Source organism: Polypterus senegalus, chromosome 3 (genome assembly GCF_016835505.1).
Source record: "Polypterus senegalus isolate Bchr_013 chromosome 3, ASM1683550v1, whole genome shotgun sequence".
Lineage (NCBI taxonomy): Eukaryota > Metazoa > Chordata > Cladistia > Polypteriformes > Polypteridae > Polypterus > Polypterus senegalus.
Genome location: NC_053156.1, coordinates 232127924 through 232200012, shown reverse-complemented (window position 1 = coordinate 232200012; position 72089 = coordinate 232127924). Strand labels below are relative to the sequence as shown.

At 38.3% G+C, this 72089-nt stretch overlaps 1 protein-coding gene across 1 annotated transcript; it reads left to right on the top strand.

Annotated features, from left to right (window-relative positions):
* Nucleotides 1-32371: 32371 nt before the first annotated feature.
* On the top strand, nt 32372-64070 carry csrp1a (cysteine and glycine-rich protein 1a). The gene is made up of 6 exons (XM_039748743.1): nt 32372-32481; nt 38466-38575; nt 50675-50843; nt 61397-61526; nt 62035-62128; nt 63562-64070. The coding sequence occupies exons 2-6, from the start codon at nt 38467-38469 to the stop codon at nt 63636-63638; spliced, it is 579 nt and encodes a 192-aa protein (XP_039604677.1). The 5' UTR covers nt 32372-32481; nt 38466; the 3' UTR covers nt 63639-64070.
* Nucleotides 64071-72089: the final 8019 nt, after the last annotated feature.

The following is a 72089-nucleotide window of genomic DNA, read 5'->3' as shown; positions in this document are numbered from 1 at the left end:
TTTATATTTTCTACATTGACTGCGCTGGACAAAAAATCAGCTTTCCAAACATTCTACCTCAGTACACTGCAGTTTGTGTTAAGGTGCTGTCTCATTTTGTACTTTGGCACTATCTGGTGGCAAGACTGAGAATTACATATGAAAATGCTCTCTATACTTACCAAACCACAAGAGAACAACTGTTACATCAGGCAGAAACTCGTGTATTCAATTTGGTGTACAGTACATGTGAATAGGCTCTGTGATATACAACCATCCCGTTCAGGTTTAGTTCCATCTTACACCCAGATTTGGCTCCACTCAGTACAATTGGCTGATTGCATGGTTTCATTCCTGTATTGAAAATTACTGCCCAGTCCATTATCCATTGTGATGACCCATTTTAGATATAGTAAATATTGCTGGCTATGTTGATTAGTGCATTTTCACTGCATTCTGTATATGTGACAACAATGACTCTTTAAAGCTATCATGACACTCAATATACAGGCAGTTACATGTATGTTTATTTACTGGAGGTTTTGGTCCATGTAATTACAAGCTACTGGGCTACAATGGATTTTACACTTTTGCCATTGGCACACTGATAAGTCAAAATGGTTACTTAAGGTCACACAGTGAATAGATATTTGGGATTGAACTAGTAGGCTTGCAGATTATGTAGAGCATCATTGCTTTACAGAATTTTGTACCTAAGACCTTTACACAGTTCTTTCTCTCTCTCTCTATCAACCTATCTACACATAGATAGATAGATAGATAGATAGATAGATAGATAGATAGATAGATAGATAGATAGATAGATAGATAGATAGATAGATAGATAGATAGATAGATAGATAGATAGATAGATAGATAGATAGATAGATAGATAGAATGGAGGATGCTGCCTTTTCATTATGGAAGGACAGGGTTGAGATGGGTCCAATTCCCTTTCCCAGTTGTGGAGAAAGAATAACATGTTGACTGGGGTATGCAGCATGCCAGGAAGAGCTGTTCTCTAAGTGTGAGAGATGGCAGTGCTCCTCTAGCTTGGCCCCAGTCTGGACACCCACAGGGCTGCATGGGACATGTTGTTTGGGAAAGGAGCCCTGTTGGATTCCTCTAGGACTATCACTGGGCACTGATCCCATATTGTATAGTTGATACCACCTGACCATAAGGAGGAGTTAAAAAGAAGAATAAGAATTTTGCCTGCATTGTGGAAAAAGAACACGTGAAATGTAGTTTAAATAATACAATAATACTTGTTTCAGCCCAGTACTTTTGTTTCTGTGTCTGAGGCTTGGAGGTCCAAGACACCCCCAGTGGTCACTATATACAGGTGCCGGTCATAAAATTAGAATATCATGACAAAGTTGATTTATTTCAGTAATTCCATTCAAATAGTGAAACTTGTATATTAGATTCATTCATTACACACAGACTGATGTATTTCAAATGTTTATTTCTTTTAATTTTGATGATTCTAACTGACAACTAATGAAAGTCCCAAATTCACTATCTCGGAAAATTAGAATATAAATTAAGACCAATGCAAAAAATGGATTTTTAGAAAAGTTGGCCAACTGAAAGGTATGAACATGAAAAGTATGAGCATGTACAGCACTCAATATTTAGTTGGGGCTCTGGCTATTACTACATAAATATATATACAGTACTACATATATACCTGTATGTACAGTATATATATATATATATATATATATATATATATATAAACTGCTCAAAAATTAAAGGAACACTTTGAAAACACATCAGATCTCAAAGGGAAAAAGAAATCCTCCTGGATATCTATACTGATATAGACTGGGTAATGTGTTAGGAGCGAAAGGATGCCACATTGTTTGATGGAAATGAAAATGATCAACCTACAGAGCCCTGAATTCAAAGGCGCCCCAAAAATCAGAGTGAAAAAATTATGTGGCAGGCTAGTCCATTTTGCCAAAATTTAATTGCAGCAACTCAAAATTATGCAGCACTTTGTATGGCCCCTGTGTTCTTGTATACATGCCTGACAACATCGGTGCATGCTTCTAATGAGATGACAGATGGTGTTGTGGGGATCTCCTCCCAGATCTGGACCAGGGCATCACTGAGCTCCTGGACAGTCTGAGGTGCAACCTGGTGGCATTGGATGGACCAAAACATAATGTCCCAGAGGTGTTCTATTGGATTTAGGTCAGGAAAGTGTGGTGGCCAGTCAATGGTATCAATTCCTTCATCCTCCAGGAACTGCCTGCATACTCTCACCACATGAGGCCAGGAATTGTCGTGCACCAGGAGCCACTGTACCAGCATAGGGTCTGACAATGGGTCCAAGGATTTCATCCTGATACCTAATGGCAGCCAAGGTGCCTTTGTCAAGCCTGTAGCGGTCTGTGTGACCCTCCATGGATATGCCTCCCCAGACAATCATTAACCCACCACCAAACTGCTCATGCTGAATGATGTTACAGGCAGCATAATGTTCTCCATGGCTTCTCCAGACCCTTTCACTTCTGTCACGTGCTCAGGGTGAACCTGCTCTCATCTGTAAAAAGCACAGGGCACCAGTGGTGCATCTGCCAATTCTGGTACTCTATGGTGAATGCCAATCGAGCTGCATGCTGCTGGGTAGTGATCTCAGGGCCCATTAGAGGACATGGGGCCCTTGGGTCACCCTCATGAAGTCTTTCTGGTTGTTTGGTCAGAGACATTCACACCAGTGGCCTGCTGGAGGTCATTTTGTAGGGCTCTGGCAGTGCTCATCCTGTTCCTCCTTGCCCAAAGGAGCAGATACTGGTCCTGCTGATGGGTTATGGACCTTCTAGGGCCCTCTCCAGCTCTCCTAGAGTAACTGCTTGTCTCCTAGAATCTCCTCCATGCCCTTGAGACTGTGCAGGGAGACACAGCAAACCTTCTGGCAATGACATGTATTGATGTGCCATCCTGGAGAAGTTGGACTACCTGTGCAACCTCTGTAGGGTCCAGGTATCGCCTCATGCTACCAGTAGTGACACTGACTGTAGCCAAATGCAAAACTAGTGAAGAAACAGTCAGAAAAGATGAGGAGGGAAAAATGTCAGTGGCCTCCACCTGGTAAACCATTCCTGTTTTGGGGGTCATCTCATTGTTGCCCCTCTAGTGCATCTGTTGTTAATTTCATTAACACCACAGCAGCTGAAACTGATTAACAACCCCTCTGCTACTTAACTGACCAGATTAATATCCCATAAGTTTCATTGACTTTATGCTATACTCTGATTAAAAAGTGTTTCTTTAATTCTTTTGCGCAGTATATATATGGGGGTGGGTAAAAGTAAGTTTACAGTTGTAATTACGTGAAACAGAGTTTATTCTTGTATTATTTATTATGTATTATTTATTTGTATTATTTGTCTTCTTCCATCCATCCATCCATTATCCAACCTGCTAGCACAGGGTCATGGGGGTCTGCTGGAGCCAATCACACACACACACACAAACCCTGGGCAGTGTGTGGAGTTTTGTTTTTCTGTCCACCCTGGCCATCGGACCTTACTCTTATTCTATGTTAATTAATGTTGACTTATGTTTATTTTTTATTGTGTCTTCTGTTTCTCTATTCATTTTGTAAAGCACTTTGAGCTACATTTTTTTGTATGAATATGTGCTATATAAATAAATGTTGATTGATTGATTGATTGACCAAGCACACACTAGGGAAAATTTAGGATCGCCAATGCACCTAACCTGCATGTCTTTGGACTGTGGGAGGAAACCGGAGTACCCGGAGAAAACCCACGCAGACACGGGGAGAACATGCAAACCCTGGTCTCCTTACTGCGAGGTAGCAGCTCTACCAGTGTGCCACCGTGCCGCCCTATTTGTCTTCTTGTTTGTCTTTTTTTCACATTGTTATTAAAGTGTGCTTGAGTGTAGCAATCTTTATCTGAATGTCTTTTTCCTTTTTCCATATGAACAACTGTAAACTTACTTTTGCCCACCCCTGTACAGTGTATATACAGTGTATATATATATATTATATATATATATATATATAAAAAAAATCTTGGAAGGTTGGAAGGAGAAGAGACGTGATTTTCTCAGAGAGACACTTTCATGTCCCACGAGACAAGTCTTTGTGCCAAGAGATTTAACCACGTCCAGGGCCGGAAATAAAAGACAAAGAGTAGATGACAAAGTACTGTACAACATCGTAAAGAATTCAAAAATGTTGCCGCGGTTCCCATGCAGAGCAGGTTAGAGATAATGGATGTATGAAATTTTGAAAGTCTCAAAAAAAGGATAGTAAAGATCGCAAACAAATGGAAATTATTACTCGGTGAAATAGCAGAACAGCGAAAAGAGATTCTGATTTATTCAGATATTGTTCGGATTTAAAACTTTAAGTCGGAGACTTCTAGATCATCTAATTCGTGTAGCCATGAGGGAAAAAAAGTAGGGTTTCTTCTCAATAAAGAGGCGTATCCACGAGAATTAAAAGATTCCTAAAATGTAGGCGCAGTACACATGCAGAGCAGGTTAGAGGTAATGGAAAAGTAATTTGAAAGTCTCAAAAAAGTATAGTAAAGACTGCATTAGCGCAAACAAACGGAAATTATTCGGTGAAATAACATATAGGCGAAAAGAGATCGAATATATTGTTTGGATTTAAACTTGTAGATCGTATAATTTGTGTTGCCATCAGGGAAAAAAAAAGTAGTGTTTCTTCCTAATGAAGAGGCGTAGCCACGAGAATTAAAAGATTTGTTATTTGTTGAAAGTGAAATTCCGTGAGAGAAATCATTTCTCATTTGTGTGAATGCTATTGTCAGACGCATTTCTTGTAGAGAGAAAGAAACGATATTCACTCATGGGCAGTTATACATTGCATTGTCACGATGTAATTCCAAGCACAGAATCAAAATTTAATGTGATATTGATGAAAAGGTAAAAGTGAAAAGACATTGAATATATGGACAGAGGTGATATGACAGAAGTGCACATATCTTTTTCATAGTCATATGAAAAAGTTTGGGAACCCCTTTAATTCTTTGGATTTTTGTTTATCATTGGCTGAGCTTTCAAAGTAGCATTCCTTTTAATATATGACATGCCTTATGAAACCAGTAGTATTTCAGCAGTGACATTAAGTTTATTGGATTAACAGAAAATATGCAATATGCATCATAACAAAATTAGACAGGTGCATAAATCTGGGCACCCCAAAAGAGATATTACATCAATACTTAGTTGAGCCCCCTTTTGCAAATATAATAGCTTTTAGACACCTTATATAGACTTTGATCAGTGTCTGGATTCTGGATGGAGGTATGTTTGACCATTCTTCCATAAAAATTCTCTCCAGTTCAGTTAAATTTGATGGCTGCCGAGCATGGACAGCCTGCTTCAAATCATCCAATAGATTTTCGATGATATTCAAGTCAGGGGACTGTGACGGCCATTCCAGAACATTGTACTTCTCCCTCTGCATGAATGCCTTTATAGATTTCGAACTGTGTTTTGGGTCATTGTCTTGTTGAAAAATCCAACCCCTGCATAACTTCAACTTTGTGACTGATGCTTGAACATTATTTGTTGATATTGGGTTGAATTCATCCGACCTTCGACTTTAACAAGGGCCCAAGTCCCTGAACTATCCACACAGCCCCACAGCATGATGGAACCTCCAACAAATCTGACAGTAGATAGCAGGTGTTTTTCTTGGAATGCGGTGTTGTTCTTCCGCCATGCAAAGTGCTTTTTGATATGACCAAATAACTCCATTTTTGTTTCATCAGTCCAAAGCACTTTGTTCCAAAATGAATTTGGCTTGTCTAAATGAGCATTTGCAGTTTAAACCTCTCAGATAGCTTTTTGTAGCCTTTCTCTAAACCATGATACTGGACAATCTTTGTTTTTTGAGATCTTTTGAGAGTTGCTTTGAGGATCCCATGCTGTCACTCTTCAGAGGAGAGTCAAAGGGAAGCACAACTTGCAATTGACAACCTTAAATACCTTTTCTCATGATTGGACACACCTGTCTATGAAGTTCTAGACTTAATGAGCTAACCAATTTGGTGTTGTAAGTAATCAGTATTGAGCAGTTACATGCATTCAAATCAGCAAAATTACAAGGGGACCCACATTTTTGCACAGCCAGTTTTTCACATTGGATTTAATTTCATACAACTAAATACTGCTTCACTAAAAGTCTTTGTTCAGAAAACACCCCAGTACTCAGATGTTCCTAGGAAATGAAAGACATAACACTATTACCTTTTTTGTTGAAAGTTGAGTAAATTAGTATGCAGACTGAGAGGGGTTCCCAAACTTTTTCATATGACAGTGGATTTCATTAATTTTGACCAGATCACAAACTTCACTTGAAAAAATGCAACTCAAACTTCAGGGAACCTCTGCCATGCTTCACTGCTTGCTAATGACGTCTTTCCATGTAGGGCTCTTCTGCTCATCTATAAACAAACCAGCACCTGTTTGATCTAAAAAAATTCACATTTTGAATCATCACTACAAAGAACTTACTACTATTGTTCATTATGTTGTGCATAATGGAGTCTCTTGGCTTTACTTCTACTTTTGAGGAATGGCTTTTTTGTCAGAAACTCTTCCACAAAGACTTATTATAATGCGTTTCCAAACTCCAGAGGAATTTACAAGGGTTCCAGTGATTCTGTGAGTTTAGATTTGATAGCAGTCTGATGGATGTCTGATTTTGAAAGGAAGACAGTTTGATTTATTGTCTGCTGCCATGAAACATCTAATTGGGAGAGACCTTTCTGATGTAGAATGATCTTCTTGTGTCTTGTTGGAATGATCACTATTGCCATGGAATAAGAATTCACACAGTTTGATTCTTTCTCCACCTTCTCCTTGTTCAGTTAATCAGTTTGGTTCATTCAACTCATGATCTCATCAAAAGCCCCATCATATCTATACAGAAGTGAATATACTAAGTTAATACTTCTCATAGCTTGTTGAAAACTACTGCTATGAAACTTGGTAGATATGGCTTTCAGTGACACAAGTTGTTTACTAGAAAGAAGGTACATGAACAGAAGACTATGATGTATTGTATCTGGTGATGAGATATTTAACACTTTACACATAAACAAGAAGAGTTGTGAATCTAAAGAGGGATGAAAGCTAATGGTTTAAAAAGCTGTGCACAAAGCTTGCCGGAGGACGAGTGGAGGCAGAAGATGGAGAGAAAGAAAGAGAAGAAGAGAAACTGCTGTACTGTGCTACTGTATGTTTATTGGTGAATTTGTAATGTGCTGTGCACTGGGGAACAAAATATAGAATTCCACACCAGAAAATACAATATTTCTGGACTTGTGCCTGGTGTCTGTCTGTGCCAAGTTTGGGAAGCTGGTGTGCCCCTTGGTGGCCACAATATATATGTACATCTTTAATTAAAGTATCATCCTTGCACTTTCGCTTGTAGTGCATTTTTTACTGTTTAAAGTCAGATGAATCCTGAAAAAAAATAATTCAGTCTAATTTCAGTCATTTTTGGTGAGGCAAGGCTGTCAAATATACATTATAGCAGGGAAACCTGTCTTAGATTACATGACCGTGCATGCAAATCTCATGACTAATGAGAACGCAAATGCTGTGTTACTGCTTTTCTTTTTCTTGATACTTACCTTTATACCAAAACAAACACAATTTTGCATTCCTGCAAAGTACTATAAGGAAAAGGAAACAATTTGAATCTACTGTATGTATCAAAGATCTGGCACATCTTAAGAACACTAAAACATGTTTTCAAAACCAGAGGACCCTATTCAGAACATCTGCCTTCCTTGATTACATGTTAAATCCAACAATAAATAAATCTTTCGATTATAAAAAAAAATTTGCAACAAAATGAGACTTTTTCCTGGGGAGGAGATGTGATCTTTTGAAGAGAGACAGAGACACTTTTTACTTTCCGTGAGACTGATAAGTCCCATGATACACATGCAGAGCAGGTTTAGAGATAATGGAAGTAGGAAAATTCAAAATTCTCAAAAAATGAGAGTAAAGATCGCATTAGCAGAAACAAACTGAAAATATTACTCAGGGAAATAACGGAACAGCAAAAAGAGATTGAATATTCAGATGCTGTACAGGCTTTTAAACATTTGAAGCGCTGCACGAAATGCAGATCATGTGGCACACAGCAGCAGCAAGCCGACAGCTTCTCGAGCAAAGAGGAGGTGATAAAAACACCTGTTACTTGTTTCCCAATGTATCACCATTTAACACTAGAATTACCAGAGCCTATGAAAAAACTTGTAGATCCATCCCACCTTAAATCACTTCGCACCTCTCCAGCAGCGTCTTTTGTCCTGTAAATGTGTCGATAAGCAGCAAGCAGCCTGCTATCACATCCCCCACTGCAGCACAGTTTTCTCAGCTCAAGTCTGTTTACCTGCATGTCAGTTGCTTGGAGTTGTATAGAGTGAGAAGTCAAGCAAAATCACACCTTTTATAAATACTATATTTTTTTTTAGAACACGTGCATTTCATGTGTGTTCCGTGTCTACAACAATCTATGTAAACACATCATTAAAACAGAAACGTTTTTCATGTTTTAGTAATAACTGACAAAATGTAGACATGAAGTGTATAATGTGTGAAGCCTGAAGTCTAAATATCAAATAAACACTTTCACAAAAGGTACAAATATAACAGAACAAATTGGGTTTTGGAGGAGAATTAGCATCTCCTTGGGGTGCGTTCAGCCCCTCTCTTCACAACAGCGCATACTGCTGGCTGGTGTAAGGGGTAGACAAGCGAATTGCAGATCACACGTGAGAGCAGCTGCTGGAGCAAAGAGGAGTTAAAAAAAATTATTTGTTTCCCATTGTATCACCGTTTAAGAGGGATTTTGGAGAAGTGGCCACTGGCAAGTGGGGAAAGGAGTTGGTGAGCGTAGTGAGCAGGGGCAAATCCCCCTAGTAAATAAAAAAAAAAAACAACTCATATCTCAGTTACATGGTATCCAACATCAGAGAATATTCAAGAACATCAAAAGTGAAAATGAAGGTGTTGCACTTGATTTTTTTTTTAAGCCAATGCAGGCACAAACCAAATATTACAGAAATACAATAAGCTATGGGAGTTTAAAGTCTCTGAGCAATTTGGAGACTGGAAATGTACAGGTAGTGCTCTAGATTTATATCAGGCTGAAAGCTGTTTGGTTTGAGAAGCTGCAGAACCCTTCATTTTACAGATGTTTTTCTTTATAATCATTATTTAACAATTACTACTAATACATCTTTTGTTAACCATTTTGTGTTATATATGAAAGCCTGTATATGACATAATAAACTACTTCATCAAATGAAAGGAAGCTCCTCAGGGCTGGTTCCCATTCATCTACTACACTAAAATATGTTCTTAATTCTGTGCCTCACTTAATTGCTTCAAATGGTAGCATTAGCAGCCATGCACAACTTTGTTTTTTTTTAATATCTGTGTCTCACAGCACAAAAGATTGCTTAATTACTGTATCCTGGGGTGATTCAATATCAAGATCAAGTTGCTATGTTCTCTTACTTTGTCCATGTACCCACCCAAACAAGGGCACTCTAGACAGCTGCATGAACCTTTTGTGTCTGGGCCAGCTCAGTGCTCCTTTGACCCTTATCTGGAGATATGTCTTAGCCATTTGCCCATATTGCCTGTATACTGTGGACAATATCCTCTTGTTGTTTTTGTTGCCAAAAAATTAAATAACTTATTTTACTTCTCAGATATGTATTTTATTATCTTGAAATTATGGTATCCGTCTCTATTGTGTTTTGCCTCCCCATTTAATTTTAAACTTCCAGATGTAAGGATCAAGGTCTTCTTTAATGAGTCTTTTTTTGATGGGTGTAATATATTTTAGCTTACCTTCCGTAAAGAAAACTCATATGGGTGTCAGAGGGAAACATGTTTTGTACAATAGGTGGTTTTCTTTTTTTCTTTTAGGCAAAAAAACATGTAGATAATAAATTTAAAAAGCCAATAGATGAAGGGGCAATAGGCACCCTTTGTTGAGAGCAAGACTTCTGTTGGAAAACAAGCATTCAGTGAACAGATTGTTTCAGTGGGACAGTTAGCAGATTAGTTGTTGTGATAGCCCAGCATCCAACTTGGAATTCGTACCACCAAAGGTATCCTCCACATAAACCCTAAGGTTGTGGGTTCAAATCATATACTGACACTGTGTGACCCTGAGCAACTCACTTAACCTGCCTGTGCTCCAATTGGAAAAACAAAGGTAATGTAACCAATTGTATCATAAATGTTAAGTCTCCTTGGATAAAGGCATCAGCCAAATAAGTAAATGTATATGATATGTTTTAATGGACTTCTAGAGTGTGGACTGTGTGCTCTCTTTTTTTTTTTTAAAGGTTTACGCTCCTGATATTTCTAGACTCTTGCCTACTTTTACCTTCTTGGCGGATTTTGCATTATCTGTTGTAATAAAAATTACTGTTGTTTTTCTTGAAATTGCTGCCTTGTCTTCCATTGTGTGTTTATTCACCGGTCAATTTAAAGAAACCTGCGTACTATTATCTTTAAATTTGGAATGCTTCCAGACTCTTAATAAAACTGTGTGGCATAGTTGGATATTTTAACTGTGCTTAGGTTAGATTGACTATAGTGTGACCTAGACACCTGTCATTTGTGCAGCAGAATATAACCAGATCCGAATCTCACACACTGTAATAATGGCACCATAGTTCAGAAGCATCAATATCTTTCATTCTTCATATGTCTCTTATTCAGCTATTTGCTCATATTTTGCTACTAGAAAACCTATTAATTAAGCTTTTTGAATTTAGTTATCAGTCTACTTTTTCTGCTTGTCTTTGGTGGTTTGTATCTCCTCCAAAAACTGAATAAATATTGGCAGAGAGCTATTTTGCTAAACTTTACAAAGCAAGCTAGCAAAAAATTCAGACTCTCTTGTCTGAACACAGGTTATGTAGGCTTCTGGATATCTGATTTTTTTGTTGGGTTAGCAATGGTTCATGAATCCAGCATACAGACAACAATCACTCAGTGGATTTGGGCTCAATCTGGAGTTTGCTTGTTTCCTCCCCACCAGTGTCCAGTGTTGTTCAGTGAGGCCACAACCTCCTAAGAAACTAAATTACATTAAGCAGGTGGTGAACATGTTGCCTTATGAGTCTTTTGGGACTTCCTTTGTAGCTGACATACAGTATATGGAGGTTTCTGATATTGGCAGCAAGGACAAGAAAATGAGGTTGGTATTTAAAATCTGGCAGTATCAGCTTGTATACAACTTTCTGTAAAATATTATTTTGGAGAAAGTTAAACTATATTAATTACTAATAATTCATTTATGAGAATGTCCTAAACTCACTCCACAATACACTTGTTGAAGTTAGCCTTTCAGAAGGGTGGCAGTGAAATATGCAGGACCCAGGATTGAGACTCATGAATTTTTTTGCAAATTACTGTTATATCAGCCTGCAGATAACTGGTCAGATGAAAATTTCATATGCTTGTAAAAAAAAAAAATGTACCTATTACTAGAAAGCTATAACCTAAGATTGATTAGAAAGCTAGGCATGGTTGTATCACCAGCATCATAGCCCCCCTGGGCAAAGTAGTGCACTGGGCCCCTGTTTTGATAGCAAAACAGAAACATCATAGGCCCCTATGCTCCTGGGGCCCCAGCCAGTGCCCATTGCGTTCATATGTTACAACGGCCCAGCAGCTTGGGGAAAGACGACACCTTGCAGCATATTTTAAGGCAATTAACAATGACGTTAATATTAGACATCCATTCTGCCATTAAAATGATCTTACCCAAAACCATATCCATCAAAACGTCTGGAAACGTTTTAGAGTCTTCTTGATCTGTACATGGCTTTGTAATTTCTCTAGACTCTGGAGACTCTTTGTATGAAGAAATGCTTTTCTGGTTGTGCCTTGAACTAATTCACCTTTAATTCCTACCAAGGGTCTTCAAGTAACATATTTAGTATGTTATTAAAATACTTCATATCACCTTAATTAACACCCTTTATAAGTGTGAAGACCTAGAGCAGTTTACCAGCATGTAACTCTAAGTGCTTACTCACATTAAACTGCATTTTGCAAATATTTGATTAGTTTTGAGTAATATATGTGTATTTTCATATTGATTTTGCTACCTCCTCATAGTTTGATATGCTGTCAGAACTTTATATTTTTTTTCTTACTCCAGGAGTCAATGCAATGTACAAAAAGTAACCTCTCTGGGAAAAGTCAATGGATTACCACTTTATCTACAGAAAATTTCCTGTCCCCGAAAACCAACCCTAATATACAGATCCTCCTGACTGGAGTAAATTTGTTTTAAGAAGATGGACAGATGCTTTTTGCTTCATGTTTAACTGTAATTCAGCTGATTTTGCATGATGTAGCCTGGGAGATTGAGGAGCTGAAATGTAAAGCAGAACAGGTTTGCCTGTTTCCTCTTGGTTCTACAAACAGCACTAATTGGGCTATATTGTATATAGTGCTATATTAGGGAGAAACTACTTTGCTGCCTGTGTAAAAATATGTACTATAAATGTATAACATGCTTTGTAAAAATTAAGGTTTTTAAGGTAACACATATTATTGTATAGCCATACAGTTTCATGTGTTTAGACCATACAACTTGCTTGTAAATGTGTTTACCTTCAGCTGAGAATCATACTTGATCTGCTACATACGTAGGACCAGAATCACTATAGCTAGAAAAAGACAAAGAGATAACCTGCTAAATGGCTTCATCTGAAGTAGTGAAATATTTATTAATTATACCTATCTAAAAGTAAGATGGTTTTGGAATGCTTGGATTCAGTGGATTATACAGTAGACTTAACAAGGCATCCAAAGCCTAGCACAAGAACACTGACACGTGCCAGGTCAAATGTGTAACACAGTTGCTGCATATCAGCCTTTTACTAAATCTCTACCTCAAATAGCGCGTTCCAAGCCATCTCAAAGATTGATTGGACTGAGGACTGGATAAGCCAATGCATTAACCTAACAAACCAAAGAACCACTTCTGGACATGTGGCATAGGTTATTATACTGTTGAAATAGCCCAGTTGTAGGACAGGAAAATAGTTCACACACCATGACACACTGGCAGACATGATTTATGAATTTGTGATTTTGTTTTGCTGTTAATTGATTCTTTTGTAAATGTGAATCAGTAGAGCTGGGCAATATGGCCTGTAAAACTGACAGTGTGATTTTAGGTTTGGACAGTAACAGTGACAGCCAAAATGGAGGTTCATGGCAAGTTAAGGAATAAGGGACCATAAGGTGAAACACATACTGGGCTAAAGTTTGTTTCTGTGAAATGAGGTCTATAAGTTCTCTAAGATTAAAACACTAAATGAAATCATTGTTGAAATTCTAAGCACAATTTTAGAAGCCAGGAACAGCAGCACTACTATGACACACATGCCAGAAGTTTTCAAGTTTGTATCCACAATCTTGGATAACCAGTGTCGTGGCGAAAAATTCATCATCAGAAGGCTTTTTACCTAAAAATAAAGGCTATTAGGACTCGAGATAGACAGACAGAGTTTTAAGGCTTTATTGCAATAAATCAACCACACGGACTCAACCCAATTCGGCCGAATGAGATTGAGCCCTGATCATTACAACAACTGAAGTATTTATAACAATTTCTTATCATTTTGGCTGCGTTCGATTAGCTCATTCTGCACCTGGTTTACTGTTCATTATTCCTCTTGGTGTCTGTTTGGCCTATTTTGATTGGTCTATGACCGAGTGGATGGTTTCCTCCCAACCTCTCCTGACTCCCTTTTTTACTCCTGTCTGACCAGACCTTGAGAATCCATGGGAACCCTTATTATCTCCTTACTTTTCCTATTACTGGCCCCCTTATGGAATTTGTAATCTTTCTATGCTGTTCCATTTTCTCTAACTGGCCAAGGCTTCAATTCCATATATGGGTTTCCTCTCTTAAGCCTTCCAAACTTTTTACAATAGTGACCTGAAGCTTAAGCTTTAATTAAAAGAAGTATAGTATGTGCTTTCATTTAATCATTGCTTGGCATGCTTGATTTGTCTTAATTTCTACACTAAAGTTAATTGCTAATATATTCTTATAATATTTTTGCTAATACCTGCATTTACTAGGTCAGCATTTACATTAGGTCAGCATGACCCTGCCTATAGTAAAAGCTTTTCTGCTGATTCAGCAACCCAGCTGGTTCCAGAGGCCTCTTCTCTATGTTATTGTTTCCTAGCCTTGAATCACAGGTGTTCTCAAACTCTTATCCTCTCGGTGTATCAATTAGCTGTTCTTTTCTTTTTTTACTTTGGAAATTTTAATGTAAGCCTATAAAATAATGCAATACAACAGATTTTTAGTTAAATATTTGCTAGACCTATCGTATTTGCTTCAATATTCTAATTTATGCTTAATCTAATGTTTTAGAAGCTTTTAATTACTTTTTATGGCTCTATATGTTAATTTTGCTATTCTCTTATGCTAATAAAAAATTTTCCTTCTACACCAGAAAGTGCACACTTGTGACCATTATACTGTTGAGATTTCCCATGCCGCATACTCCAAGTCATCAATGCACAGCAACACTAATGATCCACGAAACAGCAGCGCCTAAGCCAACAAACATGACACCACAGAAAACGCAAAAATACTTTAAATTTAAATTGAAAGCAAATTTAACTGCCAGAACTAAATTCAGAGACGATCAAAACCCCAAATGGGAAGACAAAGAAAATGAAGTAGAGTATAACACAACCAGGGAACAATAAAAACAAACCTTTGATTATACCATATATCACAATATATTTTCTTCACATAATTTTAGCTAGACCCATTTTAAAAAGAGTTTGAGGTTTGGATAGTCAGTTTTTAAGGTCTGAAGATAGCAATTACATTATCTGCTGTTGTTCTGTCCCACATGCTGTTAGCTGTTGCTGTTATTTGTTGAACTGGGCTCCCCCTTTGTCTTGTTATTTATTAACACACCTATCAGTTATGTCTTACACTCACAGTGGTGTTATAAATGTCCATGAAACTCACGTAAAGCATGTTGTTCCCATAATAAACATTTCAATACAATACACCTCATGTATCTCACGTAGGTGCCCCTTTATCTCGTTTTGGTCACGTCCGAAATGGATATTTAAGGTATAAAAACCTCTGGGTCTGGTTAGTTGTGGTACGTATCAATTTGAACTTCTGTCTACGTTTTTCTCTTTGTCACGATCCGACCATGGAAATCATTTACCTGTCTGTTAAAGCTTTATTGTTTAATGTATACTGCCTGCCACATATTGCTTTGTAAATCATTACTTATTGTCTTTGGTTGTACACCTGTAAATACCTGTATATTTCCTTTGTATATATTTCAATTTACAACAAGGTACATCCAGTAAAAGACCTGTCGTTTTTATGTGGATGTGCTTAGTTGTTTAAGCTCTCTACAGCTGCACTGCACAAATGGTGTGGAGTGAGGCAGAATAACTGTTATTTCTCTACTGTGTTGTTCCTTTAGCATTTGTGAAATTTCACACATAAGCAAAAATCTAAAATTTATGAACATTTTTATTTTGTAGATCTGAAAAAATAAAATAAAACCTTTTATGAACTTAAACAGGTACAATTTTGTAAAACAAAATAAATTGCAAAATTAAATAAAAATAATTTCAAGCATTAAAATAATAGATCCGATTATTAAAGCTGCCAGTGGACAAAACACTGTAGTCTTTTCCAGTCACTGAGCTGCACACCTTCAACAAGTTTGTACCACTCTCTGTGGTAACACACAACTTTCTTTGTTCTTTTTATCCCCGTGATTCCAGTGCATCCCTCACACCTCATGCTTGCAAACATATTTCATCCTTAGGTGTACCACCCCTGGCTAAAATCTACTTCCAATACACAAAACCATTTCATTGTTGAAAGCTGCAGTCAGTTTATTTCCACAAGAACACCAAAGAAAGAGCAGATAGATTTCATATAACTTTAATTATACTAACTTCCACATTTAAAAAGCATTATATTTGAGCACCAACACTTCTAAATTTAGAACTGGAGCTTTTTAACTTCAATAATTACAATTGGGGACAGACAAATAATTAACAATGTAAATGTCCATCAAAGCCATAATGTCTCTTATACTGCAATCTGAAGGTATCCTAGTTTTTACATCATCATGTCTTCAGGATGACATGTTTTGGGATTACCTTGTTATAAAACAGCATCATCATCAACTATTAAAGTACTGTAAATTATACAGCCAACATATAATACTCATTATCATTTATCACTTATACTGAACTTATACTAATAATATACTACTGGTGCTTTTAATAAACAAGCAAATAAAGCACCAGAAATTACTTAAGCTCAGTTTATAAATCATTTATTCTTTTAAATCTTTAATTTTTGAATCTTGCATGTTTTTATTAAAACATATCTCATGAAAACAATAATAAATCTGAGTAAGTGATTGAACCAACTGAATGCATCCAGACTATCTCTGTCACTTTAATTATTGCAACGACTGTGATTAAAAGTCGTTCTCTGGAAAATCTGTAGTTGCATTTCTAGCAGTTGGTTCCATCGGTACCTGAATGGAGTTAATACTAAAAGTAGACGCTCAATAAATACCTTAAATAAACAAAAAAGAATGTTTTTTAAAAGCAAGGCTGTTATAGTTCTGATATTTCCAGGTTTGCCATCAATAGAAAAAAAAAATAAAACTGTTCAAACTCCAAATGCAGGCACCATCACAGAAAAGGGTATCAGTCACCTAACTAATTAAAACAAAAGAAACCAAATATAAAGAAAAAAACTGAGAGGAGTAAATAGGTGGCAGGCCTTTAAAATGTTAATATTGGAGTTTTTGCAAAAGAAATGTCTAAACTGTCCTTTTTAATATGAAAGTACTTTATACCGTATAGTAAACCTATAATGGAATGTTTATTTAAGTTCTTAGAGAAATATTTTCCAATTATTCCTAAAATGACAGCAATACAAGTCTCATACATATACACAGAGCTCTAGCTGAAATGAGACAGTAAGCAACGACACACACAAATTCATGATATGGAGCCATAACTCCTGAAGACAACTAAGTTGAATCAGAAAAAAAACAGAAGAAGGTTGTACAAGAAGCTTTCGGGGAGGAGGGGTAGTTTGGGTAGAAGCAGCTTGAAGTCTCCTCTGCTGCAACCCAGGATGGTAAAGATCACGAAGAATCACTCCAGATGCTGTCAGCATCAACAAAGCATGCATCCTCCGGAATGTGACGCTTTTTGCTGCTGGCTTCTCTCCATCTTCTGGGAACAGTAGCCTTGTAAGGAAGTCTCCAGTAGTTATCAGGATTCTGGCAGCTGAGTCAGGGTGGGCTGCCTCAGTGAGTGAGAGCATCCAAGTCACACTGGCTACTTCATTTATTAGACATAAGATATACCGATTTAATTTTTGCCTTTTATGGTAACCATTACCCCCAAACACCCCCAACCCCATTTCCACAAATCCCTGTAGTTAAAGCACTAAAATCCTAGGAATTTATACAGTCACCTCTCCTAGCTGTCTATCCAGGTTAACAGAATCATTTGTAGGAAAAGCACAGGCACAGTGACCATTTAGTCAACAGCACACACTTCGTAAATTTGGGAAAATGACTTTGGCTGAACTCCTCATTCATGAAAAAAAGCAGCAAAGAGGTGTCAGTGAAGAAGCAGCTTAGAAGAGACACTTCAAATCTTTCTCTGTTCTTCAACAGTGTATGCTTGGTTGCCCGTCTGACACAAATTACGTAAAGATCAGCCTGTCACTCTGACCTTTCTCCACTTCCTACTGAAAGCAATCTGTTGGAATTTATTGGTGACGTTTACACTTGGCTGCTTTGGCTTTTTTATTGCTTATAAAATAGAATTGCTCATAATTGTTTGACAAAATGAAATTGTTTCTGCAAAACTCACGATGGCAAAGGGCACAGAAAGATGAAGTGTCTGTGAAAAAACACAGATTTCTGCAAGACTCATAAAGTTCGTTATATATTTTTGTTTTAAGAGTTACCATGTGGTGTGTGGTTAGTTGTGGAAATGTAATTTTCCATATAATAGAAACATAGACTAAGGGAGTTAGATGAACGTCATCTATATAAATGGATTTCTGTTACACATTTACAAGACTTGGCCAGCCTGAACTGGCAAAGGACTGTGGGTTTGGGCTTATGTCTGGTGCCAGTGTTCATGTGTTCATTCATCTTCTGAACTCCCTTTTTCCAGTATACGACTGTGCAGGAACAGGAGCAAGGCACAGAGCAGACAGCTAACTTGCACAAAGGCACACTTTCGCTCACAGCAGGCCATTGCAGAGTAGCCAACAAGGCAAACAGAATGTCAATAGTGCCAGTGTGCTATCTGTGTAATCAGACTCTCAGTTCCGATTGCAGGCTGGGGTGCCATCTGTGTAAATTGTAAAGTTTATATCTTCTGAAACTGTTTGCACATGTTTTTACAAGCCAACCCAAAGATATGCAGTGCTCATGATAAAACAGACATACATCACAGAGAGAAATAAATGGTGAAAGCTTCAGCTGCCCTGAACCAACAGCCACTTATTGTTAGCAATAAAATGTAGAAGCACCCCATCTGTTTTATTTGTGGAGTTTCTTTTTATTTTTGTGGCCCTAGTTAAAATCACTACAGCCTTTTGTACTAGTTAGTTTTGTACTATTTAGTTATTTTCTGTAGAGTGTGGACTCATTTTTGAGTTTTTTTTTTATGCTGAGGAGAATGAAGAATGAAACAGATGTAGATCCTCGGCAGAGCATTGAGGTAAATGTCTCATTATTGAACATACACATTTTGCTTATTTGCAGCTTTCCATATACTGATAAAGTATACCTTTTTCAGCTGAGGCAAGCCCCTGGTTGGACCACTTAACCTTTAGTGCTGATATACTTACTCCCTCATGAAAACAGAGATCTGAATATATAAAGGATAAGGGACATGCCACCCTCAGCACCGAAAATACCACACTCTACCGTTAAAGCAGCCTGCTCTGGGAAGCACTTCCAGCCCAAAGTAGTCTAAGTAAGTAAAACAGCTTAATGCTTCTTGTGTTGTAAAAATCTTATTATTTAGCCAAGACAAATAAACTTTATATTGTGTCTTTCAAAGGAGAATATTTTGAGATTGAGCAAAGATTTGTTTTTATTTTTATTACTGTTTCATTGCTACATTAAATGACTTGCTCAGGGTCACAGTGAGTCTGTGCCAAGGACTGACTCAAGTCTTAGATATTTTATGTTCTATTTGCTGTGAAATACTGCTTGAGTTCTACATGTTTTTAAGATGTTTAAAACCTGCCATATAATAATACACACAGCTTTTTATTTTGCCATTGGTCGGTATTGAGAGAAAGAGAAGTACATCATCAGTTTCACTTTGGTGCAGATGATCCAGGATTTGCTGAAAGCCAAGCATTTGTTTGCCATGAGAATAATATGTTTATCTGAGTTCTGATTGGGCGACAGGATTACATTTAAGCCAGTAACCAAACAGCACACATGATGGGGGGGTGGTATCTGGTGCCAAGACTTGTCAAATCAGAGACACAAACACTTCCAGAAAAGGTCTACACTAAACAAGTTAATGTATACAAATGCCAGAGAGTAAGTGTGATCCAGGTTTTCTACTACAAACAAGGCACAGCAGAAAAACCAGGGAAGAGAAGTAAAAAAAATAAAAGCAAACATGAGCTCCTCTATGAGAACAAAAATAGTTTTTCAAATCATACACAGACACAGTTTATCCCGCAGAGAGCAATGGGCTGTGTTATCTTAGGAACTGTCAGCTTCTAGTGAAAAAGAATTGTGAGTCCCTGTGAACCTACAAGCAAAGCCTTCTACAGCTTAACACGCTTAGTTATGTCTCACATGGTGGTAAGTGGCAAGATAAAGCATCAATTATATTATGTACTAGCAAAATGCCCGCGCTTCGCAGCAGAGAAGAAGTGTGTTAAAGAAGTTATAAAAAAGAAAAGGAAACATTTTAAAAATAACGTAACATTTGCTTTCTATTTGTTTGCATAAGCACAGTCCTTCACCAGCAATTATTTAATGTTCGCTCAGACCCAGCACTTAAAAGTTTCTCTCGCACTTTCGCTGAGTTTGTGCCAAACACTAGACCATCTCATCTTCTTTTGCATAAGCACAGTCCTTCACCGGCGAATATTTAACTCAATTACGTGGGAGGCGTGATGATGTGGGACGCAATTCCGCCTCACACGGCAACCGAGCTGCAGGCTATGGCCGTATATATGGTTGAAAGTAGGTTCCAGTTATGACCGTTACGCGTAGAATTTCGAACTGAAACCTGCCTAACTTTTGTAAGAAAGCTATAAGGAATAAGCCTGCCAAATTTCAGCCTTCCACCTACACAGGAAGTTGGAGAATTAGTGATGAGTCAGTGAGTGAGTGAGTGAGTCTGTCAGTCAGTCAGTGAGGGCTTTGCCTTTTATTAGTATAGATCACATATCACAATGATTGCAAGGGCAGGAGAAGAATGCCCAAATTTTGTGACTTGGGACTTTTGCATCATGAGTTTTGTGGGTTTGCCTTTTTCACATAAGTCACCGATGTGCTAATTGATTGTGTAATTGACTTAATTAACTCTTCATCAGATACTGTTGTCTTCTCAGATTCTGGAAAGACTGCAGATGTCACACCATTTATCAAGAAAAATATTATTGACTCCTCTATCTTTCACAACATTAGACCTATTTCTAACCTGTGGTTCTTTAAGTAAAATTCTTGAAAAAACATTTTTTCAGCAATTAAATGACCATTTGAATAAATGATATTCTTGAAAGTGTCAACCAGGCTTTAGAACAAATCATAGTACATAAACTGCATTGGTTAACGTAGGAAATAACTTGCAGGTTAATGCTGACACAGGCAACATATCTGTTCTTATTCTCTTACATCTGAGTGCAGCATTTGACACCACAGACCACAGTATTCTCATAATTCGCTTTAGACAATGTGGTAAGTGTCTTAACTGGTTTGTCTCAGATAAAAAACAGAAAATAATTTGTTGGTTATAATGATTGTAGTTCAGGGATCAATGATATTGTACCCGCTGTACCATAAGGATCTATACTGGTCCCAATGTTATTTTCAATTTACATGCTCCCATTAGGCCATATTATATCAAAAAACAAGGTGAACTGCAACCAATATGTAGATGACAAACAGCTTTACTTAACTATAGCATCTGATGACCCTAAACCTCTGAGCCCTCTGACCCAATGTATTACTTGTACTTCTGAATGGATGAGTAGTAATTTCCAAGAAGTAAATAAAGAAAAAAATGAAAATCTTAGTTGCTGGTAAAAAATGAAAATAGTGAGGGTCTTAGAAATAAAATGGATTCCTTAGAATTAAAAGCCAGGCTGAGAAATTAGTTTATTCTTTTGCTTTTAGCTTTATGTTGAGCATACACAGTGCAATTTTGGAATGTTTTTCTGAGTGGACTCGAATTTCAGCTTCATTGGTCATCGTTTCACATGTAGTACAAGAGTGTTTGTGATGCCAAATTGCATCTTACGATTTGGTTGTAGTACGATCAGCAGAAAGAAGTCTGTCATATCAGGAATTTCACTTGGCTCTTTTGTAGTGTAAGCAGTCTCACAACCCAATTTTCTGATATAAAGTTTCATTGTGCATAGGCTGCACTACATTGCACATTAGGCATTGCCGTTATCATGCTCATTTTAATATTTTTGATTTCAAAAATCTAAATATCATAAAGCAATACACATACATCCAAATGGTCAATGACAAAAAACATCTTAGGAAACCTTTACTGGAAGATCCCAAAATAAACACACACACACAAGTAAATAACAGCCTACATTCCTTTAATTCTCTCAGTAACATAGGCAGACCATATTGTCCAAACAGCAATCATCCGCATGACCAGTTATGTGTTTTTCTTTTCCTTGTATTTTCAGTGCACTGTACAACAACAGTCAGCAATGCAGTTCTTTTCTTTCTTGACATTTTGAGAAGCCTGTAGCCATCATATTTTTTGAATGGGTAAAACTATCCATCGGGGCCATGTACACATAGCACACACATTATGGCATATCAATTGGACCAAATGTGTTCATACAGTTTGAGCACATAAATGACTGGCAGTGTGAGTAATCACTTGTTCACGATTTCTAAAAATTGCAGAGTGTATGCCCAACATAAGAAAGACATCAATCAAGAATCTTAACCAGAAAAAGAAATTCTGAGAATATCTCACGGGTTTTAGCATCATTACATTGGTTACCTGCGTCATCTAAAATTGATTTTAAAATACTATTAATTGAATATAAAGCTCTGAATGTTCCTTTCAATATTTTGTAGTGCATTCCCAGTTACAACATTCTCAGTTGTAAACTGAGATCTTCTAATAGTGGTTTGCTTATTATTCCGAGAGCACAGTATAAAACCTGTTTTGATGCTGTCTTTTGCTGTTATGGACCAAAAATCTGGAGTGCTTTACCAATAGAGTTACATTAGGTTAATAATGTGGAACACTTTTTTAAAAAATTCCTAAAAACCTAACTTTTTGATTTGGCTTTTTCATAGCTGCATTTTAGTTCAACTTCTAATATATTTTATATGAAATATACTACTGAGATTTGCAGTCATAAATAATATTAACACTTCTCTGCTTTCATTTCTGTTTTTTCTAAAATGCCACTACCACTTAAAGTATTGTGCAGCATGCCTGTGATGTTGGAATAAAAGTGGATATTCCAACTGTTGATGCGACCCATTGCATCTAATCTTTTAGGATGAAGCCAACAATAAGGAACTACAAGTACATTAACAGTAGATGGGGCTTGGTGATCTTTTGGACTTGGAAACCCTGCAATTTTTGAGTTTTTCTCTAACCTCACACCCCTGGAGTTTTTTTTTCCTGTCCTCCCCGGCCAACTGACCATAGCATTGGACTTATCATTTGAGACATACAAATAATTCCATATATAAAGACTCTACTTCTTCTATTACTTGTATATTTGTGTTATGTCATTTATTCATTCCTGCACTTATTTATTTAAAATTTGTTTTGTTTTTCTTCATATCTTGTTGAACACTTTGAGGGACATTTCTTGTACGAAATTGTAATGTATTGTGGAATTGAATTAAATGTTGTTGTTGCTATTAAGAAAATTTAATTACTTTCTACATATTGTCATTTACTTGTATGCTGTGTTAAATTAAGTCCTGTCTAATATTCACAAGTTTAATAAATCTGCCTTGGTATCTTCAACAGGAGATTTAGATGGGATTGCTGTCCACAGAAAAGCACCAAGGGAAAATAGGATTTTAGCTGTTATAAATGGGGCATTATATCTAAGCATAATATTAATATTACTTGCAGGTTTTTTTTTTTTAAGAAAGACTAGGGAGCTTTGCCCCCTGCTTGTTCACTCGCCAACCCCCCTGCCTGCACAACGCACCTTCAACTTTGCATCTATGCCGCTCGCGCATGTGGATTTGACTGTCACCAAAACACAAAATTTTTAATTCTCACAGATACGCCTCTTCATTGGCAAGAAGCACTACTTTTCCCTGATGGCAACATGAATTAGACGATCTACAAGTCTCTGACTTAAAATTTAAAGCCAAACAATTTTTACATACTTCTATCATATCACCTATGTCCATATATTTGATCTCTTTTCGCTTTTACCTTTTCGTCAATGTCACATTCAATTTTGATTCTGTGTTTAGAATTACATTGTGACAATGCAATGTAGAACTTCCCGTGAGTGAATATCGTTTATTTCTCTCTACACGAACTGTGTCTGACAATAGCATTCACACAAATGAGAAATAATTGAAACGTGTGCGTGATTGTAAATGTTTTAATCTCTTTGCATAAGGTATTGTCTCGCAGGATTTGAAATTTTCTCTTACGAGATTTCACTTTCACCAAACAACCAATCTTTTAATTCTCGTGGATACACCTCTTCATTGGGAAGAAACACTACTTTTCCCTGATGGTAACATGAATTAGACAATCTACAAGTCTCCGACTTAAAGTTTAAATCCAAAAAATATATTCAATCTCTTTTCGCTGTTCCATTATTTCACCGAGTAATAATTTCCGTTTGTTAGTACTAATGCAATCTTTACTATCATTTTTTTGAGACTTTCGAATTTTTGTACTTTCATTATCTCTAACCTGCTCTGCATGTGAATTGCGTCAACGTTTTTGAAATCTTCATGACATTCTACTTTGTCAGCTACTATGTCTTTTATTCCGGTCCCCGGCAGGTTTAAATCTCATGGCACAAAGTCTTGTCTCGCGGGACATGAAAGTGTCTCTCTAAGAAAGTCACGTCTCATCTCTCTTCCCAAGAATTTTTTATTATAATAGAGAGATTAAAAGTTTAGGTATTAATTCCTGTTCAAGACAATCATCCACTTAGTTTAATACAGAGTAAAAAGAAACCTAAGTCTGCTTTGAAAGCATTGCATACAGAGCACGAATCCATCCTGGATTTAGCCCTTCCAAACATGTTTTAGATATTGCCAGGCCAAATATGAAGATGTATAATATGTTTGCCATTACATTGTTTATTATAATTGCTGAAGCTAAATTGGAGTTCAAAATCTACAGTGTCCATCATTAAACTCATATCAAGAGGAAACCGAATGTTATTTAAACCTTTAGGGCATGGTACAATCTTTGTTCACCTTTTGCTTTGCTGCTGTACCACATTTGTCAGGTAATTTGATTGCTATGATAAAGAGAACATACTGTAAATTCCCAGTCTCTATGCATCTGGTGCATTGCCAGTCTGGCCTTGGATGTACATAGTCTAGCTGCTACCACCTGTTTTGTTGACACAGTGTGGTCAGGGACAATCACCCTTTTCTAAACGAACAGTTTGGCTCACTTCGCTAAGCTAATACAAGTCAACTCTAAATGGTCCTGTTCATTTCACTTCACACACTATACTGACTGTAGAAAAACCTTTATTTCCGTTCCTCATCAGCAATCAATCATGTTATGAATTTTCATTAACACAGTGCACATGAGGATGATATTTTCTGAATGAACCAATATAATCCTACTCCATGCTAATAATGCTAAAATTATCTGAAAAGCTTCTTGCATCCTTAAACAATTTGGGATCAGCAACACCAATTGTTCTGACTTGGTTAGGGAAAACTACCAATTTGCTCTCCAGTACCATGGCCAACTGTTATCTCTCACTAGGCTATTTTTTTTTTAACCTGTAGTCATTGGTTGTACACACTGTAAACTGTCTCTTTGGTTACCAGTGTTTCTCATCTTGCACACACAGTTCCGTTTTCCTGTTCAGGGTCTTCAGTTTTGTTATCCGTTTCTCTCACCAGGCATATTATTTATTTGCACCTCATACCAGATGTAGACATACAGTACTAGGTATTCACCGAGTGTGAGATTAGAAACACCTAAAACATTTTACAAGGTGCACACAAATGGTCTATTTTCCCCACTCAAAGTAGACAACAAACCTCACACACACATATGCTCCATTTAGGATTATGTTTCAACAACAACATTTATTTATATAGCACATTTTCATACAAAAAAATGTAGCTCAAAGTGCTTTACAAAATGAAGAATAGAAAAATAGAAGACACAATAAAAAATAAAAATAAGTCAACATTAATTGACATAGAATAAGTAAGGTCCGATGGCCAGGGTGGACAGAAAAAACAAAAAAAAAAAACTCCAGAGGCAGGAGAAAAAACAATAAAACCTGTAGGGATTCCAGACCAAGAGACCACCCAGTCCCCTCTGGGCAATCTACCTAACATAAATCAAACAGTCCTCTTTGTATATAGGGTTCTCATGGAAGGACTCGATGATGATGGTCACGTAGACTTCTGGCTTTCAGTCCATAAATGTTGGAGTTTCATGTTATCTGTGTTTGCTAAGCTACCGATTTGGGAGATTTTATAAATTTCATCTTTGCAAAATGAGACTTTGATAATAAAATGATCTTAATCTGAATAATCTTTCTTAAACAAGTACTTAAAGAATTAAAGAATTGTATGAAAATGTAGACAAAATGGAGAAGATGATCAGGTACAGCATTAGAAATTTAGAATAAGTCAAACTACAAATGAGAAAACTACTGACTGTGGAAGTGGTCATGGTGAATGTAGTTGGTAATCGTCCTTTTGGTTTTGTTATGTTAACGTAAGCTATTTGATTAGTTTATTTTTTGTCATATAATCAGGGTTTTTTTTTTATGGATGGGACCCAGGAACTGAGATGTAGTCATGTCCAGCTTTCCATTTGAAGACCAATTACTGTAGTATTAACAGCAGACAAGAACTTGCAGATCAGTTTCAGACATCAGTGACTGTCGTAGCCAAACAATACTATTGTTTTCCACTTCCTTCTAAAAGGCTGGTTTAGTATTTAAATAGGATTGCTATTAGGGTGGCCTGGAAGTAGGAGGCAGAAAATAGTGTCCGTCTGTGGAGGCGCCATCTTGAAGATGAAAGGAATTAGGGAGCCCAGCATACAAAGTCACAGATCAAGCAGAATCTGTGAAGCTTTTGAACAATTTGGGTGCAACATGTGCCTGTTGCTATATCTGTGTCACATAGTATTCCTGTGATTGGACAATTAAATAGGGTGCACATATATAGAAACAAGCATTGACTAGGCAGTTTGCAGTTGTCAGATGTTCTCATTATTGTGTAGTGGTGTATCTGCATTAAAGGCCAGCATGTCAATGCCTCGTTGGATGTTGGGCAATGTTATAGGTTTTCCCTTGGGTGTATAGGTGTGTGCATTTGCGCTCTGAACTTTCCAGTTTAGCAGTGGGACTTGGTTATAGCCCCTTATTCTCAACATCAGCTTTTTTTTTGTTTTAGCTGTGTGGTTGTGCTTCCTTTTTGAGCTATTCCCAGCCAATGGTATGCAGTGCAAGCCAGCCAAGAGGCATGAAATGTCCAGTATCATTTTCTTTACTTAGCAGTTAAATCTCTGCATTTTGTTGGATGACAACAACGTTGGATGGTATTACAATCGGTCAAGACAGACCAGACACCAGAACCCCATTTTTAAGTGAGTTTGCATAAAATGCGAAAAAGAACCTAATATTGGTTTCATGTCTGCCTGTCTGTCTGCATAAAACAAATCACACCCAGTGGACCAATTTTTGTTAAAACAGGGCAACTTATTCTTCAAGGAAATTTGTCAAGAAAGTTCAATTTGCAAAGACATATCTTGAACTGAACATGCTATACCTATTACTGAAACATTAAAAACCTCCGGAAAAGCATTAGCACATTTTCAAACTCATTTATCTTAAAAGGAGAAACCATCTGTAGGATTTAATTATGTATTAGTTTAATGTTTCAAATTAGCTTGAGAAAGGTTTCAACTTGTGTATTTGGTATATTTTGTTCTTTTAGCTGTTCCTTTTGGTTAAACAGATCCTCAATACAGGTTAGCAAATTGCTGATAGAGCTGTATGTGGCTAGTGGCTTGTGCTGGATGACACCTGTACAGACAGCAGCTGCAAATTCAGTGGCCCACAGAAACTCAAACTTCCATCTCATGCTGTTTGTAGTCACACAAAGGTCAATTAAAGGAATACTCCCACCAGAAACATTATTTTTAATATCTTACCATGTGTACTTAGCAGTTTTCATGCAGAATGGAGAGAAAAAAGTTTATCACATAATACTGAAGAAGGTAACAGCGAGCAGTGGTGTACAACAGCAATGGTGTGAAAAATGTTGATGAAAAAAAGACAAAAAAAACATCTCACGTAACTCATGCCCCAAAACACACATGTCCTTCATCCATTTGTATGCTCAATCCTTACAAGAAAGAAGCACTGGAGCTCACTTGAGAATTTAATGAATGAACTGATTTTATATCTGGGATTTTATATTTTAACACTTGGAAGATTTATTTATGAAGATTTTAACCTGCAAGTGGACACTGTTTTTATGGACTGGCTCTTTATTTAATTAAGAACTTGCACTACATGTTTATAAGGACACTGCCTGTTTAAGTTAATAAACTGCATTATGCACTTTTTTGCACAAATCTTGTTATTTTGTGCCCTTATTTCACTAGTCATGATTACCAGTTTCCCAGGTTCAAGAAGATGCCAAGGCTCTGAGCAACCGGTGGCATCACTGACATTAAAAAGATGACACCGATGGAGCCCTATCTGTGGATCGCAGGAAGGGGTGGGATCAGATGTAGGCATGGTGGCAAATCTATCGTGAAGCTGGGTGAGGTGAGGGTGAGGGTAGATGTCAGGCTCTTAACATACTGTATAATGAGACCCTGTATTCTAGTACAGCAAGTGACCGTATTTATGCAATGAACAAATAAACAATATCATTACTAGCAAACGAAACAAATAAACAATATCATTACAAGCAAATAAGATAAAAAATATGCCTACCTTTCTTACAGTGCATCCGGAAAGTATTCACAGCGCATCGCTTTTTCCACATTTTGTTATGTTACAGCCTTATTCCAAAATGAATTAAAATTCTTTTTTTTCCTCAGAATTCTACACACAACAAAAAAGTGAAAAAAGTTTACTTGAGGTTTTTGCAAATTTATTAAAAATAAAAAAATTGAGAAATCACATGTACATAGGTATTCACAGCCTTTGCTCAATACTTTGTCGATGCACCTTTGGCAGTAATAACAGCCTCAAGTCTTTTTGAATATGATGCCACAAGCTTGGCACACCTATCCTTGGCCAGTTTCGCCCATTCCTCTTTGCAGCACCTCTAAAGCTCCATCAGGTTGGATGGGAAGCGTCGGTGCACAGCCATTTTTAGATCTCTCCAGAGATGTTCAATTGGATTCAAGTCTGGGCTCTGGCTGAGCCACTCAAGGACATTCACAGAGTTGTCCTGAAGCCACTCCTTTGATATCTTGGCTGTGTGCTCTGGAGAAGGTTTTCATCCAGGATGTCTCTGTACATTGCTGCAGTCATCTTTCTCTTTATCCTGACTAGTCTCCCAGTTCCTGCCGCTGAAAAACATCCCCACAGCATGATGCTGACACCACCATGCTTCACTGTAGGGCTGGTATTAGCCTGGTGATGAGCGGTGCCTGGTTTCCTCCAAACGTGACGCCTGGCATTCACACCAAAGAGTTCAATCTTTGTCTCATCAGACCAGAGAATTTTGTTTCTCATGGTCTGAAAGTCCTTCAGGTGCCTTTTGGCAAACTCCAGGCGGGCTGCCATGTGCCGTTTACTAAGGAGTGGCTTCCGTCTGGCCACTCTACCATACAGGCCTGATTGGTGGATTGCTGCAGAGATGGTTGTCCTTCTGGAAGGTTCTCCTCTCTCCACAGAGGACCTCTGGAGCTCTGACAGAGTGACCATCGGGTTCTTGGTCACCTCTCTGACTAAGGCCCTTCTTCCCCGATCGCTCAGTTTAGATGGCTGGCCAGCTCTAGGAAGAGTCCTGGTGGTTTCGAACTTCTTCCACTTACGGATGATGGAGGCCACTGTGCTCATTGTGGACCTTCAAAGCAGCAGAAATTTTTCTGTAACCTTCCCCAGATTTGTGCCTTGAGACAATCCTGTCTCGGAGGTCTACAGACAATTCCTTTGACTTCATGCTTGGTTTGTGCTCTGACATGAACTGTCAACTGTGGGACCTTATATAGACAGGTGTGTGCCTTTCCAAATCATCTCCAATCAACTGAATTTACCACAGGTAGACTTCAATTAAGCTGCAGAAACATCTCAAGGATGATCAGGGGAAACAGGATGCACCTGACCTCAATTTTGAGCTTCATGGCAAAGGCTGTGAATACTTATGTACATGTGCTTTCTCAATTTTTTTATTTTGAATAAATTTGCAAAAATGTCAAGTAAACTTTTTTCACATTTTCATTATGGGGTGTTGTGTGTAGAATTCTGAGGAAAAAATTAATTTAATCCATTTTGGAATAAGGCTGTAACATAACAAAATGTAGAAAAAGTGATGCGCTGTGAATACTTTCCAGATGCACTGTATATGGCAACAGTTGGACATCTGGTCACACCCCATCCCTCTATTTCACAACTAGAGATAATTGGATTAACCAATCTACATGTGAAATTGAGGCATCAGTCAAAATAGTTTTTAAACAATTCATTTATCGAAATTTGCAGTTTATATCACAGATACTTTCAAAATGAACTAGTTCCTTTCACTAATTCCATGGCAGAGGCAATTTTTTGTCACAGTTACAGTAATTCCTACTCCAATCCTCAGCTCTAACTCAGGTCTCATTTGCCCCTGGCTGCTTTTCAGGCCCTTCTACCAGGCAGGTTAACACTGTGTAGATAATGTTAAGCGTGTCATCTCTGGGGTTCTAAAATCTCACCTTGAGCCAGCTTCATTCTTTAAAGTTTCTGGGTTTCTTTTTAAACAATACAAACCCTGACTTATGACCACAAAGACTCAATACATCTGATTCTCATTAACCTAATTATACTATTTTCATGTACCAGCAATACTTCGTCCTAACATCTGACAACCTACACAAGCCTTTTACAAGTGGTCTTTCAAATCCCAGGATGCAATGCACTGAGCTTCAAAGAGACTCTCTTTATGCTGAATATCCTTGCTTCTTTATTTTCATCAGGTGCAACTTTGTTAGTATTGTTTTAGCACTGTTTTCCTTTCAGAAAGTTTGTTGTTTCTCATATTTTTATCTTTATTCCAACATCCATCCAATATCCAACCAGCTATATCCCAACCACAGGGTCACAGGGGTCTGCCAGAGCTAATCCCAGCCAACACAGTGTACAAGGCAGGAAACAAACCCTGGGCAGGGAGCCAGCCCACCACAGGGCACAAAAACAATGGACAATTTAGAATCACCAGTTCACCTAACCCGCATGTCTTTGGACTGTGGGAGGAAACTGGAGCACCCGGAGGAAACCCACGTAGACACAGGGAGAGCATGCAAACTCCACGAAAGGAGGACCCAGGAAGCGAAATTGGGTCTCCTAACTCCGTGCCGCCCTGATTCTAACATTTTGAAAAAATATTTTGAATGTAATGTATTTTCTTTCTGTTTTTTCCTCTATTTTGAAAACACAGTGCACTGCCCTTAATGAGTAGTTTTAGAAGGATCATTTATGTCCCCTGTTATAAATTCTGGCATACTTAACTGCACCAGATGAGAAGCAAAATTACTCCAAGCCTGGATTTCTGCATAATCACTAATTTGGTCAGCATTATTGTGCTGTTCCGTTTGTATATTACTTTATTTGAGTTTACATATTTTGTAAATGTATATACTCACTTCTTAAATGCAAAGTCAATTTTACATTAATTTAATATTTAATTCCAGTAGTACACTGCAACCTTTCCGTAGCATCATTTATAAAGAATTGTGAATTTAATGCATACATGGATGTGAAAATATACTGTAAACCAGTTTATAATCCGTTTAAACTACCAGAATACAAACAAAATGTTATACAGGTAAACTCTGCCAAAGGGTAAAACAGCAATCATCCTCCATTCTATGATAGGTGAGTTTCATAAAAGGGACATACGACTGGCCATGTGTTTGGGGCGCACATTACAGTTTGGGCCATCGCGGCATTGACACTAGAATCGGCCATGGTCTCACCGATCGTCTTATACTTCTTTAATAATGAAATCACTTTTAGTTTATCATTTTACAAAGCGCGCTTAGGTCCACAAACATGTGTGCAGTAGTCGGGTGGATTGAAAATTTGGGTATTAGGTGTTAATGCGAGACTTCTTAATGCTGCTTTAATAAGTAAAAGGTCAAACTGGAAAGAACAGATAAAGAGAAGGACAGAAACTAACCGCAATTCAACACGTCAGCTTTATGCACTTAATACGGGCTTGCTTTTTTGTTAAATGCTTTTAATATTTTGATTAAATCCATTAAAATTTTTCATGCAGTATTTAAATGGTCTTTGTGGTTTATGCCTTTTGATGGTGTCTTGATGTATGTATAAATTTGTAACTTAAGTCAAATGTCAAACATAAGGTAAGTCAGGAAGTGTAGTGACAGACTGGCAGACACAGGTACTGTACGTACTGTACAATAATGAACCGCTGCGCCGAAATCAATTAATTCATCATTACCTTAAGTAGGACGGTACCAAAAACGCAATAAAAACAATCAATGGATGATCTGGTTTGCCTCGGCTTCACCTATTGAGACATGGGATGGGCAGCAGCAGCACTTCAAAAGTCAGAGGCGCCGAGAAAGAGGCGGATCGGCTGGGCTGTGATCTCTGTTTTTCACTTTACCCCCAGTTCCCTCCCATCCCCGCTTTGGCACCTCCTTCCCAAGCGGCAGTGTGCAAACGCCCTATTAAATTGGGACGTGCGCAAGTCGGAGCCACTTTGGTAAGGTGTCGCCCGGAGTTTGCCGATTGTTCAGGTAAGTGCGGACTCTCCTCTTGTGCAACTTAGACCACAGCGTAGCAATCCAAAGTGAAGTTGCGGTTCGTCTTACATTGCATACACAGGACTGTTGAAGACATTCGACCTGCACTGAGCCGTTGTGCATTTGGGAGTAACAGATCCTTATCCTCCGGTTAGCTATGGTCGTCACTCTTGCGCAGTTCAGCTCTGCTGGAGATCTTTAACGGTCTGGAGCGAACGGGTTCATTGCGCTGTCCACAGCATGTTGTTCACAGAAGGGACAGTGGGCTGGCGTCCAAGGACCTGGATTTTAAATCCCCCCCATCACTTTTTCACGTGAGACGTGCCTCTGACACCTTCTCGCGCTGATTCTGTTGAAAGGCTCGATGTAAAGTTTTGCAGCATAGCACTACAGGTCACCCTTTTTTTTTTTTTTCTTTTTACAACTTCTCATTACTTGTGCATGTCTTTACTTGTATTAGGCATGTGTTTGTTGGTGGGGAGTTCTTTAAGATATAAGAACTGATATTTGGGCAGTAAATGCTTTTCAAGTGCAGTAGGTGAGATTTGGGAGTAGCATCCTGTTTGTATGGGGGCACCAAATGCATTTCATGTGTTACATATGAGCCTTCTAGGGACTCCTGTCTAGCTGTCACATTGACCACAGTAGCATTTTGCAGTGGATGTGAGATCTTTGAATAAGGGGCCTTATATTGCTAGGTGGCAAAATCTTGTCCATCTTCCCAGTTAGTAACTCAAGAGTTAAACAAATTCAGAAAGTGTTTTTGAACTGTCCATATTTTTTTTTACTAAAGGCTTAGCTTGTGGCTAGAGTTGAAAATGGGGACATAGAAGCAGCAACACAAAAGTGCAACTTTATGTCTAATAATGTTAGCTGCATTTCAAGTGACTACTATTATCAGCTATTAGTCTGACCATCTTAGCGTCTTAAGAAAAAGGAGGTGCGTTCTGGAGCTGAAAGAGAATTATTAGAGAGTTATATTACAAAGAGGCAGTAACTGGAAGATTAAGGGGTACATCATTGGAGATTATTAATATTGCTGTCCTGACATTGCACCTATTATGTTTGCTTGTCTGGATACATACATGTTTTTATTTCTGAAATTCCTCTTTGAAGATTGCTTGCATATGTTTTCAAGCCTTTTCTTCATTGGCTGATGTCAGCTATCCAGTTGTGAAGAGCTGCTCATCCCTGCAAAAGTTTCCTGGGAGGCCTGCTAGGAAAACTGCGTCATGTTTACATTCCATCCAGGCGCCTGGAGCTGCATTTACTGCAAGTGGAAAGTTTGCCAGAAGTGGAGTGACTTCCTGACCTATCTGGCTGAACAGGGCGGCCACGTTTGCCTTTGTTCCTGTGCTTACAGAAGGCTGAATCACTTCCTAGATAATACTGGCCAACTACATGCTTGCTTAAAGACAGATAGGAAATGCCTGCCCAGTACAAGCCCACTTCACTAAATTTGAGAAAGAATTCATTCAAGTATTGTTACAAAAGGGTGTTTTGCGATTCATGTCCAGAGTATCCAATCACAAAGTAATCCATCAAGTATTCAAGAACAGTCTCAGAAGTGAAATTCAATGCAGGCAATAACAGAACTCTCTATAAGGGAGTGAGAGCAACCTTGGTTTTATACTGTATATGCCATAGCCAGCATTAAAGAGTCAGTGACAGAAAACCATCCGTGTACAGACTAACTGGACTGAAGGAGCAATGGATTTTTTTTTGTGTGTTCAGGACAAGCACTGAAACAGATCAATGTTTATGAATAAGACTGGACTTAATGACTGATTGGATTTGTCTGATAGAAAAGGTCCTGAAAAGATCAGAATCTAGTGCTATGTCCCATAAGTAAAGAGCTCAGAGAGTGATTAGGCAAATTAATCTGAGCACATGCTAGTGTCATGAAGCCAGCTGAAAAGTTTCAGTCAGTCAGTCATTATCCAACCCGTTATATCCTAACACAGGGTCATGGGGGTCTGCTGGAGCCAATCCCAGCCAACATAGGGCGCAAGGCAGGAACAAATCCCCGGGCAGGGCACCAGCCCACCGCAGGGTACACACACACACACAAACACACACACCAAGCACACACTAGGGACAATTTAGAATCGCCAGTGCACCTAACCTGCATGTCTTTGGACTGTGAGAGGAAACCGGAGCACCCAAACAAGGGGAGAACATGCAAACTCCAAGTTGTGTCATATGTAGGGAGTGGTTTGGTGGACATAAGTCTTGAAATTGATTACAAATTAATGTCATTCAGCCAACTGAAGGCTGTAGTGGGTTTGAGTGATAACTTTTGGAATGAGTTCAGTGGACTAGAATCAGGTCAGTGTGCTGGGAACAGTGCCATTTTAAGCCAGATTGTTTAAGGTGCTTGAATGTGCCTCAGCTTTAAAATAAAAAAAAGAAAAATTCATTTAAAGTTTTGGCACCAGTGTGATATTCAGCATATGAATTTGTTCACGGATCTGAGTGATTGCCTAATTGTTGAGTGGTGCTGCACATGTCCACAGCTGGTTTCAATACAGAAGAATGTCTGGGCATGGTTTTATTGTAGTACATGTTGTGCTTGGCCTGATTTATCACGGCAAAAATACAGTTTGAACTCACGATAAGATAAGTTAAAAAGCACCACCCCTCTAATGTTAATAAAAAGTAGATGCCTCAGGAAAGAAAATGGTTGCTTTTAGTTAGGAGGGGATGTGTTTCCTAATGATTTTTAAATGTCCTAACCATGTTATTAAAATGTGGAGAAGTGAAAGACCAGCTGATTTCCTTATACTGTACATATAGTCCATCATTGATTCTTTGTGCTTTAAGTTCCAAAAAAAGAGCATCTGATATTTTAGGCTGCAGACTTTTAACGAAACAGCATATTGTTTAGGGATTCTACAGGCTCTTAACTATTTGTTAACAATAGGTGGTCCAATGTTTTTTGAACAAATAAGGCATCCCATAATCCCTGCACCCTTGCTAATGAGCTCTCCTACTGAGAGCGCCAGCAAAATGTTTGTTGCTGATTTTTAGGATGCAATTAAAACCTTCTTAAATATGCCAGCAATGAGCCCTCCTTTCGCCTGTTCTCTCTCTCCCTTGACTGTTGAAATGATTGAGCCAGTGATGAGCAGGGCAGCAGCTTTGATTATGTGAATCTTTTTTTTTTTTTGTCTGTCTTCTTTCTTTTGGTAACTGATAGAAAACAGGTACAGTAAGTCCTACAACTGTAATGTAAGAGATTATCTTCTTCATGCTCCAGAGAAAGCCCACTCAAATTGGTCACATTTGCAGTAGCCATGAAAAGAGAGTATTACCTGAGTGACACTTAATAATAATAATAATAGTAATAATAATAAATTGTATTTATTTGTGCCTTTCCCATGATTAAGGCGCTTAATTCATGCATAGCAAGGCAAATATGAAATAAATGGTTAGCACTGTGGCATTACAAGTCCAGTGTCTTGGCCTTGAATTCCATGGCTGACTGCTGAATATGTGGAGTTTGCACATTCCCAAAATGATTCCAAAGAATGTTTAGACTCTAACTACAACTATTAGGCCACACTGCAAATCACAAGTAGATCTTATTTTATATAGTGCCTTTCCATAGAAGATACAATTCCAAGGTACTAAACTGAGTTCCTTCCAAATAGACTAAGATTTGTTATGGGCCATATGCTAAGAAGCTTTTGCTCAATAGTCCAGGTCATGTTTCATTTACCATGCAAAGTTTAAATTATATAGCCAAACATACAGATAGAGTACACTTTTTGCCTCTACGTTTCTTGAAGTGAGTAGCTCAGAGTCACTTAGTCATTTGATGTTGGTGATGGAAGTACTTGTCCACACTCCATATTGTGGTTGCATTTCTTATTCTCCATTTACAGTTGTGCTTAAAAGTTTGTGAACCCCATTGAATTTTCTATATTTCTGCATAAATATGACCTAAAACATCATCAGATTTTCACTCAAGTCCTAAAAGTAGATAAAGAAAAAACCAGTTAAACAAATGATACAAAAATATTATACTTGGTCATTTATTTATTGAGGAAAATGATCGAATATTACATATTTGTGAATGGCAAAAGTATGTGAACCTCTAGGATTAGCAGTTAGTTTGAAGGTGAAATTCGAGTCAGGTGTTTTCAATCAATGGGATGACAATCAGGTGTGAGTGGGCACCCTGTGTTATTTAAAGAACAGGGATCTATCAAAGTCTGCTCTTCAAAACACATGTTTGTGGAAGTGTATCATGGCACGAACAAAGGAGATTTCTGAGGACCTCAGAAAAAGAGTTGTTGATGCTCATCAGGCTGGAAAAGGTTACAAAACCATCTCTAAAGAGTTTGGACTCCACCAATCCACAGTCAGACAGATTGTGTACAAATGGAGGAAATTCAAGACCATTGTTACCCTCCCCAGGAGTGGTCGACCAACAAAGATCACTCCAAGATCAAGGCGTGTAATAGTTGTCAAGGTCACAAAGGACCCCAGGGTAACTTCTAAGCAACTGAAGGCCTCTCTCACATTGGCTAATGTTCATGTTCATGAGTCCACCATCAGGAGAATACTGAACAACAATGGTGTGCATGGCAGAGTTGCAAGGAGAAAGCCAGTGCTCTCCAAAAAAAACATTACTGCTCATCTGCAGTTTGCTAAAGATCACGTGGACAAACCAGAAGGCTATTGGAAGAATGTTTTGTGGATGGATAAGACCAAAATAGAACTTTTTCGTTTAAATGAAAAGTGTTATGTTTGGAGAAAGGAAAACACTGCATTCCAGCATAAGAACCTTGGTGGTAGTATCATTGTTTGGGCCTGTTTTGCTGCATCTGGGCCAGGATGGCTAATGAATTCTGAATTATATCAGAGAATTCTAAAGAAAAATGTCAGGACATCTGTCCATGAACTGAATCTCAAGAGAAGGTGGGTCATGCAGCAAGACAACGACCCTAAGCACACAAGTCGTTCTATCAAAGAATGGTTAAAGTTAATGTTTTGGAATGGCCAAGTCAAAGTCCTGACCTTAATCCAATTCGAAAATGTTGTGGAAGGAACTGAAGCGAGCAGTTAATGTGGGGAAACCCACCAACATCCCAGAGTTAAAGCTGTTCTGTACAGAGGAATGGGCTAAAATTCCTCCAAGCCGGTGTGCACGAATAATCAAAAGTTACTGGAAATGTTTAGTTGCAGTTATTGCTGCAAAGGGGGGTCACACCAGATACTGAAAGCAAAGGTTCACATATTTTTGCTATTCACAAATATGTAATATTCAATAATTTTCCTCAATAAATAAATGACCAAGTATAATATTTTTGTATCATTTGTTTAACTGGCTTCTCTTTATCTACTTTTAGGACTTGAGTGAAAATCTGTTGATGTTTTAGGTCATATTTATGCAGAAATATTGAAAATTCTAAAGGGTTCACAAAGTTTCAAGCACAACTGTATGCTCTATCTTTATTTTATAATGACGTGTTGCCTTCTCCTATCCCAGCAGAATGACAGGAAAAGGGAGGACCTGTGACTGTAATACACACTGCTGCTCAACCTCATATGCTCCCTACCCATTAGCTGAGGAAGGAAAAGCACAGGACATTTTCTAATAGGGGCTTCCCAGAGCTGGGCTCAGCCATTCAAGGTCAAAAGGCAAAAAAAGGCCTGCTGACACTTTGTGAAAAGAAGCTAGAATCATAAGTCAGTCTGTTCTAGTTAGTCTAAAATGGCATGACTGAGAAATCTTATACTTGTTTTTAATGACTCTGTTATTAACAATCTGTGGTGGCAGCATATGTTCAGAACTACTATAGGAACTGTTTAAGTGCTCTCCATGATCCTTCACTTTTCCTGTTCCTAGTGTGTTGATAGGCACCCTTTCAGATGAAAGTTAATGTTTGGAGCTATTGATATGACTTGCACACTTCTTGTCTGTTATGTGTCTTAAATTAAGAATTTTGGTTCCTTTTCTTCTGTGACAGGATGCCTTTCGGAGGAGGAAACAAATGTGGTGTGTGCCAGAAGACTGTCTACTTTGCCGAGGAAGTGCAGTGTGATGGAAAAAGCTTTCACAAGTCATGTTTCTTGTGCAGTGAGTCCCAGCTTTGACAATAAGAACAGTACTTTATCGCCCTCTCAAAGAAATATGTGAAGTGCAGTTTGTTTTGACTTTTTCACCTTAACTTTTATTCCATTCATCTGGTGAGGCTGAACCATTAGATTTTCTCTGTGGCGCCAGCAAGTGTCGGACAGAAATCAACCAGACTAACTATAACTCGTTTCCTCATGTCTGGAGCTTTAAGAGTTGCTTCACTTAGATATTCAAAAGTGTGACATATTAATGATCGAGCAGTGAACCTTAAACTATTTATTCATCTATTTTAATAATGTTATGTTTTCTGACCTAGGGTCTGTCTTGACACCACTGTGTGCAAGGTGGGAACCAAATCTTATGTGCACCAGCTAATCTTGGGGCACACTTAATGCATGTAGCCATACTTAACCTATACAGTGGAACCTCAGTTCACGACCATAATTCATTCCACAATTCTGGTCGTAAACCGATTAGGTCGTGAACCGAAACAATTTCCACCATAGGATTGTATGTAAATACAATTAATCCATTCCAGACCGTACGAACTAGATGTAAATATATGTTTTTTTAGTTTTTAAGCACAAATATAGTTAATTACACCATAGAATGCACAGCGTAATAGTAAACTAAATGTAAAAACATTGAATAACACTAAGAAAACCTTGAACAACAGAGAAAACTAACACTGCAAGAGTTTGCGCTATAGTGCTAGGAACCGCTCTCTAAAAACACTTCTTTTTAATGAGTTTTAAGCACAGGGAAAAAAATGAACATTTGAAAAATGCGTAATTTAATAAACCACCAAGAAAAATAACATTACCACAATGCATGCTGTGAACCGATCGCTGTAAACAGAACTGAAAACAAAAACAAGCCTTTTCTAGCTTATTTGTCCAGCCTTCCCTCTCTCGCTTGCTTGCTCGCTCTCTCTCTCTCTTTTGTGTGTGTGTGTGTGTGTGTCGCACGCCTCTGTCTGTGTGTGCCTCTGTCTCGTCTCTGTGTGTGTGTGTGTGTGTGTGTGTGTGTGCCTCTGTCTCGCGCACCTCTGTGTGTGTGTGCCTCTGTCTCTTCATGCCTCTGTCTCGCATGCCTCTCTCTGTGTGTGTGTGTGTGTGTGTGTGCCTCTGTGCCTCTGTGTGTGTGTGTGTGTGCCTCTGTCTCTCGCGCCTCTGTGTGTGTGTGTGCCTCTGTCTCTGTGTGTGTGTGTGTGCCTCTGTCTCACGCGCCTCTGTGTGTGTGTGTGTGTGTGTGCCTCTCTCTCGCACGCCTGTGTGTGTGTCGCGCGCTCTCTCTCTTGCTCGCTCACTGCACAGGAAATGCACAGGGAGAGACTGAACATGTACTAACCTAAAGGGAAACTGGCTTGTTCGTATACCGAGTGTGTGGTCGTGAACCGAGGCAAAAGTTTGGCAAACTTTTTGGTCGTAAACCGAGTTGTATATGTACCGAGACGTTCGTGAACCGAGGTTCCACTGTATAGGGTCTGTTTATAGATGTCATTTAATCTGCCACACATGTCATTGGAATTTGAAAGGAAATATGAAATATGCAGAAGAAAATGCATCCAGACATTGTGAGAACATGCTGATTTGGCACAGATGGTGCTCAACCCTGTGATTTAAGTCCAGGATTCTGGAGTAGTAAAGTAGCAGCACTAACCTCTGTGCTACCTTGATGCCCAAATTTTTAACTAGCCATATTTAATAAAAATGCATACAAGTAATTCTTTATGCTATAACAGGTATTCAGATTCACACTCAGCACTGTGTTGTTTTCTTAAATGAAACATGCAGCAATACACTGTATGACTTACCAGTATGTTGCTATGAATAGGGTGCTGTTTTAGTGTATTTTCAAACATTCTCTTCCTGATGAATGCATAACCACAGGCACAAAATGACAGCTGCTCTTTTTGAAAGCCCCATTTACAGTAATACTCCAGACAAATAAGTATGGAACTGCCAGCCTGATTTAACAGCAGCTTATACTAGGATGGTGCTTACCATCTTCCTGATTTGAGTTAAGTTAGCTAGGTGAAAACAAGTGCAATCTGTCTATATTTTTGTTCATAATTAATAATGGTTGTATATATTTTTAGTATTTTACTATATTCATTAAAATCAGTTCTATATCATTTTATGTAGTGCTTGTTCCAGACTCCAAGATTTCTAAAAAATACAAAAAAATGTTTTATTAAACAAAACACGATAGGGGTTAAAACAGGGAGAACACAAAGCATTATGTAACTAATCATTTAATAAATGCATCATTTGAGCCAGGCAATTTAAGGGCTGGCATTATCATCTATAAATCTTGGAGCTACCTATCCATGTCCCCGTTTTACCTCCTGTTCTGTTTATCCCTTTCAGTCTCTTTATTTTAGTCCAGCTCACATAGTTATTTCAGGATTAGCGAGGCAATGGCAAGGAGTGGCTGTTAGATCTCATTCAGCTTTGGGTTTACATATGTTGTAATTACTTTAAATCACTCTCATAGTTAGAACACACCTTCAAAACAAAATCAAGATGCCCTCTGGTAATACTGTATCCCTGTTTAAAGAGGCAGTAACTGAAGTGTGTTGTCCTTAACTGATGTCAACAGAAACTCCCTACTCCTTACTGGTCTTACTTGCTGCCTTCTGTTTAGCATTCTGGAGTAAAATGGCCCATTCCCTAGCAGTTCTCCACACATTATCTGTTAAAGATGGAAGAATTCCTTCAGATTGGCATAGATGAATATTGCTGTTCCCCTCGTGTCTCCTGTCTGCCTGCACAGACTTATTTTTCTCACTGCCATTTCTCTTCTGGGTAGTACTTTATCAGATGAGTATTTTTATATCCAGCTTCAAGGTCACTTGAAATGCTGGAGCTTATCCTGAAAGCAATGGGCGCAATGTAAGAAACAGCCCTTGATGGAGAACCAGTCCATCACAAGACACACTTAGACATGCATTTGCACTCATACAATATAATACTACTGCTATTATTCAACAGGGCGAGTATAAGAGTCACTTATAAGAGAAACTCCACACACATAGTAGGGTGGCCAGGATTGAGGCATATATAATCTTACTGGCTACTTTATTAAGTGCAGCTGGTAATTAATGTAAAAGCCATTCCTCGAAACAGCCAATCACGTGGCTGCAATTTAAAATGTCACATACAACATGCAGCCATGGTCAAAAGGTTTAGCTGTTGTTTGACTAAACTTCAGAATGTCCAGGAAAAACTGGGGCCCACTGCTTTTAATCAAATGCAGGAAAATGAGGCTAGAGTGAGCATGTGGTAATCAAAAATGGATAAATGAAGATTGAAAAAATTATGTGTTCTGAAAAATCTAGGTTCATGCTATATAGCATCCAGATAGGAGGTGAGAATTTGACAGGAACATTATGAATTCACCCTGACTTGCAATAACAGTATGGGCTACTATTAATAGTGTAATTGTGGGGGGACTGTTTTTTTTGTTACACGTTAGGCCCAATGATACCCTTTGGGCGTCATGTGAATGTATTGCTGCTCACCATGTACATGTTTATCCTGAAAGTTGCTGGTTCACTGCTGGCGATAACACAGAACAAATTCCCATACTAATACAGCAGGCCAAGGCAGCATCTGCACTCCAGCGTTCGTTTCTCATAACAGTTGTGTCCACAGTAGTATTGCTTGCATTGTCCAATTGTAGAGTCAGATTGTGTACGAGGAGTGATGACAGATGACCTTGCTCTAGGACTGACAGCATTGTGCCCTTCTCTCACTGTCTTATCATTGATGTAAGTATTCTGTCTGCCGGCAGTTTGAGAGCAGCAATCCGGATGAAAGAAGTTTATTGTGTCATTGTAGCTCTGGTGCGGTCACTTGAGGGTGACCAGATCTTGAACAGTCACCAGCCTTGCTGGCAGGAGCAACACCAGTATTGGGCTCAGGTAGACCTAAGCCCACTCACTTTCCTCATTGGCCCACCCTGCAACTTAGGTTTTAATTTTTTTTCTTCAAATGAAAATGAGTCTGTACTGCATACAATCATTTTAACACTCATTTCCCTTGATTAAAATATCAGTTGATTAAAAATGTACACAGAAAAAAATCACCAGTGTTAACTGTATCACTAGAAAAGTTAGTTCAGCTCTTAAAAAATTATTTAGAAAGTGCATATGGTGCTGGATGCTGATTAAACAACATACAGCTGCATAACAAGGTTTAGAAAATAAGACTGACTTAAATTTTGCTTATCACACATGACGTTAAGAGTAGGCTATCAACTAGTAATTTACTGAAGTTACCGTAGCACTCCACTGAATTGACATACCACTCACTGAAAATAGTTGTTCAGAAATATCTAATCATTTGCAAATCGCTGCTGTTGAGCTATTTCTTATTGGAGGAAAATGTGAATGATGTCTCAACAATCAGTCATTTTAGATTTTATTAGTGAAAGGAAACACACAGAAGTGCAAAACATCTGATGTCAGCTCTGAAAGTTTTGGTGATTCCCCATTAGCCAGTGTAAACCACGTCAATAGCACTTTCTTCACTTTAGCAATGGGTATGCTATTAAGGGTATTAGTGAGTGTGCTGAAAATCTACAACCACCTAGCTGCCAAAGCATTAGCCATGTCTCTCATCAGATTTGTCTGATATCCACAAGCCACCAACTCGATCGGTATTAAAGTTTCCAACTTCTATTATGGCCTGAAAGGTGCTCAGCTCTGTGGCTCATTCATACAACAGATCATAATGCATGGGTGGAATACTGAATATCGAAAGATGTAATTTTGGCATTTTTGTAATTCTGTAGTTGAGAACAGATTCACTGGGAACACAAGTATCAGATATGCATACACAAATTGCAAGGGAAGGCAAAATGGTAGTTGGACAGTTGTTGTTATATAATGCCATAATAGTCAAAAATATGGCAGACATTATTTGGCTGTTTCTGCGTTGTGATGGGCTGGTATATCTTACATATCAACAAAAGGTAGGCAGTCAGTTTTTCTTCATAATTTCTAAGTGTATTTAAACTAGAGTTAACAATAACCATTCAAACTAGATGTGAAAAAAAACAAAAAACGCTGTTTACATTAGTATGACTGGACTTCAAGATTAGACCCAACTGTGACAAATTTAGGCCCACAGTTGCTGTAGTACCGCATGTCTCACTACAAACTGCCATATACTGCTTTGCTGGTCAGATAGTTAAAACAAATTCGCAATTTCTTGTGAAAGTACACAAGCTATAACTTTGTAATTCACACATTTAGTAAACTACTTTTTTCCATCAGTATATATTTACAGTCAGCCAAAATCCGGATTGAAAATATAAAAAAAAAAAAGTCAGAAATTCCCAATACAGTTGGTAATAACTCTGCTCACACAAAGCACCCTTGGTGTACTCTGTACATGGATCAACCACATTCTCCAGCAATCACTGCCTTTAGAAAAGCAAACTCTTTCTCTCCCCTCCATCCTACCTTGGCTTCTGAGCTCTATTAATCTCCAAGGTGGGAATAGGTTTCCATTTTACAATTTACACAGTTCTGCAGCTCTTAAAACAAAATATAAAATACATACACACTGTATATTCTGAAAAATAAAGACACTAAAACAAAGAACACTAAATGATCATTAACCAAAAAGTTAAAATAAATTATATTTGGATTTTCTTAATCGTTACTTACGCGCAAGCCAATCAAAGGGAGTCTGTCCATTAGCTTGCAGATGCCTTAAACTTAAACAAGAGTACAAAATGCTTTGCAAGGTCAAAATGGCTCGGGCACATGCACTCCCTCAGATGCTAAGAAGGAATGCAAAGTGCTTTCTCTCTGCAATATGTTGGGTATGCATATGAGTAGGTTAGTCAAGGATTGTTTACTCTAGAGGATGGAGGGGAGGGAGTTTAGGAAAGGCCAGGTTTAGAACTATACACGAAAAAACAAACAATAGTGTAAAAAAGTTAAAATTCATAATGTAAATTATAACCCAATACAAAAGTAAAATGTGTAACACATTAAAATAGCTTGCTTTAATGCTAGAAGTATAAAAATAAAACAAACAAGTTGGAGTTGTATGTAGTGGAGCATAATTATGATATTATAGCAATAACAGAACCCTGGCTAAATAACAAAGATGGACATGAGTATAACAGAGGGGGATATACAGTACATTTTTAGGAAGTATAGTCATAACAGAAAATGAGGCAGGGTGGCTGTTTTATGTCAAACTGAATTTAAATGCAAGTCCATTTCATTTGGATGATGAGCCCCATCTTAGTGAGGACATCTGACTTTCTTTGGAAAGCATTAGGGAAAGAGGCCTTATTTTAGGAGTGTGTTACAGACCGCACAATGCAGAGAGTAATTTCAAGACAAACCTTTTTAGTAATATTAAAAGGTCAAGTTTACAGGAGGATATTATAGTCATGGAGGACCTTAACTACCTGAATATTAACTGAGCTAACCTTGCAAACAGTAGAGCACAAAAGCAGAAGCTTTTAGAAGTAATCAATGACTATTTTTATCAGAATAGAATTGAGGGTGTAGAAGTGATTGAACCACTAGGGTGCAGTGACCATAATACAATTCTGTACAATTCTAGGTGTTTTGGAAATGTGCAAATGCATAGACTAAAACTGTTAAGTTTAACTTTGGTAGTGCAAATTTTGAGCAGATGCAGAAAAATCTAATGAACGGATTGGGATAAGTTTTTAGGTGTGAAGACAGTCGAGGAGTAGGACAGGTGCAAACTTAAATTTGGAATTAGTAGGACATTTAAAAAAAACCTGCAATGGATTAGTAAAGAGATGAGAAAACAGTTTCAAAGGAAAAAAAACAGCTGTATAAGGCATATAAGACTAATAACTCCAAAGGGAATCATAGGGCATATGAGAACATGAGGACATTAGGGAGGCTAAAAGGCAGTTAGAGAGGAATATAGCAGATAAGGTGAAAGATGACCCAAAGAGATTCTTTCAGTGTTTTAGTAGTAAAATAACAGTCAAGGAGGATGTAAAGTGCACCAGGGGTAGTAAAGGGGAATAAAAAAATACAGACAGTGAAATAGCAGATACTTTAACCTCACATTTTTCTGAGGTCTTCGCATTTGAGGAAGTAGATAACCTCCCAGTGATAAAAGGGACTACTAAGGAGGAAGTGAGTGATTTAGAAATTGTAGAGGAAGAAGTACTGCTTAGATTAAATAGACTGAAATAAAACAAATCACCAGGACAAGATATTTACCTTTGAGTTCTCTAGGAAGTTGGAGAGTACATATACAGTATAAACCCTTGATTCATATGTTTAGCAAGTCACTGTGCACTAGGGAAATTCTGAAGGACTGGAAAACAGCAAATATTAACCCGTTATATAAAAAGGGTGACCAGGCAGGTCCATACTACTATAGGCCAGTAAGCTTAATGTGCATCACAGGTAAATTAATGGAATGAATTATTAAGGAAAGGATTGAGCAACACATGGCAAAAACAGGAGTTTTACTGAATAGTCAGGATGGATTCAGACGAGGGAGGATTTTACTAACATGCTGGAATTCTATGAGAAACCAACAAAATGATCAGAGTATTCTACAGTATATCATATTATTGATCTTGACTTTCAAAAAACATTTGATAAGGTGCCACATGAGAGGATGGGCTTCAGACTAAAAAGGGAGGGAGTTCAAGGTGTTGTGTGTAGAATTGGCACAGACACAGAAAGAGTTATGGTGTGAGGAACCCTATTAGAATTGGTTGAAGTTAACAGTCCTGTCCCATAGGGTTCAGTGTGAGGGCTGCTCCCATTTTTAATATGTATAAATGACTTGGATAGGAATATACAGTACGTAAATTGTAAGCTGGTTAAGTTTTCAGACGATACCAAGCCAGGTGGACTGGCAGACTGGAGTCCGTTGAATCATTACAGAAGGACTTAGACAGCATGCAGTCTTGGGCAGATGAAATTTAATGTAATTAAATATAAAGTATTACATGTAGCAAGTGAAATGATTTGAAAACACAATGGAAAATTACCTAAAAATTGAAGGTACACCTTATGAGAAGTATATAGACATGGTAGTTAGCTTGTTCAGAGTTCAGAATCCTTTAAAAGGCTAACAGAATGTTAGGTTATATAGCACAATGTGTAGAGTACAATTTCAAGAAGGTTATGCTCAAGCTTTATAATGCACTGGTTAGACCTCACCTGGAGTACTGTGTGCAGATTTGTTCTCAAGGCTACAAAAAGGACATAGCAGCGCTGGAAAAAATCCAGAGAAGAAGCTCCAGGGCTACAGTTGATGAATTATGAGTAAAGATTAAAAGAGCTGTGCCTTTTCAGTATAACCAAAAAAAAGATTAAGAGGAAACATGATTGAAGTGTTCAAGGCCTTTGAACATGGGAAAGGTGCTACATAATAAAATGTATTTTGCAGATTGAGACTGTTATTTTAAAATGTACATCAAGAACATGGGGACATAGTCAAAATTGTTAAGCGGAAATTTTGTACAATCGTTAGGTAATTTTCGTTTACATAGAGAACCATAGGCACTTGGAATAAGTTACCAAGTGGTGTGTTAGACAGCAATACTTCAGGGTCTTTCAAAACTAGACTTCATGTTAACTTTGGAAGAATTAAGTGGATAGGACTGGCGAGCTTTGTTGGGCTGAGTGGCCTGTTCTCATCTAGATTGTTCTAATGTTAGAAGAGAAAAATCTTTTGAAACATGGCATGTTTCTTGTATACTACTGTTGTATACAACTAATTACTTAGCAGTTATATTGGTTTTGGGAATTGTAAGTAATCTAGAGATGATTTAAAGTATACAAGAGGGTGTGTATAGGTTATGTAAAAATAATACGCCATTTTATGTAAGGGAAGTGAGCATCAATGGATTTTGGTATGCATGGAAGGTCCTGGAACCACTCCCCAACAGATACAGTAGGACGACTATACAGTATATGTACTGTATGTATATTTATTATTGAAAGGCACTGCCCAGAAATAATATTCTAGCAATAAGAAAACTGCCTTAACAGTGTGATGCCTTGGTGTTGCGGTTATTGCTTCACCGAGAACTTGTATTTGATATAAATGTGTCCTTTGTCCAGGAGCTCCAAAGGCATCCAAAGCATGTAGCTATAAAGGTCAAACTGAGGCCTTATTTGGTAAAAACATGTGAAGCTCGCCACGTAAAAGAATTCCTGTAAGTATGTATTAGTTCTTACTAATTGTAATGAAGAAATAAGATGAAAACAGAAGCACACAACACTTACATATTTGCTCTTTTTTACTGCTTCTGTTTGACTAACAGCACACAGCTGCAGACACTCATCCTTTATAAGAGTAAGTAAATGAACCCTCCTCTGTTACAAGAATTTAACATCTGGAACCTAAACATTGTTCATGGGTTGTCTTTTGTTAGTAACTATAGAATAAAGTCCCTGAGGGGACATGTTGAGAATGGAAAACAGGATACTGCACATTTCATTTTACCAACAACAAAAATGCATTATTCCAATGTTAGTGTTTAGCTTTCCGTACTTTTTTCACCCCAAGGTGGTACACAGCATAGAATGTAGCCACTTCTCCCCAGCCAGGTTTTTAAGGCTTCAAACCTTAAATCAGAAGGTTACTATTTTGTATTCCTTCATTAATTCTTTTGTGCCCCATAGCAAGTCATTAAACTTTGCGATGTTTCTGTACTTCTTTACATTTAAAGCACTTTGGAATGTAAGTTACAATAGGAAAGGTGCTTTACAAAAATCAAGGTTGCTGTGGTTTTATTACTACTTGACCAGTGACAACACAGTAGTAAACAATTTTACCATGTTGTAAAAGCTGTTGCTATATCTTGAAGAGGAAAATATGTTTTGTTGATCTTTCATCAGGTTTCTTTACCATATTGCCTATTTAAAAAAAACAAGAATAGCTAAAGATGATAAGGGACTGACACATTGCTGACTGATCGTCTTCCTCAAGGACTTAACTGTGTTTCAGACATTTTAAAAAATGCCAGGTCAGATTATGTCTGGAACTACTGTATAACTTGGTGATTTATCTTGTTACGTTGGATTAGTCTAATGTGTGCTAATTTTGGATAATTCACTTGATCTTTATATCGCCCCATTGTTCACAGCCTTGCTTTAGTGTTTGACCATTAATACTATTTGGTTTTATCAAAACAAAATATAATTTGTTGGAAGCCTAAAAGAGACTTGTTGATAGTGTCATATGCTGTATTTTAGGCTGTCAACCATATGTCAATTGTTGCATAAACAGTGTGGCTGAGTACACAAGACAGTTGTCTTTAAACCAGGTTACTAACTGACTCTTCACCTGCCTCACTGTGTGACTCTGAGCAAGTTCTCAACCTGTAAAAAATATGTATGGAAGCATGTTTTTTTAATTTAAATACAGTATTTGTAAAGTGCTGTGGAATTGTGTTCATACCCTAAAGATGCTACGTAAAATAAAATTGTTTAGCAATCACTGTTTGTTTGGATTTTGTTTGACTGCCAGGGTTATCTCACAGTCTTCTGATGTTTTTCAGCATTTCAGGGACATACAGGTGAGATTCACTTATAAGTCTGCAGCCATACCACCTGAATCTTAGAACAGGTCATCCACCCAAAGCTAAAAACATTTGGGCCCGGCCAGTACTTTTATGAGAGACCATCTAAGAAAAACTTGGGTTGCTACTGGAAGAGGTGTTAGTGAGACAAACAGGGAGTACATACCCTGTGGTCTGTGTGGATTCTAATACCCAAGTGCAGTGATGGGGACACTGCTGTATAAATGACACCATCCTTCAGATTAAATGCAAAACAAACCCCCTCACTCTCTGTTGCCATTAAAGACACCTGGGCATCTTTCAAAAAGAGTAGGGTTTACCTCGATATCATGCCTAACTTGCCCACATAGGCTGGGTCATTCTGGCCCCTATTCATCACCTGTCTCTAACTGGCTATCTTTCTCACCCTCTCATCCTCTCTAACTATGTAAAGTGCTTTAAGCAATGAGAAAAATGCTATATAAATGTAATTAATTATTATTTGTGTTATTATTATTATTATTACTCTAAATTGGCTCAATGTAGCTGTATGCATAATTTATTAGTTTCACATCCATGGCTGGATTACACTCAGGGCTGCAAGAATAGACTCCCGCACCCTGTCACTCTGAATTAAAATGAGTTCATTTAAAAAAAAAATAGTAACTGTTATAGTAGTACTTTGGAGGCCTGAATATCTCACCTTTACAATACTTTGGAAACATTAGCTGAATGGGAATTGACAAGTTATACTGACCTGAATAACCCAAACTTGTCCAAAGGTTTCTTAGATCCTTGTACAGTATATGCATTCATTTAATGACTGACTAATATGACATTCAAACACTTTTCCTGTTTAGAAGAACATTACACCTTTCCCACTTGCACCAAAATCCATTTGTAAGAAAGGCGGCACAGTCCTCTACTCAGCTCCGTAAACCTGTATTCAAATTACAGCCAAGTCACTGTCTATAGGTGGAGTTTGCAAATTCTCCTCATATTCATTCAGATTTATGCAGGTAATATGATTTCCTCATACATACAAAGACATGTGGGTTAGTTAAACTGGCGATAATATAACAGTGCTGACTTAACAGCATCATAAGCCTCTGCTGGGGACCCTGTTTTTATAGCATAACAGAAACATACATAGGAATAAGAAACATTGTGGGCCCCTGGTCAGTGCCCAATTTGCCCATATGTTAATATGGCTCTCAATTTGAACAGTATGAGTTAGCATGGGGGTGGACATTATAATGGACTTCTATCCATGATTGGTTTCTCCCTAATCAAGTGGGTTAGTAATGAATGGATAATGATGATGATTAGAAAATAACACGCAGTATATGGTACTATCCTGGCTGTCTGTGAATAACTAAAAAGTGTCGGAAGCAAACACCAAAAGCTTCCCTTTTGGAAGAAGTATAGAAGATTCATGTTGTAGATGTGATATAATCAAGGACAACAGCGGTGATAACATTTTCTTTTTGTCTAATCAGGAAAGTCTCACTAATTCTTATTTCTTTCTTTGTGTGTGGTCATCTTTTTGCTTTACAGTGGTGTGCAAGAAGAACCTGGACAGTACCACAGTAGCTGTTCATGGAGAAGAGATCTACTGCAAAGCTTGCTATGCCAAGAAGTATGGTCCGAAAGGCTATGGTTATGGACAAGGAGCAGGAACGCTGAGCATGGACAAGGGCGAGGCACTTGGGATAAAGCATGATGAGTAAGAATGCCGCCTGACCAAGGGTACAAACTGGTGTAGCAATCATCTACCAGAGCACAAAGCTGACTGTGGATCAATTTAGTCACCTTCTAGTGACTGCTAAAACCACATGAAACATATTCTTTGCATTGCTCTTCCTCTCCTCTGCCTCACATTAATAACAGACATCGTAAAAGATAGGCAGTGCTCATGCTAAACTTTGCTCTTCAAACTTAGAGTTGAATTCTGCATTACTGCCTATTTTATATTTCCATGAGGAGTTTGCGAACTTTCCTGTCTTTGTATTGCATATCAGTTTGAATATATGTGTATTTTGTGTTTGATTCTTGCATTTATTCATTTTGTGTCATTTCTGTTAGTTTCAATTACCATTTATTATTTGTGTTGTGCGCGTTTAATGTGTCTCCATTCCCTGGACTCTGTGGGTTGAGCCCCTGAAGGTGGGGATACCCTTGTATTATAACTATTGAGTCAGCAGTCAAATATTGTAGTTTTGATCTGGAGTCCCAAATATGGAAAAAGAGTCTGAGCTCTTCAAATAAGGAATTACTGGTCAAGCCAGGATTCCTTTGCCTGCCTAGAAAATGCCTCACTCCAATAGGTTTAATCTCAACTCTACTGGCTGGCCTCAGGCTTTACAGGCCCAAAGGCTTCAAAAATAAACTTAAATGCCTCAAAATCAGGCCAAAAAGCCATACAAGGCATAGGTTGAATGTAAACCTTCAACCTGTACACAAATTTGAAAATTAGATAAAACAAGGCAACCCTCTTCAGAGCAAAAACACACAAAAATGATTTGCCTGAAAGGGTATCCCAAGCGTACAAACCCCAATAAAAAAGTGAAAAAAAAATCCAATAACAGAACAGAAAAAATATAGAAAATCCAGAGGTTCTCCAAATACATAAAATATACTCAAACAACTAAAATACTGCACTTCTGACTCTCACCTCTTCTGGAATAAATAGCCAGAAGGAGGACCCAGCAGGGTGGCTCCACCTCCTGGAGCTCAACCCACAAAATTGTTGGGAATAGAGATTCATTTGAAGGGAAAGAAAACAAATAATAAAAATGTGAAACTAACAAAAATAACACAAAAACATAAAAAATAATAATCAAAGTTAACAAAAACTGCAATAAAACATACAATACAGATAAATTCAAACTGATCCATAACACTTTAGCTCATTGTGAATTTCCCCTTGGGATTAATAAAGTACCTATCTATCGATCTTATTATTTTTTAGGAAAGGACCAAGAGATAACCTTGTTAGGGAAAACAAAGCATGGTCAATACTGGAGAAAACTGATTATTAAAATGAAAATATAAACCAAAAGAATTGCAGTCAAACAAGAGTTGCAGCCGTCAATAACAAAGTCAGAAAGAAAGCACACAATGCTAACATTTTGTCCAACTTTGAATAGCAAATAAAGTCTTGTAACAATCCTTTATACTATCATGCAACATAATGTCATCAATTATGCACTCCCTAAAGGATTGTTGGAAATTGCCATACCAATGGAGAGCGGTAAACTCTCAAATATGGAGACATTAATGAAGTGAACAACACCAAAAACGACAGTAAAAAATATTTTTTTTATATTTTAAATAAGGCGGTAACTCAAAAAAAAAAACTAATAGCAGAATTAGACTGGTTTATAAATACTCCTTAACAAGATAATTAAAATTAAAGCCCAGGAAAAATGCAAAGAAGTCTACAAGTCATAACCGAGCCTCCTCATCTAGGATGCAGGCTCCGATTGCATCCATAAGGCTTTGAAAGGCATCAGGAATGAAACCTAGACAGGAGATCATGAATATGAATAACACTTGAGCAAACCCAAGTATGATCTTCAGTGTAGCAAGTACTCTAAACCCGTGCCCCTATGACAGGAATCCACAATGTACTGAACTTAATATTCATTAGACCCATCAACAGAAACAGGTGTTGTGGGAGTTTTGGGGAAATAATATAGGTAATGACCAACGGGTTTTAACCTAGAACCATGAAAGGTTGAATGACTTTTAAATGGAGCATGTCGTTCTAAACTACAGGATACTCATCCAGCTAATCTTCTAATCACATGGGGGCCAATTTAACTAGGTGCTGGTTAATAAAATGGAACCCGTAGACGAATATCATGGGTGGCAAGCCACAATTTTTGTCCAATTTTAAATATAGGCGTTCTCCTTCTACCATCCACAAATTGCTTAGCTGACTCATCTGCCATCTTTAGGTTCTTCCGATCCAGCTGCCTGAAGAAGGGGCCTGAGTTGCCTCGAAAGCTTGCATATTGTAATCTTTTTAGTTAGCCAATAAAAGGTGTCTGTTTGCTTGGATTTTCTCTACATTCATAATGGCTAACACGGTACAACACCCTAGTACTTCAAAATTAAGCAAGTAAGTGATCATTCCATTCTTTTTGACAAGAATGAATAATACACTGAAGGAATTGTTCAAAATTCTAATTTACTCTCTCAGTTTGGCCAATAGTTTCAGGGTGGTAACTGGACGATATATTTACAGTATAACCCATAAACTTATAAAACACTTTCCATAAATTGTGATCCTTGGCCAGAAAGAACTGAAGATAGGAATCCTTTTAAACATATTTGTAAGAAAAATATGACCTTACTCCTTGGCAGAAGAGAGCTTCTTGAGCAGAATAAAATTGGAATAGTTAGAAAGATATTCAACAAAAACAAAAATTGTATTATAACCTTAATCGCTGATAAAATTCATTAAAACTGATTTCCACAGTTGAAATGGGTATGACATAGGCTGCATCAAAGTGATGGATAATCCAAGAAATGGTTCAGACCTACAGCAGATTCTGCATACAGAATTGTGACCTTTTGTTTTTTTCTGCATATTTTGCTACTTAAAATATTATTTTAGATTCACTAATGTCTGAGATCTTCCAGGGTGGCCAAATATTGTAGACCCATTAGACCAATTCAACATTGGACCTTTCAGATTATGAAGAACACAGTAAGTGCCTGCAGGTAAATTAAGGATGACAGGTTTAAAAGATTGAGCTGACCAAATGTGATCTTTCAAAGAAGGAGGAGGAGTTGAAATTGTAGCACCTACAAATTTATTTTGTACGATAATGGTTTCAAGATTTTTCTGAATATTATCAGGTTTGTGAATATGTGACAATGCATCTGCCGAACAATAAGAAATTTCAAAATAAAATCTGTTAAAGAAAAGGGAACAAATAACATGACAAGCATTTAGTTATGTAGTATATTTTAAGAAAGCTAAATTTATATGGTCTGTAAACATTACAAAAAGGTATTTTGCCCATTTAAACTAATGCATCCATTTGTCTAATGCTAGTTTTAATGCCAAGAGTTTACAAGTCAATTACGTCACAACTTCTTTCGCAGGAAGTTTTTTGAAAAGGAAGCATATACAGTAGATGTGTATAGGTCATTGTTTGAATATTCCTGTAATAAGAAGGTCCGTACACCAATAATAGACATATCACTTCTAAAATAAATTGGTAAAATGGGTCAGTGGTAGCGCTGCTGCCTCGCAGTTAGGAGACCTGGGTTCACTTCCCGGGTCCTCCCTGTGTGGAGTTTGCATGTTCTCACCTTGTCTGCGTGGGTTTCCTCCCACAACCCAAAAACTTGCAGGTTAGGTGTGTTGGCGATCCTAAATTGTGCTTAGTGTGTGTGTGTGTGTCTGTCCTGCGGTGGGCTAGCGCCCTGCCTGGGATTTGTTCCTGCCTTGTGTCCTGTGTTGGCTTGGATTGGCTCCAGCAGACCCCTTTGTTAGGATATAGTGGGTTGGATAATGGATGGATGGGTCAGGATGTCTCAAGGTAGGAGCTGTTACTAAATAGCACTTTTAATTTTTTCAAAGGCAATCTGTGCTTCTTGCGTCCAACAGAAGTTATTATATATTTTTTAAATTATAGAAGTTATTGGTGCTAAAATACTTTATGAAACTGCTATATTAATTAGGGACTCTCATGAATCACTGTACTTGCTCAACATTCTCAGTTTCTTTTCAGCTTTGGATTGCTCAATTATCAGTTCTTTTTGTGTGATCTCATAGACCAAAAATAACACCTCCTCAGTATGAAATTAACATTTTTTAAGCTTTACAAAAATAAGGCTCATTCTAAGACATTGTAGTACTTCCTTAACATGTAATATGTGAGCTTTGATATCTTTAAAAAGGATTGAACATCATCTATATAAATCAGTACAAAACTCCCTAATATATCATAAAAATGTCATTAACAAATACCTGAACTATGGTGAGTGCATTAGCCAATCTATAGGGCATTACTCAGTATTCGCAATTCCTTGTGGTGGCATTGAATGCAGTCTTCCACTTGTCATGGCCACATGTTGTAATCAGATTATAAGCACTCTGCAAATTGAGCTTGGTAAAAATTAAAGAGCCCCTGACTTGATTTAGAAGAGAAGAGAGGATGAGGATAATTATTTTTCACCTATATTCAGTTTACTGATTTATAACCTATACAAGATTGTAGACCTTCATCTTTCTTCTCTACATACAAAAAGCCAATTCCTACAGGACTATTAGAAGATAAAAACATTTTGCAGATTGACTTTACTATACTCTTCCATAGCCATTGTCTCAGGATGACTAAAGAGAGTAGTTTCCCTATAGGAAAAGGACCATTAGGTAACAAATCAAATTCCCTGTGAGGTAGTAGTTCATGTGAGTAGCCTTAATTAAATACATCTAAAAATGTGCTGTATTCATTTGGTAGAATATTAATGTAAGAATAACAGACTGAAGGATGAACAATAATCAAACAGTTCTGGATGCACATATGATTCCATGCTAGTATATCCTTCTTTTTCCAGTCGATACTATATTATGTTTTTGTAGTCAAGCTAAGCCTAAAATTAGTTGTTGTAATAACTGACTGAATTATAAAGAAGGAAGTGGATTCATGATGAAATAGTCCAATTTGTAAATGAACAGGACATGTGATAACTTCTAAAGGATCATTAACAAAGGGCTTACCATTCGCAGATAAAATTGGTGGCTTTAATTTCAGAGGTTCAGGTTTAATACCTAATACTTGAAGCAGTGAGACACTAATAAAATCATCATCTGTTCCACTATCAATTATGACTAAAATTTCTGTACCATTAACTATTGCAGGTACATTTATTAAGCTGTTAAACAGTGAATGGCAACCATTCCCTAATTTTCCACTACTAACAATTTTATTTCCACTTGCTTTTCTTAATGAACATTTGTTATAATAATTTCTTAGAATTTGTACATCTTTAGCCATAGATACCATTTCATTAAACAGACTGAAATAAATGCCAGTAGCTTGTTCCTACATTTGTGTCCTTTGTGCCTGCTGTTTTGACGCTATCAGATCAATCTCGGAAGAGGTATGCCTTCTCAGGGTTCAACATACATTTTCAAGATTCTGTATTGACTATCAGCTCATCAGTATTATTTTTATGAAAGGATCAGGAGATAACCATAGTCAGGAAAACAAAGCAAGCTTAATAAAGGAAGTTCATAGAAAACAGATTATGAGAATCAAAATGCAAACTGAAAGAATAGTTGTCAAAAGAGAGTTTTGAGGGGTCAGTAACAGAAAGTCATAAAGAAAGTCTCATAAATCGCTATGTTTTTGTGCAATCTTGGATAATGAATAAAGTCCCAAGGTGATTCTTTGTACTGTTACTGAACATGATGTCATCAATCATGCAGTAGATCATGGAAATGATAAAGACTTGCTCCACTGACAGACTGAGCAGATCGTTCCTCCCCCACACTATGTGACGCTTCAATTCCACCCGGGGGAGTAAATGCTAACATTACTCAAAGTTATTGTCTGCTTTTACATGCATTTTTATTTCTATATAATTTAATATTGTTTTTTTTTTTTTTTTTGTTATCAGTATACTGCTGCTGGATTATGTGAATTTCCCCTTGGGATTAATAAAGTATCTATCTAAATTGCTACGGCAATGGAGCATGCTAAACACTCAATCGTGGTGACATCCATTAATGAAACAGAATGGTATCAAAAATGATGGTAAAAAATGATTAAAGTAAAACAGTAATTAGAAAATAGCAGAATAGCAGACTTACAGTTTTAGAAATATAAAGCCCCCAAACAAAATATTTTTGATTTTTACCTATAAATATAAACCCAGCGAAACGTTTCACCTGATGCAAATCTAAAATGTACTTTCTTTGCTTGAATCCTCTTAAGGCTTAGTAAAGGATGTACTTCCATTCCTTGCTGGAGGGCTGCAGCCATTCATGCCTCTAACCTCTCTCCTCTTCCTGCCTGTGATGAACTGTCTGCCAACTGCTACAATATTTTCTCACAAGCCCAGTAACAGACACAAAGTAATTTTACACACCAGCTTTTTAATTTGTTTTTGGTTACTCTCCACAGTTTTGATTTTCAGGCATTTAAGTGGTCCAAAGTGTTAATCAAGGACCCCAGACACCCGAAACCCATGTACTTTGCACCTTAATTAATTAAAGCTAGTTGAATTTCATGCAACACTATGGTTACATATTTGGCTAAATCTATCCAGCCACCTGATAAAATCTATTTTAAGGGATGTTTGTGCATTGCTAATCCTTGTTTCTGCTTTACTTGAATATCAGCCCATCCATGGATTATTGCCTCACATCCAATGAGTGCACAACTGTTGAGAAGGGGAGGGGCTGGATCAGAGATGGTGATGGGTATTTGTCCGTACATTGCCCTCCTCTTTGCTACTGTTAGTTTGCAGACTGTTCCTGTGTGTCAGTTAGTTGTGCTTCTCTCTTCTCCCTGGCAAAGAGGGGGGAGTGCAGGAGAAACTAATTGAATAATCTGCATTTTAGATTGGGCTGCATTTATTCTTTCTCCACAACAGTGAAGTGGCAGTTTAAGACTATTTTATATGTTTTGTCATTTTCATCTTTTGTTTAATTTGTTATCTTACACAAGCTTCACAGATGACTGAAGTGGCCTGTGACGTGCGTAATGAATTTGGCATTTACAAATATATTTAATCACCTAGAATATTCAGTCGTGGCCTCCCTACACCCCATCTGTCTGCTTCGGTTATCACTTGCATTCAGTCTCGACTCACATATATTGTCAACATGAACAGATGGGATAGCAACAACCTTCACCCTTTTCAGATATACAAATTCCATTTGAAATATAAAACAGATTTAAATTCCAACAGCAGAGTGCCTTCCAATGCACCATTTGAGCCTGTGCTTAGCAATTTCATTGATTTATGTTTTTATTTCCTGTTCTGATCTAAAACCTGACATTGCAGTGGTGACTGTTTTCTTTCGAATGTATCTGCCCCACAATATAAGCAGAATACATCTCTGGTTTGGGGACAGCTTTAGTGTTCTGTTTTTGTATCTGTCTAATCCTGTTTAGGGTCAGAGCTTTTAATTTTCTTATAAGAATTAGTTTTGTTATCAGATTTTTCCTTTAGTTTCTTTTAAAGTATTTTTTTTTTTTTACAAATGGGAATTAACAGACAGTATACAGCAGTAGAAATACCAATGTGTCCCATTGAGGACCTGTAAATTTACATCTGCTCGTGTGTGTGCTCACCATTCAGGGGTTCCTTTAATCAACAGTGTGAAAAAAGTACTACCATATATTCTTAAGCAATAACTAATCAAGTTCAAGTGAATAATACATAAACATCTTTGTTAAACTACATAGAAAAGATAAACCAACTCAGGTAGGAAATTTCAATATTAACATAGAATCAACAAAATGGAAACCGCCATTAAGTCTACCCATTATCTAAACCTGCTTATTCCAATTCAGGGTTGAGATGGGTCAGAGCCTACCCTGGCTGCATCTGGCATTATGCAAGACACTGAACAGGGGGCTAGTTGCTATAAGATCACAAAATAATATATACTTCCATCGGTGCAGATGCTGGACAGTGATTAATATGCTGGAACAAAACTTAGATAGTACAATGATATTGCAGGACTAGGTATGGGAAACAATGGTTATGAGCAACCTAGAACGAGTTTCTTACTTTTATGCACATTTTGAGATACTCTCCAACAATATGCCCGATTATACCATGTACTACAGATGATAATCGGTTTAAGGAATAGTTAAACTTTGTTCACCTGCCTCACAGCTCTGAGTGATTCAATTTCAATCCCTTTCCAGTCAGCATCTGTTTGTTGTTGACATGTTCTGCCCATGTTTGCATGTATTTCTTTCTGTTTACTCCAGTGTTCCTGCCTCATCTCAAAGTTTCACATATTCACTCAATAGGACACTCTCCGGTGGTCTTGTGTGGCTGAGTCAGTGTGTGTGTGTGTGTGTGTGTAAATGTCCCCGATGACAGACTGTTGCCTCATTCAGGGTTGTGTCCTGCTGTTTTTGCTGCTAGATCTCACCGGCCAGGTTCCACCACCCCTCCAGTGTATTAAGCATATCTGAAAATAAATGGATGGATCATTAAATTAGAAAAATGTGATTTTTGTTGAATTAATAATTTGAATGAATTTAAGTATACGTGGAAGTCTATCAGATTTATTTGTTAGAGCACGTTAATTTTCAGATAGCACTGAAATGAATGTTATCATTCCCATTATATTTACTGTGTTATAACACTTTTCAAAGATGTGCACAGCTTTTCACAGTACATTCAAAAGAACTGCATACTTTCTTGTAAAACAAATCAAACACACTGGCATCGCTCCAGACATATCATTCCTGCACTGGGTGCCATCCATCTGTCTATCCTGTTTCTTTTGTCACCTAATTAATCCAATTTAGCCCCATAGGTGATTGATCTTATTCTGGCAGCAGAGGGCACAATTTGAGAAACAACTGTAGAGTGCTGTAAGTACATCGGCTGCCAGTATGTGAATTAGCTTAGAAGGTGCTTCTTCTTGTTAAGAAATGTATTAGTGCTATTACGTATTCTTATGAGCATCTCCAGGACCACCTCATTACTTTCACATCTGTAAGCCTACTTAGATCTTGATTCCACAGCTTTCTGACTAAATTGCCTATAATAGAAAACCATGCCGTTATCTCTTTTGGCTTCTATAACAAGCTTGCCATCTCTTTTGGGCTTTTGCAACATTGTCTAGTTTTAGTGGATTTATTTGAACATTCATCCCTGTCACTGATAATTTCACTCGATCATCAGCCCTGTTCCCTTTGTATTATTATATTTTTTTCCACACATTTATGGTACTCGACTTTTGTGTTGTTTATTATTGTGATGATATTGTTCTTTACATGTGCTATATAATATTATCTATTATTTCCTCTCACTCTTTTCTTTCAAAGTTATGTGCCATGTGACATTCCGAATTAGGAGCATCCCCTGCTCATACTATTTAATGAATGTTTCTTTTTATCAATAAGAACATGGACTTTTCCAAGAATCAGTGATTATTGTACATACACAGATACATAAATTCTTATGCCCGCCTAATCCAATTCAGATTCATGGAGGGCTGCTTCAAGGTCAGCAAAAGCCCTGGACAAACACCTGTACTCATGCTCAGCTCAATTTAGAGTAACTTAACCAGGAAGTCTTTGTGGATGCAGAAAGCAAACCTGCACAGACACAGAGAGAACATAAAAACTTCACAATGACAGTGTGTGATTTGAACTCAAAAGATGTGTTGTGGGATATCAGAGGCTGAGTTCAGATATCGATCTGGGAGTGTGGCGTTTGCATGTTCTTACCACAACTGTGTGTGTTGTTTTTTCTCTTAACTAGCTGAAATACCCAGCGTTTCCCTGGAGGAAAATAAAGTGTTTTTTTTATTAATTGTTTGAAAAAAATATAATTAAAAAAACCCCACAACTTCAAAAATAAAAAATTAACAAACAATGATGACTCACTAATGTGCTTGTCGTGCGGTCTTGTATGTATGTTATCATTTAGTTGACGCTTGGAACCGGCCAACTCTATTTAATTTCAAAAGCAACAGGGGCACGGTGGTGCTCAAACATAAAGAATGCTGGCAGTCACCTGCAGTTCGCCTTCTGGTGGTCGTTCTGAGTGTCAACTGGATGATAACATGCATACAAGACCGCAAGATCACCCCCCATCCTACCCAGAAGGGGTGGGTTAGGGTTGATTTCACCCTACAGTATTTTTAGTTGACCAATGAGGAACATGAAAATCAGTCAAGCCATTCGGAAGTGATGCTGGAATATACATACACACACATTGACTTTTATATATATATATATATATATATATATATATATATATATATATATATATATAGATTATTCTGGTATTCCACCCATAACTCTAAACCATACAGGTACAGGTAGTTAAATAAATTGAGCCAGTGTAAGTGAGGGTGGGATTGTCCAGCATTGGGCTCTAAGATACATTGGTATTGGTACCTGCTTTGTGCTCGGTGCTGCTAGGATTGACTTGAACTGGATTGGGGGCTAGAAAAATAGAAGAATGAATAATTTACAATTATTATTGTAAAGAAAATTCCAAAATATTTTTTCTTACCATCATTTATTCATTTTTGTTTTTGGTTTTGAACAGACAGGAATCTCATCGACCAACCAACAACCCTAACACTTCAAAATTTGCCCAGAAATTTGGAGGCTCTGAGGTTTGCCCTCGCTGCAGCCAGGCTGTTTATGCTGCTGAAAAAGTTGTTGGAGCAGGCAAGGTGGGTTGCCTTTCTGTCTATTTTTCTTCATATTTTAAGGGATGAAATTTGAAAATGAAGCTCCAGATAACAGCAGAAGTCACATCACTGAACAAGACATCATGTAGTATCACTGGGATGTTGTTTCAATACCGCGTTCTGTTTTCCCTCAGGAGTGAAACAATCAGCATTTAAATTTAGTCGGTTCCTGCCTTTTTCCTGTTGGTGCCGAGATGTGGTCCAGCATTGGAACAGAATTATTAAACTAACACTCTTGTAAACAGTGCTCAAGCTCCATTCCCCTCAAAGAATCCTATTTTCCTTCTACTTTGCAACAAATGAAATCAGTCAAGAAAGCACAAAAAGCTGCCTTGTATTTTCCAGGGTGTGTTGGGATTCCTCATTGATTCTGGTTTTGACTCACGCAGGAAACGCTAGCTAACAGTAATCCACACACATAGTTACAAGTGTTTCCAGTTTTCCCTGGCATTGATCACATTTGCATTGTGTTTTCCCGACTCATTTACAGGCCTGGCACAAGTCCTGCTTCCGCTGTGCAAAGTGTGGCAAGGGCCTGGAGTCCACTACCTTGGCAGACAAGGATGGCGAGATTTTCTGCAAAGGTAAGCATCTTACCAGACTGGTTAGGGCGAAATGATTCTGAGCACACTTAGGATTGTGCAAGGAATGGGAAACCATGTCATGTAGTCCAAAGGACACCTGCATGTCTTTATAAATGTCTTTCTTGCTCAGTTTTTTTATATTTTTTTTATATAAAACCTTTTGCACAAAACATGAAGAAATCATACTATTTCATCCAGCCAATTCCCAGTGTCCATTGGAACAAGCTGTGAGACGCTGTAAGTCCTCCTTGAGCAAGTCTGTTATTTCAGAGGAGGATGCGAGGTACCTTCAGATTTGCATCTGGGCTCAGCTCCTGCCTCACATGTTACAATGAGCAGATCATCTTAGCGTCTTCTACACCAATGGGGTAATGCCAGGGAGATTTTCTAAATGAGCCTCCCTCAATTCTTCTGTCATTTTAGCTGAAACCCACTGAGTCTATGCTGTCAGTTGGGATTCAGAATCTTTTTGTGTCCATTAGAGAAGGCTGTGTGACATAAAAGTCACCTTGTTGCTGTAGGCAGTTATACTCACTTCTCAACATTACAGTTGTGAACGCTGGCCCGGACACACACAGACGGACAACATAGTTCCACCCAACACACGTTTATTTATACAATATTTACAGTTCAGTGCACTCACAAACCCCAGTGCCTCCAGCACCGATTCCCCCAATGTCCAGGCCACGCAGTCCTATGCCTCTCTTTCCCCTGGCTGCCTCCAGTCCTCACTCCAGCTCCGTCCTCTTCCACCCGACTTCCGCCAATGACTGGAGGGAGGCGGCCCCTTTTATAGGAACCCGGATGGGCTCCATCTGCTTCCCGGCAATCTCCCGCGGACACACCCCCGTGTGGCGTAAGTGCCGGCTGCGCACCCGGAAGCCGTCCGGGTGTCCCCTGTCGTCTTCCCCCCGGCACTTCCTGGTGTGGCGGAAGTACCGGGCTCCCGGGATAATCAGGCACTGGGGCGCCACCTGGCAGTGGCCACAGGTCCCTACAGGGCTGGGCTTCCAAGCCCTGTACCCGAGGCCCCCAACATAACCAGGACGGACGCCCCCTCGCGGTCTGGAGGAGGCACAAGCCCTCCTCTCGTCCTCCTGGGTGTCCCGGCTGGGCTCCAGCCCCGGCCGGGGACCACACAGTGCCTCCGCATTATTTAAGAAATATTGCAGATGAATCACTTGGCAACAAAGCCTAGTGCCCAGGCACTAATGAAAATCAGTGGCTCCTTCTTATTCACCATCACATGCATAGGAATTGACAGGTCTTTCCGTAGAACAGGAGATCTCAAACAGTACATGTGCTGATTAAGTTTAAATCATTTTTCTCCATTTTCTGTGATGAACAATGGATAAGTTAGTTCTAAACATGATTACTGTATAAATATTATCACTGAAAATTAATGCTACTATCAATTATTTGTCTGTTGACAGGATGTTATGCCAAAAACTTTGGACCTAAAGGATTTGGATTTGGCCAAGGTGCTGGAGCATTGGCTTATTCCCAGTAAAGCATGAAGCCATCTAAAGACTGCGCTGAAAAAAAAAATCATTTCATGTTCAAGCTTCTTTCTTTGCGCAAGCTCATTTGCAGATCCTGTTCTGCTGGCCTTCCCATGCAGAGACTCTTGCCTTCATTCACAATCATTTACTTGTTTGAAACAGTGATTGTGTCTAATGTGTCTTCTGCAAATTATTTGGGCCGCGGCCACTTTATTCACTTGTTTGTGTCTTTTTGCTTGCTCCGGCTCTAGCTGCCTGCTTCTGTATTGTAGTTGCATGTGGCTCCATTTACATATGTGAGGTTGAAACATTGCTGATATCATCCATAAAGACTGAAGATGCAGAAAGGCAGACATTGCTTTGCAAGTGCCTATTTATTCGCAAGACGGATGTGTATTTACCAGACCCAATCAGTAATAAACATTTGCCTTGAGAACTATTGACATGTGTGCTTGAATCTGTACTTGTCATACGACTCAGAGAGTGCATATATCAAGGACAGGCATATGAAATTCAGTGACCTGGAATGGACTAGGATCCTTTACTGTTACCTTCTCTCCAAAAATTCACATTATTTGGACACCTGATTTTCAGTATTGCTTTTAAAAGTGGATCGTTTTTATTACATAAGTAAATGCTATTTCTGAAACATAAACAAATTCTTGTTTCTGTACAAAGTCAAACTCTCTCTTATGTAGCTGGTTTTATTGTGAAGTGAGCAATACCATTTATGCAGCTAAGCTGTGAAGGTCATTGTTAGGTCCTTGGCATGCTTAACTTGAATTGTTGTGTTTTGTTTTGGAATCTCTAAAGAAAGAATTTATTCTATTTCACATTGTTTTGTTCTTGTCAGTTAACAGTTTTTGATGCTGTTAATTCATTTCTCACTTCAGTTTTTTATTGCTAAAATCCAATCACTTGTAGACTTGTATTTGTGGCTTGTCATTTTTTCCTTTACCGGCAATGCAAAAACATAGGGCTTTCTTGAAAGAAACATATTTCTTAAGAAAATCAATGTAGAGAGCATCTGCTTTGGCTTTTGTTAATTCATTTAATGGAAAGACTACCTGTTACCTAGTTTCACCTGGCAAATTTTCTAGGCCCCATTTATAGTGCTGTTGGTATGAGCTAATACACAACCAAGTACATTGTGTTTCGGTCCATCTGATGCCGCCAGGTTGCACCAGCGATGCCCTGGTCCAGATCTGGGAAGAGATCCCCCAGGACACCATCCGTCGTCTCCTTAGGATCACGCCCACCCCAACGTTGTCAGTCATGCATACAAGCACGTGGGGGCCATACAAACAACTGAGTACAATTTTGAGTTGCTGCAATGAAATTTTGGAAAAATGGATGAGCCTGCCGCATCATTTTTCACTTTGATTTTCAGGGTGTCTTAGAATTCAGACCTCTGTAGGTTGATCATTTTCATTTCCATCAAAAGATGTGGCATCCTTTCGTTCCTAACGCATTACCCAGTCTATATCAGTATAGATATCCAGCATGATTTTTTTCCCATTGAAATCTGATCTGTTTTCAAAGTGTTCCTTTAATTTTTTTGAGCAGTTTATATATATATACTGTATATATATTTATGTGTGGGGCGGCACGGTGGCGCAGTGGTAGCCTCGCAGTTAGGAGACCCGGGTTCGCTTCCCGGGTCCTCCCTGCGTGGAGTTTGCATGTTCTCCCCGTGTCTGCGTGGGTTTCCTGGGGCTCCGGTTTCCTCCCACAATCCAAAGACATGCAGGTTAGGTGGATTGGCGATTCTAAATTGGCCCTAGTGTGTGCTGTGTGTGGGTGTGTTTGTGTGTGTCCTGTGGTGGGTTGGCACCCTGCCCAGGATTGGTTCTTGCCTTGTGCCCTGTGTTGGCTGGGATTGGCTCCAGCAGACCCCCGTGACCCTGTATTCGGATTCAGCGGGTTGGAAAATGGATGGATGGATGGATGGATTTCAAGACCTCTGGCTGGAGAAAAAGTAGTTTCTCCTTGTCATTAAACATGCAGAATACAAGCAACTTAATAACGATCAATGGCCGCTAGACTTGGCATTTTTTTCCAATCTGACCAACATGTTGAATGACCTTAATTTACAGCTGCAAGGAAAAGAGAACTCCATGGTCAATATGATTAGCTCAGTTAATGCTTTCAAACGAAAAATGCAACATCTGTCCTCAAAGCTGCAGCGCCTTGATTTGGGGAACATCCAAAACCTGGCTCAAAGTGCAGAGCTGGAGTAAATCAATGAAAGTAAGGTTCAATGGCCAGGGGGACAGAAAAACAAAAAACTCAGGCGGCTGGAGAAAAAATAAAATCTGTAGACAGCTTACACCCTCTGGGCATTCTACCTAACATAAATGAAGCAGATTGACAGACGGTTTTAAGACTCAGCTTTACTTGAGCCAATTGCTACATTTAAGTGCTATCCATTTAGGGAAGATGTTGAGGGTGATTCACCCGTATCAAAAATTGCAACACTGTTTCACCTAAAACTCCTCTACAGTGGAGGATGAGACTTTGACACTACAGGTTGACATTCAGCTGAAGTCTGGGGCTCTTGGACAGTTTGGGAACTTACTCACAGAGGAAAAGTACCCAAACATGAGGAAATGTGCTACCTCCTTGACTGCATTATTCGGCTCTACTTATTTATGTGAATCAGCCTTTTCCCACGTGAAGATTATTAAATCCAAATACTGTAGTGACCATAAATATATTGAATTGTTATTGTGCCATAAAGGTTATTCAGTTATGCAAGGTATGACAACATACATTTTATGTATAAAGTATACTCAGTATATTATACTGTATATATATATATAATTTTTAATGTAGGTAAATCATTTCACCCTGGTCATTTTAAAAGTAGCTTGCAAGCCGAAAAAGTGTGGGCACCCCTGACATAGGGTGTCACGGTGGTGCAGTGGTAGTGCTGCTGCCTCGCAGTAAGGAGACTCGGGTTCGCTTACCGGGTCCTCCCTGCGTGGAGCTTGCATGTTCTCCCCGTGTCTGTGTGGGTTTTCTCCGGTGCTCTGGTTTCCTCCCACAGTCCAAAGACATGCACGTTAGGTGCATTGGCGATCCTACATTGTCCCTGGTGTGTGCGTGTGCCCTGTCCGAGGTTTGTTCCTGCCTTGCACCCTGTGTTTGCTGGGATTGGCTCCAGCAGACCCCCGTGACCCTGTGTTAGGATATAACGGGTTGGTAAATGACTGACTGACTGACTGACAGTCATAACATTGCTTTGCATTAGTAACCTAGCAGTAACAACCCATGAGTTCATCATACTGGTCATAGTGGTCCATATTGGTGATGGGCTTTTTTCACAGTCAACATTAATATTGCATATTCTGAAGATTTACACAGAAATACTCTTTTCTCGTTTGAAATGTATTTGTATCTATCTGTGTGAAAATGGAGTCTGTATAAAGTGCCCTTATCAAACCAGGTCTTTTGAAGCTTTTACATTAAATAGGTGTTCAGTGTGTTGGAAGTAATTCTGACTCAGTTGAATTAATAGCCATGTTGTCTTCAATAGCTGTAAGAAATTACGAGAAAGCCCCCATTGGGCCAGAAATCTCAGGTTCAGAGCACGTGAATAACTTAAAACCAATTGACGTCCTAAGGGAGTTCCTTTTTCAGTGTGGTTTCAAGGTCAAGACAATAAGTCCGGTTTTGTGGGAATATGTGTGAATATGCCACCGAACTGAAGAACAAACACTAATTTAAGCAAAAGATGAAGTACAAGATGCATCACATATACTGACAAAACTCAGCCTGTGAGAAGTGATAGGCATATAAAAGTTATAGTTTATACCAGAAAATGACAACTGCCAAAAGCACCAGTTTGATAGGCATATGAGGACATTGCAACTATTATGATCTTTTTCTTTTTTAAAAAAAATCTGCCATTTCCTGCACTCTTGGTGACAGATTTGGATTTATTAAATTTTTTAAGGTCGAGTATTAAAGTCTATGGTTTACTTTCATTACTAAAGTATTTTTCTAGATTTTACATTTTTTATGACAGCATTATTATTTTTCATACGTGTCACCATTTTCTGGAATTTAATAATGTTGCTATGCTGGAATGACCAGGATTGTGTGGTGCGTGACATCACTGATGCAATGTATATTCTAATTTTCTGAAATTGTGGATTCAACTCAAAAGCATTAGAGAACTTTGTGTGTGTATTTAGAATTCATGCCTGAAGCAAGATTCATTGTGAAATGGCGTTAATCGTGTTTCTACAATTACTGGAGATTCTTGGCAGTTCATGTGTGCGTAGGCTTAAAGCTGTCAGTATGTCAGTCCATTGCAGGGTATACATTTTTTCTTCCAGTTTCACTTTTTTTTTATTTCTGTCCAAGCCACAATACCAGGAAGAATTAATGGCTGCTTAATATAGCTAGTTATTTTTTTATATATGAACAGTATTTTTCTTTTATAAAGAAACAGCCATCTGCCCAATTGGCACTACGATGTGGCCTCAAGGCTGTCAGGAGTGGTTCTTTCAGCTTACTGCAGCTTACTTCACTACAAGACGTTTCCAGACCATTTGGTTTAACAGAATATGCCAGCTAAGGTACATTTACACTTTATATAGTAAGTTATTGATAAAGAAATACAAATACAGTGCATCCGGAAAGTATTCACAGCGCATCACTTTTTCCACATTTTGTTATGTTACTGACTTATTCCAAAATGGATTCAATTCATTTTTTCCCTCAGAATTCTACACACAACACCCCATAATGACAACGTGAAAAAAGTTTATTTGAGATTTTTGCAAATTTATTAAAAATAAAAAACTGAGAAATCACATGTACATAAGTATTCACAGTCTTTGCTCAATACTTTGTCGATGCACCTTTGGCAGCAATTACAGCCTCAAGTCTTTTTGAATATGATGCCACAAGCTTGGCACACCTATCCTTGGCCAGTTTCGCCCATTCATCTTTGCAGCACATCTCAAGCTCCATAAGGTTGGATGGGAAGCGTCGGTGCACAGCCATTGTAAGATCTCTCCAGAGATGTTCAATCGGATTCAAGTCTGGGCTCTGTCTGGGCCACTCAAGGACATTCACAGAGTTGTCCTGAAGCCACTCCTTTGATATCTTGGCTGTGTGCTTAGGGTTGTTGTCCTGTTGAAAGATGAACCATCACCCCAGTCTGAGGTCAAGAGTGCTCTGGAGCAGGTTTTCATCCAGGATGTCTCTGTACATTGCTGCAGTCATCTTTCTCTTTATCCTGACTAGTCTCCCAGTTCTTGTCGCTGAAAAACATCCCCACAGCATGATGCTGCCACCACCATGCTTCACTGTAGGGATGGTATTGGCCTGGTGATGAGCGGTGCCTGGTTTCCTCCAAATGTGACGCCTGGCATTCACACCAAAGAGTTCAATCTTTGTCTCAGCAGACCAGAGAATTTTGTTTCTCATGGTCTGAGAGTCCTTCAAGTGCCTTTTGGCAAACTCCAGGCGGGCTGCCATGTGCCTTTACTAAGGAGTGGCTTCCATGTGGCCACTCTACCACACAGGCCTGATTGGTGGATTGCTGCAGAGATGGTTGTCCTTCTGGAAGGTTCTCCCCTCTCCACAGAGGACCTCTGGAGCTCTGACAGAGTGACCATCGGATTTTTGGTCACCTCCCTGAATAAGGCCCTTCTCCCCTGATCGCTCAGTTAAGATGGCCGGCCAGCTCTAGGAAGAGTCCTGGTGGTTTCAAACTTCTTCCACTTACGGATGATGGAGGCCACTGTGCTCATTGGGACCTTCAAAAGCAGCAGACATTTTTCTGTAACCTTCCCCAGATTTGTGCCTCGAGACAATTCCTATGACTTCATGCTTGGTTTGTGCTCTGACATGAACTGTCAACTGTGGGACTTTATATAGACAGGTGTGTGCCTTTCCAAATCATGTCCAATCAACTGAATTTACCACAGGTGGACTCTAATTAAGCTGCAGAAACATCTCAGGATGATCAGGGGAAACAGGATGCACCTGAGCTCAGTTTTGAGCTTTATGGCAAAGGCTGTGAATACTTATGTACATATGCTTTCTCCGTTTTTTTATTTTTAATAAATTTGCAAAAACCTCAAGTAAACTTTTTTCACGTTGTCATTATGGGGTGTTGTGTGTAGAATTATGAGGAAAAATAATGAATTTAATCCATTTTGGAATAAGGCTGTAACATAACAAAATTTGGAAAAAGTGATGCACTGTGAATACTTTCCGGATGAAATGTATATTGTATTTATAAAGCTCCTATCCAACTTCAATGTATTAAATAAGATCTGGATCAATGTTTCCATGTACTGTGTATAATTTTGCTGTTGCTGCCTAGGCAAGTTAAGTGTTTTGCTAACGAATAAAAAGTGAATCAGAGGTGGAGACTGAACCCTTTGTTTTAAGGTTCAGCACTGTTGACACTACCTCAGCCTGCATGCTTTGCTGTCTTTAATTGACTAATGTTAAATCACCCTGCCATAAAAATGTTTTTTCACTCTTATTCTAAAGGAAATTATCATTATATATTACAAACAAGCTATATTAATCTCATTAATTAAGTGTCAAAAATGCAATTATAGGCTTCAAAAGCTGCATCAGTGAATATACTGTGTTAAACTTGTTCATTTTAAGCCCGTTTCCAAAAACATAAGCTATGATGTGAAGCTATTTCACAACTACAAGCTTTCAAAATAAAGAAAGCGTTTAAAAATAAATAATACCCTCCAGGCTTTGAAGTATGACAGCAGACTCACTATCCATCGAATGGATTTTAAGAAAAATGAATATTACAGACTTGGAGACAATTAATGACTGTACTTGCTGTTCCCTATATGGTAATTAAAAATGCCATCCACTAAAAAACACAGCAACATCCCAGACGGCATAAGTTCTCAAAATGCTTGTGGAGAATCTGTGAACCATTAAGGTCATAAAATTGGCAGTAAAGAAAAGTAAAAGTACAAATATCCTTACACCAGAAATCTGGACCACAAGAGAATCCAGACTTTTTGAAGATCTGGGTATTTGTATGTCAGAGCACACGCATGCACGTGACCACTGCAAATATATTGCAGCAACAATTCACAGCACAGACCACATGGACATAAAGATATTACTAAGAAGGAACAATTAAAAGAGGAAAAAAGTTAAAGGTTATTTCCATGCTAAAGAAGAAAGAAAACAAGAGACACAACATTACGGTGACACACCTGATGAAGCCTCTACAGCCAAACTTTTGTGTCTCTTATCTTCTTTTTTCTTCAGCATGGAATTAATCTTTAACTACTTTTCCTTTTTCAGATGTACACTGAACACCCCATCACTAACTTTTTGTTATTTGTTTCAAGGCATCAGTCTCTGTGTTGTAGTCTCCAGCAGACCTTAGGAGAGGGATATAGCTGCAGACTTCTAGTGGCAGATCCCTCTGTGGTTGCTTAAGCTACAGGACCCTCTTACATCATTCAGGGGTCTATTGGACGTCAGCCGTTTAGTTTCTTGAAATTTAATTACCCAGACCCATTTACTAATCCAAATTAAGTACTAATTCGTCAGTTATGGAGGGTATTTGGGTGGCATTTTGCTGCCTTGAAATGGACTACAGTGGTGTGAAAAACTATTTGCCCCCTTCCTGATTTCTTATTCTTTTGCATGTTTGTCACACAAAATGTTTCTGATCATCAAACACATTTAACCATTAGTCAAATATAACACAAGTAAACACAAAATGCAGTTTTTAAATGATGGTTTTTATTATTTAGGGAGAAAAAAAATCCAAACCTACATGGCCCTGTGTGAAAAAGTAATTGCCCCCTTGTTAAAAAAATAACCTAACTGTGGTGTATCACACCTGAGTTCAATTTCCATAGCCACCCCAGGCCTGATTACTGACACACCTGTTTCAATCAAGAAATCACTTAAATAGGAGCTGCCTGACACAGAGAAGTAGACCAAAAGCACCTCAAAAGCTAGACATCATGCCAAGATCCAAAAAATTCAGGAACAAATGAGAACAGAAGTAATTGAGATCTATCAGTCTGGTAAAGGTTATAAAGCCATTTCTAAAGCTTTGGGACTCCAGCGAACCACAGTGAGAGCCATTATCCACAAATGGCAAAAACATGGAACAGTGGTGAACCTTCCCAGGAGTGGCCGGCCGACCAAAATTACCCCAAGAGCGCAGAGACGACTCATCCGAGAGGTCACAAAAGACCCCAGGACAACGTCTAAAGAACTGCAGGCCTCACTTGCCTCAATTAAGGTCAGTGTTCACGACTCCACCATAAGAAAGAGACTGGGCAAAACAGCCTGCATGGCAGATTTCAAAGACGCAAACCACTGTTAAGCAAAAAGAACATTAGAGCTCGTCTCAATTTTGCTAAGAAACATCTCAATGATTGCCAATACTTTTGGGAAAATACCTTGTGGACTGATGAGACAAAAGTTGAACT

Coding starts and splice junctions, on each gene's coding strand:
- csrp1a (XM_039748743.1), top strand. CDS start 38,467: ATGCCTTTCGGAGGAGGAAACAAATGTGGTGTGTGCCAGAAGACTGTC. Junction 38,576..50,674: donor CAAGTCATGTTTCTTGTGCA/GTGAGTCCCAGC, acceptor TTTGCTTTACAG/TGGTGTGCAAGAAGAACCTG. Junction 61,527..62,034: donor AAGTTGTTGGAGCAGGCAAG/GTGGGTTGCCTT, acceptor ACTCATTTACAG/GCCTGGCACAAGTCCTGCTT.